Below are 72089 nucleotides of genomic sequence, written 5' to 3' on the forward strand. Positions count from 1 at the left end.
GGAATATTATCAGTAAAAATGATGGTGAAATCACATTATGAGAAACATAAGAACCTCTGTGAATTGAACCAGGATATCCACTAAACAAATTATTAAAATTTGATTCAACATGATCAAAACCATTAATATGCTCATATATATCCTAGTGTTACTGAGTAAAACAACAATCGAGTCTGTCTTATCTAGGATTTTTAAGACACTCAAAATCCTTGAAGTGTTACTCACTACCAAATAAAACATCTGCCATCATAATCTCCTGTTGCATTTGTCAAGCAATAAAAAAGAGAATGATTTTTGAAAGCTACTTCAAGTTATTAAGAACTAATTAAAATTTTAGGGAAAAAAAATCTGTCTTAGTTTAAACCATTAGAGTATTAGGTACTTGAAATTGAGAAAACACGAAGACACTACCCATTAAAATCTAAATAAACCAGAATCCTTATTCCAGCTGCTATTATCCCCTGACATTCTTTCACTGACTATGTAATTATACAAATTTTGTCATCATAATATCTGCTTGTGTTTAGAAAGATGGTTCAGTCATTTGTTTGCTGATTTACATCACGTTTATTTATATTTAATTGTTTTTTACATTTGTATGAGAGATTAACTGTGGCACTAAACAATTCAGTGCATTTATAGGTACATTTTACATAAAAAAGAATTAATATTCATGACTGAAGACAGAAGAATGTAAAAAGGAAAAGTGAGTTTTTATAAGAAAGGTATTGTGTGAAAAGCACAAAAGTAAAAATTGGCTGCCTTCTCATACATCCAATGTACATGAATATAAAGATCCTATTTGGAGCAGGAAAACTCCTTATAAGAATTTACCAGATTTACGTGTAAATGAAATGGAATGGGCAGCTAATAACAAAGATAAAGAAATCGGAAAATCAGCAGATAATAGCAGTGTCTTAAATACAGACCATACAGTGTTTCCGGTTTAGGGTGACGGATGCAAGTGTCCATTCACACTTACAATAGTTCCGTGAAAAAGGTAATTCTGATAAAATTTTTTTAAAAACTAGAAAGAGACCATCAATGAGTTAGATAGTTTAAAAACATTTTGTAGGATGAAAGGCACATAGACTGTGATGGGTAAACTCTTGAGACAGTAAGGATTCAAAAGCTATATGAACTGGAGGAGCAAATTTGTTCTGCAAAATCTTCAAAAGCCTAAGGATTCAGAAACCATCAAGTCTGACAGATGGAAGGTGTGAGATTTACATCTGTAATCATAATTAAAGATCAATAAATTAAACCTCTCTCTACTAAACACACACACACACAGGCACACACACACACATCAGGAGATTAATGCTAAGCAACTCATTGAGGTTCATTGCTACAGAAGTAGAATGAAAATTATCTAAGAAGAAATTGTGTGAGTCATGTAGTAATTCGGAACTTGGGGAAATTTTCCAACTTCCCAATTTGCCTACTTATGGACCCCAAGCCTAACATTTATTTCCTCAGTTTACAGAAAATCATATCAGATGCTGCAGTGCAAATAGTTTTACCAATTTCATTGTTAATTATAAGGTATTCAAGAATCACAAGACACCAGAGAAAAGCCTGCAACATAAAGGGAAAAACAAAATGTACATGTGAGAAAAATTATTCCTTAGAAAACAAATTATTCAGTGAACATAGAACAATAAAATGAAGGCAAAGAGATCTGATTATTATCTTAGATTTTTTGTTTGTTTTCTTATTGCATCCATTAAAGAAGTTTTTGTGAAAATGACAAAAATTGGTCTTAGAAACACTTTTTTTAAAATGACTGCTGAGTATATCTACATAAACTAAGAGCAATAAAGCAAAGAAATACAAAATATATTGAATAGGAGTGGTGAGAGTAGACATCATTGTCTTATTCTGGCTCTCAGGGGAATAATTCCAACTTTTGCCTGTTCAGGAGGATTTTCACTGTGAGCTTGTCATTGATGGCTCTTTTTATTATGAGGTACACTCCTTTCATGCCTAGTCTGCTGAGGGTTTCTACCATGAGGGGATGCTGAATTTTTATCATAAACCTTTTCTGTGTCCATTGATATGATCATGTGGTTTTTGTTTCTAGTGCCATTTATGTGATAAATCATATTTATTGATTTGCATATATTGAACCAAGCTTGCATCCCAGGAAGAAAGCCTACTTGATTGGAGTCGATTCACTTTTTGATGTCCTGCTGTATATGATTTGTTAGAATTTTATTGAGAATTGTTAAGTCTGTGTTCATGAGGAATATTGGTCTGAAGTTTCATTTTTTAATTGTCTGTCCTCCAGATTTTGGTATAAAAATGATGCCGGTCTTACAGAATGATATTATGGAGAAATACTTCCTTCTTTATTTTTTTGGAGTAATTTCAGCGTTATTGGTACCTCTTTATATGTGTGGTAAAATTTGGCTGTAAATTCCTTTGGTCCAGGGCTTTTTCTGATTGGTAGTTTTTTTTTTTCTTTAATCACTAATTTTGGAACTAATTATTGGTCTGTTTGCAATTTCAATTTCTTCCTGGTTCAATCTCAGGATATTGTATGTTTCCAGGAATATATCCATGACTTCTAGGTTTTCCAGATTGTGTGCATAGCAGTGTTCTTAATAGTCTCTGAGGGTTTTATGTATTACTGTGAGGTCAGTATTAATGCCACCTTCATCATTTCTGATTGTGTTTATTTGAATCCTCTCACATTTTTTCATTATTACTCTAGCTGGAAGTTGATCAATTTTATTTTTTCTTTCAATAAACCAACTTTTAGTTTAGCTTTTTTTTTTTTTTTTTTTTTTTGGCATGGATTTTCACTTCTCAATTTCATTCAGTTTGGCTTTAATTTTGGTTGTTTCTTTTCTTCCACTAGCTTTGGAGTTGCTTTTATCTTGTTTTTTTGTTTCATTAGATATCATGTTAGGTTTTTAATTTGAGATTGTTCTAACTTCTTGACATAGGTATTTACATTATAAACTTTTCTGTTAACACTGCATTAGCTGTGCCCCAGAAATTCTGGTATGTTATATCACTGTTTTTATTAGTCTCAAATAATTTTTTTTAAATTTCTGCCTTAATTTCATTGTTTAGCCAAAGTCATTCAGGAATAGATTGTTTAATTTTTATGTAATCATAGGGCTTTGGAAAAAAAAAGACATCATTTTTTAATAATCTCAAAATAAATAAATAAACAAATTAATAAATAATAGAGATGTGCAGTTGTAAGAAATAATTTAATACATGTAAAATGCTTCTGTTGAAAGAACAGTACTGCCTTATTTCCAGAAAATAATCTCCTGTTTTGTTATTATTTATTATATTTGTATAGCTTTATTATTCTTGTAACTTCAAATTCCAGTTAAAACAAACCACCATTATAGTCTTGCTTTACAAAATGCTGTTTGATAAACATAACTGTTAATTTGTCTTGCTGGTTTTCTTTCTCTAGCTTTTATCTTTCTGGGATTTGAATAAATGTGTAAAAGTTTTTAAAATTAAAATTTTATGTTAAAAGATAAGCTATAAAAGATCAATTGATACAATTGAGAATGTACAATTCCTCACAGATGTGAGTAAATAAAACAACAACTATCAGAGAACAACAACAACAGAGGTAGAAAATACGACTGTAGCTTTATAGTAAGAGAATTGCTTCAAAGGAGAATTGCTTTAAAGTAAAAGACCTGAATTGCATATGGAAAGAGCCACTGTGCACCAATTACAATGAAGGAATACCACTCAATACTGTACATCCTTGTAAAAGGTAATATTATAATTGATGAAATAATCATCAAAAAGCCAGAAACACATAAAAATAATCATCCGTTAAAAGGTCTATCAGCTATACTAGTTGGAAGAACACAATGAAGTAATTACTTAATATTTTGGAGAAAAAACAAACCAAACCAAGCCCAAACTCTCTGATTTCCAGTCCAGTGTTCCGTATCAAGTGAAATAACAATGTTTGGAGACGATTTACAAGTGCTCAATGACAAACCGAAACTCTCTGATTTCCAGTCCAGTGTTCCATATCAAGTGAAATAACAATGTTCGGAGACAATTTACCAGTGCTTTATGACATTTAAAAAAAAAGCATCGTTTTTTACTTGCCATTTTTGAAAATTTATGTAAGGAATTTTTCTAGAAAACAAAAGTATATCAAATGAAAGCAAGACATGGGATCTAAGAATTAATTACTTCAATTTAGAAGGAAAATTTAAGTGAAACAGGAGGGTTGGAATTTCATGTAGTTGATCCTTTTCTGAAATAATAGAAAATATCATTTAAAAAATTGAATCCAAGAATGACTAAACAAGGACATGACATATCACTGGAATCTTCAAATAAAATAAATAGGTACCCAACTAAATAAGTGTATATGATATGCTATTCAGTAAGATCATTTTCATTTCCATATCAATGTAACAACCACTGATTAATTTTTAAATTTTAGAATAAAATTTGAACCAAGCTTTAAAAATACCCTTAACCATAGTTACAGAATTTGAAGGAAATGACATTAATCTTAAAAAGAGAAAAATAGCATACATAATACACAAGTTGGGGGAGAAAAGTGTGAATTTTGCTGACATAAATTGAAGAGACTAAAATTTTTATATTTCGAAATAGAGACAGGAGAAAGTATCTATGGTTGAAGAAACAATAAATAGCAAAACTGTGTTAAAATTCAAAAGTTTAAAATCAGAGGTATAAAATAATATTTTATCTTCATAGTAAGAGATGCATGGGAAGAACACAAATAGTCTAAGTCAATATGCTATGAGAAAGTCAATAAAATTATAAGTTGCAAAAACTAAGGGAGGATAGTATTATAAATATATTTTAGGTATATAGGAAATATATAGTTAAAAGGGTTTAAGAAAAATGAAAACTTCTCTGTTTCCAGTTCTTATCCATGGATTACTTTGCTAATAGGTAAATCAATTACAAATACATTAAAAATGCTTCTGGAAAGATGTAAAGGTAGCTGAGAAGTTCAAATTTAATTGTTACATAAATAAATAAATTTAAATGTACCCAGAATTTTGCATTTACTCTTTGTTTTTAAATTTTAACATGTGGCCTGAGTAGAGCTAATATTAAATATCATGTTAAGAAAAATTTGGCTCAGTTGAATTAATGATAATTAGATAATGGTGTTCAGCTTGGTTGACTATTGTGGAACTAAAGCCCTTTAAGGTACCTTACTCTGAGTAACCTTTTGTATAGCCTTGCATAATTGATATATGAAATAATAAAAGGTAACAGAAAGAAAGAATCACAATGCTTTTTGTTTTTTAGATATGGTGGTAAACAAAGTGCAATAAGGAAGTTGACCTGAATAAAATATTTTACTTTAAGAAATATTATACTGTAAGTGAATCAGGTTTTCGATATTTGCCAAACATTTTAAAATGTTGTTGTACTTACTTATTTTTCTGAGTTCTCTGCCAAAACTGGTATCCACATATTATGAAATTCAGTTTGTTGTGAAAATTGTAAAGCTTGCTACATTTCAATATTAAAGCACTCAGTTTTAGAAAAAAAAGTATTTTTCCACAGCCTTCAGAAACAATTACTTTTCATGAGTCGACAGAGATTTTGACTGAGTCTGTCAGAAAAACTTGTAAAGTTCTCTTGCTGTAATAAATGGGATACTCAGATTCTAATTTCCATAAAAATAGATTTTAGAAAATAACAATTCTGGGATTTATTGGATTTTCTAGCAAAGCCTTGTAATTATCTCATACATCAACCAAAACTAGTGCTTATTACAAGTGTCAGTTGTAATCATTTGCTGATTTTGTTGATGTTTAAAGCTGTATTTGCAGTTTACTTTTAAATGACAAGATTTAAAATTTTTTGTTAGAAATCTTTATAAATATTGTATAGAAAATGTAGTGATTTTCTATCAGAATTTACACAATTACATACTAGCTTTATTAATTATTGTTTTTTTTTCTTTTGATCCTGGAAGGGCATTAGTATCAAACTCTGGAAATGTGAAATTCAGAGAAATTTCTTTCCTTTTTTGCTTCATATCCTTTGATATTTCCACACTTAACTGCTCCCCAAATTATCGGAACTAATACTTGAAATGCACTTCTTACGGTAGCAATGAGAAAGTTAATTCAGAGAGAATAGTAGGATGACTTCTATAACACAATAAAGTATTTAATAAAGTAATTAATAAAAATGGGCCCTACTGTAAACTTTCATGCACCCTCTTGACCACTTTTAAGAATCCAAAACATATTATAAACTTCTGTATAATTATTCTGCATATTTTCTAAATTCATGTGTGATGTGTTCTATTCCAATGATATGTAAAGTCACCAAGTTTTCAAAATTAAATAGAAAAATATTTGCACAATTCTTCTTATGTTTCATGGTTATAGTGTCTATTTGTGATATTTTTCAAAGTTGTATTCATATTCTCTAAGGCATATTATAGGATTCTGGGCTGATTAATAATATACAGAAAATAAATGTTAATGAAAAACTAGTAAAATTATTTCCTCCACAAATTATTGAAATAAAATAGGGTTTCCAAGTCATATTTGAGTTATGGTAGTTGTAGGCAGTATTATCAGAGGCTTTGACAACAAAGGGTCAAATAAACTACTGCTGATATATGTTTTAATTCTATGTATCTCTCTTGCAGATTCACAACATATAATATTTTAAAGGATCTGAAATACTTTGTAATAAAAAATGACTTACATTTTCATGTTTATCATTTAAAAACAAAAACCAAGATTTATATACTTTAAAACTGACATTTTAAAAATTATCTATTACACTAATTTGAATAATTTTCTCTTCGCATTATTTGCAGCAAAGTAGGAAGCACAGTGAGTGAGTGTAAACACCCAGAGGACTTCATTTCCTCTTTCATCAAAGATCTGATGCCAACTTAAATGGTGAGATTTAATAACATAATACACAGCAAAAATTTTGAATCCAAAATTATGATTCTTCATGCAATATAACTTGCACTAGCTATATTTTCACAACTTGGTGAATAACTGCTTGGCAAATAAACTTTAACTTCTTGTCAGTTCCTAAGGCCCATCATCTCCCTTGTTCATTAAGAACTGTGAAGTTTATACACAGTCTACAACATGACTATATGATCATCAGTTATCTCTTGTGGCCCAGATCAGAATCTTTCTTCCTTTTAAAACTGAGGATTTTGCATTATGTTTAAACATTTTACTTAATTTTAAGCTTAGCAATTCTCAGTCTAGGATCATTACAATCCTTGGCCTTTCATTTCTTTTTATTTCCTTTTCTTCTTACATTTCTGTTAACTCACAGCCATCACAAAGCTAATCACACATTGCAATATTTGATGGGGCCATACAGTCAACAATCTAAATATGTATATGACATAGGGTGGCATTTATTTACAATTCCAAGTTCAGGTGTTTTACTAATTTTCCATATTACACAGACCAACTCTGAATTACATCATCGATTGATTTTACAATGTATGTGTATTCACTTCTGCATTGACTAGTTTTCTGACATGTTAATAACATGATTCCCTTTAATTTATTTTAAATTAAATATTCAAAAAAGTATATACTAAGAGAAAACACTTTGCAGGTAATGCATAAGTTTAAGAAGTAGTAAAATTTGATTGCTGTTACATGTCAAAAGTAGTCTGACATTGTATTTTTCTGGATTGAGATGCTTATAAAGGACGTAAAGATATTCCCAGTAGATTTGTAAAAGCATGAGTTTAACAATTAAGAATACATATTTAATGACTCTTTCAATAAGTATTTATGGATTATTGAATAGAGGCAGACACCTACAGCCTGATATGCACCTTGATAAGAGAATTTTATAGAAATACAATTCTTTTAAAAAAAGATTTAAAATTTTTAGAAAATCTCAGAGGTCATTATCTAGCAGCTTTTGGCATGTAATTGATTGCTTTTGAAACACATTAGAACCCCTTGAGCAGAAACAAAGTTAAAAGCTTAAGTCTAGACATGAGGTCATTATACTTCAGTATCATATTCTATGGGGGAAAAGTGATATACTGGAAATTAAAACATAGAAACATGTTGATAGAAATTTTCACTAAAAACATTATTCTTACTTGAAGTTGTCATGATTCCTGAATCCAAAGATACATGTCTTTAGACCAACCTGGAAAATCATGCACTTTTATCTCTTCGAGTAATAATTAGCCTCAATCCACTCTACTCATTATTTAGAGACTCCTATTAAATTTATATTGACTCCTCTTCTTACAGCTTGAAACTAATTCATGTTTTCTCACCTCCAGGATCATGGACGATGAAATCCAGGCTGAGGTGGTTTCAGATGGAAATGAAGAACTTGTTGGGAACTGAAGCAAAGATAACTCTTGTTATGTTTTAGCAAAGAGAATGGTGGCATTTTGCCCCTGCCTTGGAGATTTCTGGAACTTTGAACTTGAGAGAGATGACTTAGGGTATCTGGCAAAAGAAACTTCTAAGCAGCAAAAAATTCAAGAAGTGACTTGAGTGTTGTTAAAAGCATTCAGTTTTAAAAGGGAAACAGAATATGAAAGTTTGGAAAATGTGCAGCCTGAAAATGCAATAGAAAAGAAAATCCCATTTTCTGAGGAGAAATTCAAACTGTCTGCGGAGATTTGCATGAGTAAGGAGGAGCTGATGTTAGTCATCAAGACAAAGGGAAAAATGTCTTGAGACCATGTCAGAAACATCTGAAGCAACCCTTCCCGTCATAGCCCAGAGGCCTAGGTGGAATATAAGTTTTCGTGGTCTGGGCCCAGGGTTCTTCTGCTGTTTACAGTCTAGGGACTTGTGCCCTGCATCCCAGCCATTCCAGCCATAAATAAAAGGGGCCAAGGTACAGCTCACGCCATGGCTTGAGAGGGCCAAGTCCCAAGCCTTGGTAGCTTCCATGTGGTGTTGAGCCTGAGGCTGCATAGAAGTTAGGAATTGAGATGTGAAACCTCTGGCTAGATTTCAGAGGCTATATGGAAATGCCTGTATGTCCAGGCAGAAGTTTGCTAGGGCAGTGCAGAAGGGAAATGTGGGGTGGGAAGCCCTACATGGAGTCCCCATCTGGGGTGCTGCCTAGTGGAGCTATGAGAAGAGGGCCACCAACCTCCAGACCCCAGAATGGTAGCTCCACTGACAGCTTGCACCACGCATCTGGGAAATCTGCAGACATTCAACACCAAACCATGAAAGCAGCGAGAAAGGATCCTGTATCCTGTAAAGCCACAGGGCCAGAGCTGCCTGAGACAACGTATACCCACCTCTTGCATCAGCGTGACCTGGATGTGAGACATGGAGTCAAAGGAGATCATTTTGGAACTTTAATATTTGACTGCCCTGCTAGATTTCAGACTTGGATCTGGCCTATTGCTCCTTGTTTTGGTCAATTTCTCCCATTTGGAATGGTTGTAATTACCCAATGCCTGTACTCCTATTGTATCAATCAATTAATTGGCTTGCTTTGGCTTTACAGGCTCATAGGTGAAAGGAGATTGCCTTGTCTCAGATGAGACATTGAATGGTTGACATTTGAGTTAATGCTGAAAGTGATGTGAGGGACTGTTAGGAAAGCATAATTGGTTTTGAAATGTGAAGACATAAGATTTCAAAGGGGCCAGGGGTGGAATGATATGGTTTGGCTGTGTCCCCACCCAAATCTCATCATGAAAGTTAGCTCCCACAATTCCCATGTGTTGTGGAAGGTAATTGAATCATGGGGGCTGGTCTTTTTCATGCTATTCTTGTGACAGTGAAAAAGTCTCATGTGATCTGATAGTTTTGTAAAGAGGAGTTTCCCTGTACAAGTTCTTCTTTTGTCTGCTGCCAAGTGAGACATGCCTTTCACCTTCCACCATGATTGTGAGGCCTCCCCAGCTATGTGGAACTGTGGGTCCATAAATCCTCTTTCTTTTGTCAATTGCCAAGTCTCAGTTTTGTCTTTATCAGCAGCATAAAAGCAGACTAACAGCCAGTAAGCCCCAGAAGGGAGGCCACAGACAGCATGGACAAACAATCACATGCTTGCACTCCTTGAATTCTTCCTGGACTTCATGCATCAAGGTCACTCATGTTTTACTGGCCAAAAGAATTAACATAGTTCCACCCAAAATTAAGGCAGAGAAGGTGTGTAATGTGTATTGAAATATTAGAACCACTAATAATGGTTAACAGAACCGTAACCACATGGTAAGCAGTTAATATGTGATGGAGCATAGGAGTCAGGATGACTCATAGCCCATAGCTGGAACAGAGAATAAATGTTAGATAGACCTCAGATATTAAAATTAAATAAAGTAGAATTAAATAACCTAGATTAGTGTGTAACCATGGAAGAGGCTGAAATATATTTCTAACAAAAAAGGTACCAAGTACAGATGAGTTTGCAGGTATGTGCTTTATGCAACTTGAGAAACATCTGTGTTTTTTTTTAACTTTGAAGTATGCATTCTATTTCTCTAAACATTTCAAACACATTATATGAAACATAACTTGTTAATGCATTCTAACAAATACAGCACAGAAAGATAAGATTTTACAAAATTTCTCATCAATATTTTACACATTTAATCTAGCATGCTAAAAGAACAATACAATTTGACCAAGATAGGTTCATCAATGGCTTTAAGCATAAGTTCATAAGAATAAAAGACGAATATTCCTTTTCAGAATTTTGCTAAATATACTATTGATGGTAGATACTACATATCAGGTTGTCTAAATGGAAAGTTAAGCTGTTCAGTTGTTTTTCCTGGGTTTACTAAAAGGCAACTAACTTAGTCCTTAAACCATTTCTCTTACTACATCCCCAAAAGTTAGCTTATTTGGCAAAGGCATAATAAATGTCAAAGAGGGGAGTTTAGTCCAAGACTCTTCAATATCCATATTCAAGTCATGTCATACTACCCAGTGGTATTTCACATAAGATAGTGTTTAAAATAAGTGTCCCAATATAAAATTTTGCACCAAAGTCCATAATATTAATAATTATCATTAGCTAAAAATGACATGATAAATGATATTCATAGTATTAATAGCTATGTCCAAATACAGCAATGATATACCTAAATGAAGAAAAAGAAGATGAAAGAAGAAATTTTACCGAACAATTTGAAACGCTCATATGTTTTGGCATAGGCAAGTCTTGGAAATGTGAAATTCTTGTTTTTTGTCACATACTTTTGATTATTGTACTAGCCAGTCTAGAATATTAGAAAAGGCATTAAGAAATTGATAGAATATTATGTTCCCGAATAAGATGACATAATATGAAAACGTTAATTTCCTTTAAAACTCCATACAAATTTAAATTTATTCAATTTAAAACTTTTGACAAGAAAACTGAAACTTGGCAAAATTATTCTGACATCATTTGAGAGAATAAATATTTGAGGAGAGCTGAGGAGTTTTTAAAAGGCAAATAATTAGAGGAAGTTGATCTGCAAGACAATAAAATGGTTTATAGGTTAAAGTAAAGCAGAGTTTTACTGGCCAAATATATTAAAGCAGACAGGTAGAATAAAGTAAAAAGCAAGAAATTAGACTTAACAATTTCTTCGGTACACAGCTCTTGCACTCCTAGGAAAATGCCAAGGTACGAATGAAACCTAGCTAAGTATTTACAGGATACCCAAATACACTAGAAACAAAATCAGATCACTTTTCCTGATCATATTAGTAAATGCTTTATAAAATATTTTTGTTCTTTAGTATCTTACGCATGTTCTATTTTTAATAAAATGTTGTTTTTTCTCATCGGTTTTTTGTGCTTATTATTCATTAAAATGTTTCTGTTGCCTTAGCTTTGATTAAGAGGTTTTGTTTTCTGTTCTGTATGATTCCTGGGAATACAGTAAAATATTATCCCTGGGTATACTGAATACAATCATTATCCACTCATAGCTAGTGAACATTCATTTAAAATAATTTGGAAGAATGGCCAATATGTTCACTCCACTGTTTACTTTTGGCATATTTGCCATCATAAGGAGAAATCCCTTGACCTTGTTCCTCTCAAAGGCAAGTGGCATTTATTCTAAAGTAGTCGCAGTCTTTATCCAGGCCAAAAGAGTGAAGGTATAACACTAATACAGTGTTCCAATTGCTTATATTTATAGACTTTCCTCTCTCTCTCCTGCTAGTTTCTTATTTCCAGATTCAAGTGACACTCTATATTCACTGCTGTCACTAGATGTGTTATTTTGCTTAAAATTATTGTCCATTTATGAAAGCAAAAATATAGTATCAATGGAGAAAAAAGAATAGTATACCATGAGTCTCTTTAAACTAGAACATAGCTTTCAGATGACAGAGGCTTGACAATTGTTTCCTTTTCAATGAGATTTCTCTGTGGTACAATGAGCTGGAAAGAAAGGTAAGTGGATAGAAATATTATACCATCTTTGAGTTTTACGTGGTCTTCTATTTTACCAAGAAAATTTATAAAGGTTTTTTAGAGATCATTCCTTTTACTGCTTGCCATCTTCTTGATCCATGTTGGTCATTTACAGATGTTAAAACTTGATATCATTTTTAATGATTCTATCACTAGAACTATTACAAATATTAGAGAAAAAAGGAATTGGCCTTTTAGCACTATTATCATTTACATATAATTTGATGGATTTAGTTGCTTAATGTCAGCATATTTGTACTGATGGACCTGAATAAAATATTCCGAAGCTTGAAAAAATAAAAATATATTCATCTTAAATATTATCCAATGTAGCTTTCACTTATTTTTTTGAGCCTTAGTTTTCATTACTAGATTGAACGATTATTATCTATTATTTTGTCTATAAAGTAATTCTATTATTTGGTTAAAAAATAGTTTTCCATGTGATGATGCAATAGATTTGTTTTAAAGTGTGTTGGAGATCATTTAAACTGTGAATTTTATCTATTTGCTAAATATAAATGTATGTATATATTTTGAAACTTTGAGTGAATTTAATTAGTGCTTGTGTACCTTTAATGTAAGCACAGAAATAATGCTATTCTCACAGGGAAAAATAATACTTTATTTAAAGTCTAAATCTCTCTAGTCCCTGATCCCTCTTTATCCATTATAACAACTTCTAGAATTTTAGAATCAGACTAAAATTTAATACTATAAGAGAATTTATGCTTATTTGTTATATGTAACCAGGACTGTTATACTCTCCAATAAAAATATATACATACCAATGAATTTTCTTTACATTTGTCGCTTTTATACATTTAGTATTAATTTTGTCATATTATTTTAGCCTGTATTTACTGCATGTATAATGTTATGTCTATCGTGTTTCTTTCTTTCTTTTTTTTTTTTTTTTTTTTGAGACGGAGTTTCACTCTTGTTACCCAGGCTGGAGTGCAATGGCGCGATCTCGGCTCACCGCAACCTCCGCCTCCTGGGTTCAGGCAATTCTCCTGCCTCAGCCTCCCGAGTAGCTGGGATTACAGGCACACGCCACTATGCCCAGTTAATTTTTGTATTTTTTTTTCAGTAGAGACGGGGTTTCACCATGTTGACCAGGATGGTCTTGATCTCTTGACCTCGTGATCCACCTGCCTTGGCCTCCCAAAGTGCTGGGATTACAGGCGTGAGCCACCGCGCCCAGCCTCGTGTTTCTTTTTTCTATGTCTTCGGTTTTTGTTGGTTCTTTCTATATTGCTTTGTTTTTATAAGGATGTTTTTGTTTTTGCTCTATCGTTATCTTTATATCACTACCTTTTGTAATGTCGCTAACATTTTATTACCTGAATTTTTTTGTTTTGCCAAATGTAAAACTTATGGTTTGAATCCTATCTAACCCCAATGCAGACACCAATGAAGTTACTTTACTAGACTAATTTATTCTTCCATTGTTAAGCTACATTCCTTCTATTTTATCAGAGAACATTTAATATTTACAAGAAAAAAACACAACCTATGAAAAAGTGGGCAAAGGATATGAACAAACATTTCTCTAAAGAAGATATTTATGCAGCCAACAAATATATGACAAAAAAAAACAACATCATTCATCATCAGAGAAATGCAAATCAAAACCACGATGAGATACCATCTCACGCCAGTCAGAATGCTGATGATTAAGAATTCAGGAAACAATAGATGGGGTCGAGGCTGTGGAGAAATAGGAAAACTTCTACACTGCTGGTGGGAATGTATATTAGTTCAACCATTGTGGAAGACAATACGGTGAATTCCTTAAGGATCTAGAACAAGAAATACCATTTTACCCAGCAAACCCATTACTGGATCTATACCCAAAGGAATATAAATAATTCTACTATAAAGACACATGCACACATATGTTTACTGCAGCACTATTTACAATAGCAAAGATATATTGCCAATCCAAATGCCCATCAGTGATAGACTGGATAAAGGAAATGTGGTACATAAACACCATGAAATACTATGCAACCACCAAAAGGAATGAGATCATGTCCTTTGCGGGAACATGGATGAAGCTGGAAACCACTATTCTCAGCAAACTAACACAGAAAACCAAACACCACACGTTCTCCCTCATAAGCTGGAGTTGTACATTGAGAACATGGATACAGAGAAGGGAACAACACATGCCAGGGCCTGTTGGGGAGTAGGGGTGAAGGGGAGGGAACTTAGAGGATGGGTCAATAGGTGCAGAAAACCACCAATACATGTGCATACGTATGTAACGATCCTGCATGTTCTGCACATGAAACCTTTTTTCTTAGAAGAAAAGAAAAAAACAACACAGTATAACATTTGATATTGGTTTGAGTAGTCATAAATGAAGATACCTATATTCTGACAGCACTACAGGGTGACTATGGTCAATAATGACTCAGTTGTATATGTTATAACTTTAAGAATGTAATTGGATTGTTTGTAACTCAAAAGATCAATGCTTGAGGGGATGAATACCACATTTTCCCTGATATGCTTATTTCACAATGCATGCCTGTATTAAAACATCTCACATACTCAATAAATATATACACCTACTCTGTTCCCACAAATTTAAACATAAAAAATGAAAAAGTGGCAGCTAGATTTGCAACTATATTAGTAATATCTCTTCCAGTGGGAAAATATTTATTTGACATTGGCTTTCTTCCCTATTTTCCTGAGAAGACTCAGAGTTTCTGATGTACAATTTTGCTAAATACATTTAAAGTAATAGAAGTATTATGGATATAGAGTATCCATCGACTTTTTAAGAATTAATTCGCCAGCATATTCGGAGTTCTCACTGTGTATCATACTATGGGTTTTTAGAAATTAAAAAGGTGGTTCTAATTTATATAGTTAAATAACTGTGAAACAGACACACAAACATTAGAGGGTCACTAAGAATAGTGGTGAATTGAGTAGATTTTTAAATCATATTGCATGAGTTCAAATCCCAGATTTACCACTTACTAGCTATGAAAAATTAGGCAATTTTCTTCACTCTCTGTAACTGACTTTCTTTACTAACAAAATAGAGATAATATTATCTTTCTAATAGAGTTATTGAGTGGTTATTACTTAGAACATTGCATCTCAAAATGTGTCCTGTGTACCTCTAGATGTTTTTAATACACATTAAGGGTAACTTCAATGTTAATAGTGTTTTCATTATAATATGAAACAGTGTATTTTTTCAATGTGTTGATAGTTTCACTATTAGTTAAAAAGTGAAATTGATGGTGTTTCAGTCCAAATAAAAGCAAGTACACAAAATATTACTAACAGTGATTACATTTTTCTCTACCATGCACAGAATTAGAAAGTCAGTTTCACTTAAGAATGCTCTTGATGAAACGAATGAGTGTTCTTAACCTTATTAAGTTTATTAAATCTCCACTATCAAGTCTATGTATTTTTAAACAGGAAGTAGGCATAAAGTGCTTCTGCTGAACATGTAAGCATAATTGACTTAACAAAAAGTTCTTGTGCAATTGTGCAAGTTTCAAGTTAAATGAGCTTCACTTTTATCTAATTAAACATTATATTTATTTTTAAAAGTGACCATTAGAAATGTAGTATTTTGCAAAAAATTAGCCGTGTGCACGCGCCTGTAGTCCCAGCTACTCAGGAGGCTGAGGCAGGAGAATCGTTTGAACACAGGAGGCGGAGGTTGCAGTAAGCCATGATTATGCCATTGCACTCCAGTTTGGGCAACAAGAGAGAAACTCTGTCCCAAAAAAAAAAAAATGCTGCAAATCATAAATTAAATAAGTCATTCCAAATGAATGTTAACCAATGGATTATAAGTCTGCTGGATTTTTAAAAAGTCACTGATAGACTGATAGTGTTTTGTAGCCTACATTGCAACCAGCCTTTAAGAAGCTAGAAATTGGGCCGGGCGCGGTGGCTCACGCCTGTAATCCCAGCACTTTGGGAGGCCGAGGCGGGTGGATCACGAGGTCAAGAGATCGAGACCATCCCGGTCAACATGGTGAAACCCCGTCTCTACTAAAAATACAAAAAATTAGCCGGGCATGGTGGCGTGTGCCTGTAATCCCAGCTACTCAGGAGGCTGAGGCAGGAGAATTGCCTGAACCCAGGAGGCGGAGGTTGCGGTGAGCCGAGATCGCGCCGTTGCACTCCAGCCTGGGTAACAAGAGCGAAACTCCGTCTCAAAAAAAAACAAAAAAAAAAAAAAAAAAAAAGAAGAAGCTAGAAATTGTACAATGTTTCAGTAGGACATCAAGGAAAAATATAGGTTTTTATCTAAAAGTGACATTCAAGTACTCCTATTTCTACCTACATATGTATCTTATTGTTTTGCCACCTAAATTTTTATCCTGTAGCATAAAATATTTTAAAATTTATTTTATGTTCTGTCCCCATCCCTAGAATGAGTTATTTCTGAAGAGAAAGATTTTGTCTTATTTTAATCATTGCTACATCTTCAGCAACAATAAAAATGTCAACACATAATTGATGCTTATAAAATATACTTTGAGTGGATGAAAGAACAAACAAATTGTACATGTATTTGACAGGTCCTCAAGTAGCTGTGTGTGTGTGTTTGTGCGTGTTTGTGATGTGGTTAACAATATTTTCAACATTTATCAGGAAGCAGAATGAGTAGCTGGCAGTAACTAGAATTTAGATAACAAAGCGATAGATTTAACTGTGTAGCTACTGGCCACCTGTGTGACTCGGGCAACTCTTCCTTCTTTCAAAGGCTGAGATCCTTTATTATAAAATACTGATAAATATTGAGGTCATTATAGAAATTTAGTGAGATATTTTATATAAAGGTCTTAAGAGGCTCACACATAAAAAAATCAATATTGTACAGTTATTAATATTAAACAAAAATGCTAAGCCTGTTTATACAACATATTTTAAAACATCATGGCTAAAATATGCCACCAATGAAAATCAAGGGAAACAATTCGTCTGGTAACCACAATAATATGTTAGAAACACATGATTCAGATTTTCCAACCTAATCACAAACCCTATGTGTAATACCTTGAAGAAGAGTTTTATTACATATCCTTTAATCAGCCCCCTATGACTGTAATTGATTTGATTGGATTTTGTAGAAAGACTAAAATTTGGACACTTTGAAATTAGAGTCCATTTTGTTTTCTTAAGTCCATGTTTTTCTTAAGATTCGACATGTAAAATTTAATAATTAAACACATGGAATACATGTTTGCATCCTATCATTAAAAGTAAGGAACCTAATAACTGAAACTCTCCTTAGCATTCTACCAGGGACACCATTTTAAAAAGTCATTTTTCCTTACCTTCTTTAATGCTATAAATATTTAATAACAAAAATTACCCCAAATTTTGTATCATAAAACTTCACAAGTGGTTTCAACTTGAACATCCAAAGCAATTACATATTACTTATTTTAGCTTTAGGGAAAAAAATCAGGAATACAGTTATTAGATATCTCATTGTAAGCAACACAGCTGATGATTAACACAAGACAACCAGTTAAAAGTCCAGGCCTAGGTAACAAGCTGAAGTAACTCCCTGAATTAACACTGCTATATGTTAAACAATCATATTTGGAGGACATTTGTCAAAATTACTGATTTTAAAGGGGTTGATATTAAGTAAAAAACTTCTGAAGTATTTGTAAATCATAGCTGATTATTTCCAGAGTTTTTGTGAAAATGAAAACATGCCACTGGTTACTTAAATCATTTTGAGAACAAGGCAGTTTATAAAGTTATACAAATAATTGCATAAAATTAAATTATAGTATCGTATAGGAAGGTGATTATTTTTCTAATCTGGATAGTCAAGGATTCATTAAATTTGTACTAAAACATTCTCTAAATAAAAATATTTGATTATTAGAATCTGAGAAACAATAAAATTGTGCATATAGACGTTTAAGCTATAACCAATTTTTTAAATTTACAGTAATATAGTTAAGCTGTACTTAGCACATTCATTTACCAGATGCTAACAGGTGAAAATCTTAACACATTTTTGAGTTGACAATGCTGCTACTATTATTATTATTACTCTGAATGTGATCAGTCCTCATGACAAGCAACACGAAACAAATGAAAAGTCTTGACCACCCACCTTTCTACATTTTCATTTCCTTTAATCACCTCTTATTTTCTCTACATCTTATTTTCTTTGCAAATAATTAACTTTCATTTTTTTCTTTTTACTTTTTACTCAGTAATACTTTTTAGTCTTTTGACACTTTTATTGTTTTCAAAGGTGTTATTATCTCTCATCATTTTCTTTTAAGACAATAATTTTATGTTTTCCTTTTAATAGTACTTTTTTTGAGACAAAGTCTTGCTCTGTCACCAGGCTGGAGTACAGCTCACTGCAACCTCCGCCTCCTGAGTTCAAGCGATTCTCCTGCCTCAGCCTCCCCAGTAGCTGGGACTACAGGTGTGCCACCACACCCAGCTAATTTTTGTCTTTTTAGTAGAGATGGGCTTTCACCATGTTGGCCAGGATGGTCTCGATCTCTTGACCTTGTGATCTGCCTGCCTTGGCCTCCCAAAGTGCTGGGATTGCAGGTGTGCACCACTGCACTAGGACTAATAATATTTTTATATTGAAACAAATATAGAACCACAAGAAGTGTTACAAATATAGTACAGAAATGTTCCCTAACATTTCATTTAGTATTTTTTATTATATTTTCTATAACTGTAGTACAATATCAAAATCAGGAAACTGCCAAGGGTAAAACATGCAAGTATGACATTTTATCCTATATGTAGGTTTGTATAACCACTATCACAAAGTTCAGAATTATTTCATCACCCCTACCTCTATACTACTATATGTAATCACTAATAGGTTCTTTATCTTAAAAACTTTGATTACAATTGATTTGACTGGATTTTGTATACTGGCTAAAATTCCAGCACTCAAAACGAGAGAGTTATTACTGTTTAATGTTGGTTATTTCCACTCAGCCTAACAGCTTCAAGATCCAACCAGGATGTTGAAGGTATCAGTAGTCCATCCTTGTTTATTACTTCCTGCAGTTGGGTCATGTGTTCTATTCCTTAATCCAACCTACAAGTCTGTCTGTCTTGATTTTTTAGACAGTCTCTCGTTACTTCTGTCTTGTTTGTTTCCTCCATTTTTCTTTTCTATGTTTTGTTACCTTTTTCTTGCCTTCCTGTAGGTTATTTGACATTTTTAAATCTTCATTTTGAATTATCCATAGTGTGTTGCTAGTGTATTTATTTTTACAGATTTTCAGTGATTGCTTTTGGTATTACACTATACATCTATAATGTAAACATTCTACTTGTGTCAACATTTTATCAGTTGAGTGAAGTATAGCAACTTTACCTCCTTTATGTTCATAATTGTCTTAATTTTTTATGATTTAGTACCACATCAGACAGTATAATAATTTTTGTTTTAACAGCTGAGCATAAATTAGAAAACTCAAGAAAACAAGAAAAGTCTACTGACTCACCTGTATGTTCATTCTTTTCTTTGTTCTTCCTTTCTTCCTGATGTTATTATAATAGTCCTCCACTGATCATTTTCTTTCTATTTAGGAAAACTGCTTTAGCTATTTTTCTTTTTTATGGTCAGACCGATGGCAACAAATTTTCTTACTTTCCCTTAATCTGAGAATGTCTTTATTATTCCTTTATTTCTAAAAGATATTTTCATTGGTTATAGAATTTGGAGTTGGCAGTCTTTTTTTTCAGCATTGAAATAAATATATTACTTTATGCTGGCCTGCATGCTTCTGAAAAAAAATTGTCTAAATTGTTTCACTCTATAAGTAAAATGTAATTTCTCTTCCCGCTTTATTTTCCTTTGTCTTTAGTTTTCATAAACTTGAATATTTTTGGTCTTAGTGTAGGTTGCTCAGGGTTCATTTGTTTTAGCAGTCACTCAACTTCATGAATCTATAAGATTATATCTTTCATAAAATTTGGGAAATTCTGATTATATTTCCTTGTTCATATTTTCTAGCCACATCAACCTTTTCTTCTCTTTCCAGGACCCCAATGACATGGATTTTATTATAGTTCCATTTTTCCCTGAGGACCTGTTTATGGTTTTATATTCTACTTTCTCTCAGTTGTTCAGATTAGGTATTTTCTGGAGTATATTCTTTATGTTCACAGATTATTTCTTCTTTATTCATTTTTTCTTGGCCACACCTATTGATTTAAAAAAATAGTTGTTTTATTTTTCTAAACTTCCATTTGGTTATTATTTAATCTTTTGTTTACTGCTTTGATTTCCTGTTTTATTATTTATTTCAACCATTATATACACAACAACTCATTGACACATCTATGTCATTTTATTGCTATTTTTGGATAATTTTGTATTATTCCAGTTGAATTTTTCCTGGTTCTTGTTATTATAAGTGATTTTTGGTTGAATTCTCAATATTGTGGGCAATATATTGTGAAACTCTATGTCTTATTCAAAGATTTCATTTTATTAGGTCTCCTCTGATATCATGCTGGCTCTCAAAGGAAGTGGTGGTTCATTACTGATAGATGAGAGTGGATGTCCAAGATTTTTACTTGAACTCATTACTGCTGGGTAAAGTGACCAACTCGACCTCCAGTGATAATTCCCTGGCTAGGAACAGTAGAATTGACTCTTCACTGCTCCCATATAATCTCCATTGACACAGGAAAGAGTCATCTCATTACTACTAGACAGTGAGGGAAGTACTGGCCTCTTCAGATACTTCCAGCAGTTTGGGTAGTGTTGACTTGCTACTGTTACCGCCAAGTGGAAGTGAAATTGGATTCCCCACATGCCCTCCATGGACACTGAAGGTGGAAGACAGCTTGCTACCAACAAGCATGAATGAAAGTCCCAATATCCCACTTGGCTTTCTCTCACACAAGTGGCGCGCATGCGTGTGTGTGTGTCTAGTCTTTTCAGTCTCTGACAGTCTTCTGAGAGAAGAATCCAGGCACTTCACTCTGCTATTGCTGGTGGAGAGCAGGGCTGTCATTTTTTTCCATGCCATTTTGCCAGGCATTTTTCTTTGTCAAGAAAGACTATGTTTATGGGCTTTTGTTTTTCATTGCTATTTCTGGGTTCCTGCTTTCTCTAGTATCATGGCCAGGATATATGAGGTAAAATGAAAACCCATGGAATTCACCATTTGTTGTTTTTTAGGTCCTGAGGTCCTGAGCTGTTCTGCCTTCTTCTTTCCACCTTCCAGTGTCTTCTTATGTTTGTTTTGTGTATAATTTCCAGTGCTTTCAGCTGCACGTAGCAAGAAAAAAATACCAAAAAGTACACCTAATGCATCTTTCCAAAGGTGAAAGTTTAATCTTTTATCTACTAAGCAGAATATTTGAAACATATAAATTATTGTAAAAAATATGCAATTGGTAATGCTTAGTATGATGAAGACTTGTGAATTCCCTGCTCAATCCAAGAAGCAGAAAGTGATCTATAAGTATTTGAAATAAACCTGTGCTCATTCCTTGTCCTTAGGTGTAAACTAAATTTCCTGCTTCTCAGTTCTTTCATATTTTAATAGGTTTATCTTATTTCACCTATTTGTTCGACCTATTCCAAAATGCTATTTTAGACACCTTCATATATAAGCATGGGTTGTTTTATGCTAAAGTGATGGTGTTCTACAAATTGCTTATTAAAGTACTTTCTTTTAATTAATTAAAAACTTAATTTAACCTTTAAAAGCTCTTCCTGCAAAACACATATTCTGGGATAATAATATTCTTGACAAAATATTTGAAGCTTTTTATAAAATCTAACTTTGCCTCATTTGACTTTTGTATATGCTCAACATTTCTATGTGATTCATACATAAACTACATAAATAATTGGTATGTGCTAGTTTGTGTCTACTTCTCGTTTTTTGAGTAAGGCATATGCATCCAGACACAGTGATAACTTGTTTGGTATTATTCACATGAGGATTCACAAACCCATATATTGTATCCTGAAAGGAGTCATGACACTGAACTTATTCCAAATGTCGCTTCTCATTTCAGCATCTCAACTGTGGGATAAATGAAACAGTTTGGATTTCCCACCTGTCACACTTTTAAAAATCAAAGTCAAAGAGCACTTTCTAGTTAATGAGTCCAAACCTTAAGCAAAGAAGTTCAAGAAATTCACAGATCGTATTGTTGCTGCCTCTTCTCCATATATGGTTGGTTTGTTAGTTCTTTCTTCCTTTAAGTAAAAGTCTACACTTGCAGGTTATTCAGAACAGAATCATGCTTCAGAAGCTAAGACACAAACTTGCGTTTTTCAGCATTATTAAAAGTGAAAAATCCTAGAAATTTTAATTGGGTTTTTATTTAATTATAGCATAATATCCATAGTTACTTCAATAACATACACCATAGAGCCACAATTTATCAAGCTTTAAAGGTTAGCTGTGACTAACATTTAGAATTTTGATTATAAATTAAATACACTTATTGGATCTTGTTTTCTCGTTTTAAACAGAAATATAATTTGGAGTAGGTCTTCATAACAGCAACACAGATATAATATTAATGAGTAAAACTGTCAGGTAATTTTTTCCTTTGAAAACTTGCTCAAAAAATTCTACAAATTATATTCTTGCAAGCAAAGTTACTACTTTTGTTTATTATTTTTAAAAGCCTTTTATTTGTTCAGATAATGACTTTTAACCCTTGCTGTACATTAGAATCATTTGGAGAGCTTTTAAAAAATATTAATAACAGGATGCCCTGGTTTCTCCCTCAAGAAACAAATCATTTTAAGAAATATATATGCATGTGTATGTGTATGTGTGTGTGTGTGTATTATCTCATATATATATATAGTTATCACTGTGTCTGTGTGTGTGTGTGTGTATATATATATATATATGCAATTTGTAATGCTTAATATGATGATATATATATATATCCAAAACCAGTGATAACTATGTATATGAGATAACATATCTGTGAATTTCTAAGTATTTTGCAATTATTAACTTAGGTCATCTTCATCATAATCTTATGAGGTAGTCACTATCAGGATCTTGCTATATAGTTGAGAAAAATGAGGCTCAGAGGGGTCAGTTATTATCAAAGGATACACAGCTAATTAGGGGAAGAACTAGGATACAAACTGAGGTAATCTAGCTCTAGATCATTCTTTACAGTTAATCTCTATGTTGTCTCAGTTTCTACAACCTCCCATTGTTATTGGGGATGATATTAAATTTAAAAACAAGACATCCATTATTAATCTTTTAAATAGTAAACAAGACAAGTTCTCAATTTTAATTTATTTGAAAGCCATATTTTGTTTCTCTGTCTTTATCTTTCTGCATCAGTTTTCTATTTCTGGCTAACACCAAAAAACCAATTACCTTTCTGATCAATACTTGCTATTGTATATCTTTACCTTTATTAAAATCTACCCTAAATACCTTTCTCGTATAATATTTCCTATACACTTTCAGTCATTACTAAGTGTCCTTTCATGATTCTTGGATCTTTAAAATTATGTATATTGTTTGTTCCCCACTTATGTGAATTTGTGTGAATTCTTGGATGATAATTGGGCTGTTTAATTAAGTGTTTCAGGACCATTGTATTAGTCTGTTCTCATACTGATGTGAAGAAATACCTGAGACTGAATAATTTGTAAAGAAAAGGAAGTTTAACAGGTTCACAGCTCCACATGGCTGGGGACACCTCCCAATCATTATAGAAGGTGAAGCGGAAGCAAAGGCACATCTTACATGATGGCAGGTAATAGAAGTGCAAAGCAGAAGTGGGGAAAGCCCCTCATAAAACCAACAGATCTCATGAGAACTAACTCAATATCATGATAAAGGCATCATGGGGTAATTGCCTTTATGATGCAATTACGTCCCACTGGGTCCCTCCCATGACACGTAGGGATTATGGGAACTGTAATTTAAGATGAGACTTGGGTAGGAACACAACAAAACCACATCAGTCAGGCACTGAGCAGAGAGACCTAGGGGACAGGCATGCTCCACAATCACATCTAATGATAGCAGGATCGTGGTAACAGAAAGAAAAGGAAGTAGTATTTATTTCCCTTGCCTGAGAGTTATCATGATTTTTCCTTTTCTCCAGTCAGAGGAAAGACACCTTTTCTATATCTGGCTAAAGAGTGGCTTCAGGACAAAAAGAGTACACAATCACAACTTGTGCCTTGAGAACATTCTCTTTCTCTCGACAGAAAGAGTACACAATCACAACGTGTGCCTTGAGAACCTTGTCTGTGTAAAGATGGTTCATGTTAGTTACTAATAAACAGGCTATGTTGGTTTACAACCACACTTTATCTTAACCAATCAATTGAAAGTACTCAATGTTCAAACAAAATCTCCTAAGATTGTAACAAATTTGTTATTTTATGTCTGATTCCTTTGTAAATTTAAAATTTGGTGAATGTATATGCAGAGGATAAATGAGATTCAGGCTCAAAAGATATTTCTCCCAGTACATCTCCCAAATAATATTTATTTCAGTGAATTGCATTTGAGAGACAATTATTTTTTGAAACAAATCCTGCTTGAATTAGTAAATCGGTATATGAATAATTCAATATATAGCTAAAGAATTGTTTTGTTCTTACCCATAAGCACTTGTCAGTGAAATTATATCCACAGAAGAATGTGAACTAAGAATTATATCTACAAAAGAGTACTACAAAGATTTAATATATTTCTGCATTAAATAACCTTGTGTTTTTTTCTTATTGCTGCTATATATAACAAGTTATCACAAATTTAGTGGCTTATATAATACAAATATATTATCAGAAATAATAAATTCAGAGGTCAGAAGTTTAAAATGAGTCTTATACCACTAAAATCAAGTTATTGGCAAGGCTGGTTGCCTCTGGAGGCTACATGGAAGAATCCATTCCTTGATTCTTCCAGTTTCTAGAAGCCTCAGGCATTCCTTGGCTCCTGACCACATCACAGGAATCTCCTGTCTCCTCCCTCACATGTATAAGGACCTTGTGATTATATTGTGCTCACCTAGATAATACAGCCTCCCTACCCCCTTAATTTATTTGAACCTGCTAGGACCTTTTAGCATGTAGGCTAACATACACACAGGTTTCAGAAATTAGGAAATAGATACCGCTGAGGAGCCATTTTTCAGTCTACTTTCTTCGCCACTGAAAATAACCAGAAATAAATCTGTTTCCAACATAAGCATAAGCAATACTATTTCAGGTTAAACCAGGGAATAACTTTCAGGAATCCATGGTTTCCCAACCTAATTGGGCCCTTGCATGTTTATGACAGGCTACAAACATAACTTAAATACCACTGTCAATTTCAGTTTGCCTCTAACAATATTGTACAAATTGTTGGATGAAGAAAAGCACTGAAGTAATACTTAACTAGAAAACAATCAAACAAAGGCAGCTGGCATGAGAAGTGGATATCAAAAAACAAATTAGCAAGAAATGTAAGGGAAAAAGTCTTCTTTTCACTACATTTTGATGTAAAGTGAAATTATGTTCCTATCTTTCAAAGACATAAAAATACGTTTTTGCTAGTGCATTACTTAGGAATTTATTTGGATGCATATAACAGAAACTTGATAAGGTCTTTCGTGGGAATCTTATTTTGCTTACTTAAATCAATCTGGAAATAGAAATGTCACTCCTAGCTTAAAAGCTCATTTTCTCTCTCTCTCTCTCTCTCTCTCTCTCTCTCTCTCTCTCTGTGTGTGTCTCCTCTGCTACACAATTTAATTGTTACTAGATGGCTGTAGCATACTCAGGCATTCAATCGTTATTTCAGAGATCAGACAGGATGAAAGGAACAAGAACATATATATGTGTTAGCCACACTTGTCACTTACTATCAGGAAAGTACATTTTTTTTTTCCTGAAGGCCATACTCACAACATGTGTTCTTACATTGCATTGGCAAGACTTGGTCACATGGCTACACCAAGACATCATAGAACCTGGGAATGATCAGGGCTTACTATTTTCCAAAAATCAAGAGATTAGATTTTGATCCTGCCACTATCAATGTCTGTTAGAGTTTATTTTCTTATATTGCAATTTTTGTATACAATTCATAATCAAGGGTGGTGATTCTCAAGATAAAAGTTTAGTGGTCAGCATTTTTAAATAATCTGGAAATCTCAATCAAAATATACATGACCCCCAGCTTCCCCATTATGACAATGATATTATGAGGTATGTTGTAGGCATAAAGGCATCTACATAGATATTTTAAAGAGGAATCCCTTACGTCCTCTTCCCTATGCCTCAGCATTTGAGAACCATTAGACTAACCATGTAATTAATAATAAACTGCCATATTCAGTGCAATAAAAGTATGTGTCTGTAATCTGTATATAATGACTATGCATGAGAAAACTAAGGGCAGATATTTCTTACTCTATTTCTATATTTCTTATTTCACTGCAAGCTAAACATAAGAAACATCTAAATAATAAGATCCAGAAAATGTAGAGAGCATATTCAAAATATGTATTCTATATCATTCAATATGAGATAACTCTTTTAAACTAGGAAAAATTCTACCAAACCTTAGTAATTTGGGAGAAATATTATCTTAAAATAATTTACACAATATTTGAGAATGGAACTAGTCTAGAGAACCTTAATAATCATTACTTTTTTCAAATTTAGTGATGAGAAAAAATACTGTTCATTTTATTTTATACTATATCGTAAAAGAGAATTTCAAATCCTTACTCAAAGAAAAAACATTTCTTGCAAAATTTAAGACAATGTTGTCTAGCTCTTCTTTATACTTACAATATTTTTCCTGGAATAAAAATAATTAATTGATATACCAGGAACTACCTAAATTTCTTCCTAAAATTGACCAAAATAAATTTAGTAATTCTTATTTTCTAGAATTTCTATGTATGAAGAGATAATAGATTGAAATGGAAACATTACCTCATACTGTAATATCACAGACTTTTACAAATTTAGAGTTAGGGAGTTCATTTTGTTTTATTTGTATACTCTGGTTTCACATTTTTTCTGGGGGAATTATCTTCACAACATCCTCAAATGAGAGACATTTCAGTTTGTTTTTTTTTTTACACACATGTACCTAGGTCCTAGAACATGGCATTGTCACCAAGCCACAGCCAATTTTGACCAGAGCTAGTCAATGAACACACACACATATACACACACACACTTACACACAAACACACATGAAAACAGCTTAAGAAGTGGTCTAGTCAAAGTTGCCTAAACATGGTGATGACTAACTTTAATCATATCATGTGACTTGTTTAGTCAAACTAATGGTGGAGTATTAGATTTACGACAAGGAGTTTTAAACTTCTGTGGAAACAACTATTATTCTTCAGAAGTCAGTCACTCAGTTGAGTTATTATAATGACATGCTGAAACTACTTCTTCGTTATAAAGACATTATAGAGTCTGTGAGGCTTTACCGTTAAGTCAAGCTTCTTGGTCTTGGTTATTTCCATATATCTCCAGATTGTTAGCCTGAATTTCTAGAAGTAAACTGAATGAAGGGTATGCAATATTACACAAATACATGTTATAGTAGAAAGCCCCCATAAACTTTCCAGAGTTTGATGGTAGTTTAGGTATAGGCAACCAATATGAAAACCCTGTGTATAGAGTTTAAAGTAGGGGGAAGTTTGTCAGGATACTTTTGAGAATGGCTGTGTACTAGTAAATATTTCTAATCCCCAGACATAAATCAGCTTGATAACAGTGTCCAACAAGTGTCTATAAGTACATTAATGAAGGACATCATGTGAAAGCTGAGAATTATGTTAATACATTCTATGTTATTATACTTCTTGAAAGAAGAAAAAAATGAAAATGATTGATTCTGACAATAACATAGTGATGCTGAGCCTCCTAATGGTGCTCACACAGTGGAGAACCTCTGGTTTTGGTGTTTGTTAACAATGACACTCATTTACATGACACATTTATGTACAAGCAGGAGGCTATTTGGGATTTTAAAATGTGAATAGTAGTTCCATTGTATTTCCACTGAATTATGAGCTACGGAATTATTTAACATTACTAGAGTTATTCACTCGGAAACTGATTATATATTCTTTTTGGTATGTTAATGAAGTATGAGATTTCTTGCATTGGCAGGACAACTTAAATGCCATCCTGAGAATTCTTTTGTAAGTCAAATTGCATACTTTACCATTACTTTGGTAGAAAACATTCTAATATAAAGATACTGTTATTTATCCTTAAAACGGGAATATGTTAGTTATCTCATCAATAAATAAAGATGACAATAATATGGACTTTTAAGACTATTATGAGAATTAAATAAGTGCTTGGCATAGGATAAGCAGTTAATAAATTATAGTTGTTGTGATTAATATAATTGGCTCAATTTTATTGTTGAGAAAACTAGGGTTTAAAGAAATTAAGCAATTTGCCAATATAATAGAGCAACTAATTGGTTTATGCAGGATTTAGATCCAGATTTTATTTCTGATATCAGAACCACAATTTTAAATACTATGGTCCTAGATCTGTAATCCAGTTTTCTAAAAAAATTTCAATATTTTAACTTTTTATGTAGAAATCTAAACTATGTTTTAAAAGTTCAATATTTTATGTGGATATAATTGAAGATGGGGCATGATATTTGATGGTGGGTAAATATTGACCAATATTGTATATAAATAGACTAGAACGAGTAGTTTATTCTATTTTGAGAATTATCCCTTTGCTAGCATATGCACATATTAAAATACTTGTTGGGATGAGGACATGATTCTCTGAACAGATGCATGTGCTTTTATGTATAAATTGAAGAATGAAGGTGAATTAACAATTGTGAATTTGGGGATGGAGGAAGCATGACAACCCAGATTTGCGGGAAAAGAAGTAATAATTACTGTCAGAGTACTATGACTCTATAAATTCAGTGTTATGTTAATTATCAAATGATTCTACAAGTCGTTATTATCTCTATTATAGAGATAATAAAGGTGATATTAATACATGTTGGGTAACTTGCTAGTAACATCACAGTAATGACCTAAAATATTAATAGCAAAAAAAAAAAAGAAAAGAGAAATAATATTCTTAGTTGAAATTAGGAATAGGTGCATCTATTACGAGAAAACTTGAAGGTCATCTAAAATGGAATTCTAACATCAGTGACAGTTTTAAATAAACACCTCACAGCTGCAATGTTCAGCAGTATTGGCTGATAATATTACTGGCACCAAACCAGCATTGAGCTCCAATTTTCCAAAATCTCTTGGTGACCCAGGTCTTTGATTTGGTATGCAGTTCACGGATCTTAATGCATAATCCTTACACAATTGCCACATTTTGATTAGTTTTTAAGCAAAATTGTTACATTTGATCAACTTAATCTATTTGCTAAAAACGAAATAAAAACTACTGAGTTAGAATCAGTTAAAACTGATCTTGGTCGTGCCAGGCGCCGTGGCTCACGCCTGTAATCCCAGTACTTCGGGAGTCTGAGGCAGGTGGATTGCGGTCAGGATTTCCAGATCAGCCTTACAAACGTGTTGGAACTTCGTCTCTACTACATACAAAAAAAAAAAATAGTGGGACGTGGTGACATGTGCCTATATTCCCAGCTACTCGGGAGGCTGAGGAGGGAGCAGACCTGAGCCGATATCACGCCATTGCTCTCCAGCCTGTGTAACAGAGCGAAAGTCTGTCTGAAAAAAAAAAAAAAAAGAAAGAAAGAAAAAAAAAGAAAGAAAAAATTGATCTTGGTCAACATCGCTAGATAACAGAGGTCAGGTGGGTACATTTGTGCTGAGTAAAATCCATATATGAAGTACGGTAACATTGTTACAAGAAATTTAGAGCTGTGGGACATTGTCGCCAACTCCTTGGTGGAGAAGTCATTAAGCAGAAAAGTAGGATCCCAACTTTTAGTAGAAACCCCTGGAAGGCAGTTCAATTTGCTCTGATTGAAAGATGAAATAAAGTAAGCACAGAACCATACACAAAATTGTTTCTGCTGTTAAACACATTCCTTCAATTTTTGGAGCTAATACCCATCTTATCCTGAGGACAATGACTATTGCTGAAATGAATTGGAGTGTGAGATGAAGAGAGAGTTTTAGATTAAACAGAAGGACAATCAAGGTATGAAAATCACCCAGTATTATTGTCTCTAAAATATAGATAACAATATACTGGTCATTGGATTTTCCGGAAGATTAACTAAGATTATGCATACGATAGTAACTAACTATATAACACAAACTAAACTTTTATTTTGTTCTTCTCTCTCAACCCTCCACTGCACAAACAAAATAAAACCCCCCATTTACGCATTAACTCTATGAAGTCTCCTTCAAGGAATAGATAGATAATAATCATCATCATCATCAGAAGCATAATTTTTTAAGGATTATTGTCTCTTGTGATCTGTAGGTTAGCAACATCTCCTTGCAGAGCCAGGATTCTTGACAGGAACTACGTGCATGCTTTGGGACCAAGAGACTCCAAATTAAAATGTGAATCTCCTTTTCAGTAAAAGTTGCAATTTCTGCAACAATAACCAAGCTAATGGCACGCTGACTTTATTCAATATGGTTCAACGTTTTGTGTGACAGTCCTTACCTTGAGGCCACTGGGATCCATTCCTACAAATGGAATGCCAGAGCTGAAGTGTAAAAATGTGGAAAGGAAGAAAATAGAGAGACTTATTTTATTATTTCTCCTGAATTGAAGTCAGTTTTTAGTGAATGGATTAAGACCTCAGAGATAGCCCACTGACTAAGACACTTAGGACCCTCATTGAGAACATAGGTAGATATGATTTGTATCATCAATTAGATATTAAAAATAGAAAGTCACCAAACATAGTAGAATGTTTGGGAGATGGTGGATAACATTTAATAATTTAAACAGTTTACAGTATATGTTTTTGTTTTGAATGTAGATAATTTTTTTTATTCTGTGCAGGTTACGTTCTCTTTTTTAATTGAAATTCTTATATATTTCAAAACTACTTTTTTTTTTTTTTTTCAGATGGAGTCTCTCTCTGTCACCAGGCTGGAGTGCAGTGGTGCAATCTCGGCTCACTGCAACCTCCACCTCCCAGGTTCAAGTGATTCTCCTTCCTCAGCCTCCCCAGTAGGTGGGACTGCAGGTGTGCACTACCATGCCCACCTCATTTTTGTATTTTTAGTAGAGACGAGGTTTTACCACATTGGCCAGGATGGTCTGGATCTCTTGACCTGTGATCCACCCACCTCGGCATCCCAAAGTGCTAGGATTTCAGATGTCAGCCACTGTGCCCAGCCCAAAACTACTTTTAAAAGAAACTACATTTTATTTTTTTATTTCTAGTATTCACATATTTCAACAAAACCATGGGGATTGATTGTGTTTCATTACAGTATCAAAGTTTTCATATATTTTATTTATTATTAAACAATATTTTCTAGGTGATTAATTCACCTATATTAAATATTTACATAATTAAATGTTTATTCTGCTGAATATTAGAAGTACAAAGATGATTGAGTTATTGTGCTCTACTTTGTAGGACTTAATCTAGCATATCATTGTTTAATAGAAATATAATGTCCTCATTCTCTACAGAAAAAGAAAGAAATATAATGTAAGCTACATAATTTAAAATCTTCTAGTAGTAACCTTAAGAAAAATAAAATTGTTCAATTAAATTTAGCCATCTATTATATGTCAAATATTTTATCAACATGTAATCAATGTAAAAACTTACTGATGAAATACTTTATGTTATTGTTTATATGCATAGCCTTAAATATTTTGTATGAGTTTTTTAATAACTACAGTGTATCATAGTTTGACTACTCATATTTCAAGTTTTCAAAGCTCACATGTGGGTAGAGGCTATTATATTGGGCAGTGAAGGTCTAATGTGTCAATAAAGATATATGTAAGTAATACAAAATATACTTAATTTGTAAGTTAGTTTTCAAAGTGCTCATGGTATATTGTGGGGAAGATTTTAAAACACATTGATAGTAGAGAGATCCCCTTCAGTGGAATAAACATGCATGTATTATAAATGGCCAAAACCGCTTTCTTATATAGTCATGAAAAAGAAATGGCAGTTGAAATGGGATCAGCTTGTAGTTATACAGATTTACATCTACAGAAGCAGATGCAGAAATGCTGAATCAGAAAATTGGGATAAATTTAGAGTTTAGAAAACCTTTGCCTTTCAGAAACTTTACCTTGAAAGAGCAAAACAGGAACACTCATGGTTGATCAAAAAACAGAAAAATATTAGTTTGATAAAATTTTATTTAAAGCAGACAGCAGTAACCTCATGTAAGTATTTGCAAAGTTTTAAATCTGCTAATAAAATCAACACTTCATAGCTATGGCCCTACTTTCTGTAAAAGCACAAAAACTGTGGAATAGAAATTTCTAAAATGTATTTAATAGGGTAACCTTTAATCTAAGTGGAAAGTCATGCTACACAGGGTGATACGTTAATGTAATTCCTGAAACTGTATGTATTAAATTATTAACTTCCAGCACATTCTCCTTTAAATTACAATTTTTAAGTTCATTGTAATTATTCTTTAATACATCTATGCCTTTTGATTTTCACATGGATACTAATATCCTCGTTACTTACTTTACTTTGCTCATCAAATTTCATTTTTAAAATAGTGCATAATTTATGATTAAAGTCAATTTTCATCTTTTTAAATTAATTTCTTACACAGGGGTTATTTTTCCAAAAAATAAATAGGTGTTAGGATTAAAATACAAGGACTGTAGAGAGTTTTTCAGGAAAAGGGAAGAACCCTGAGACAGAAATATTAGAGGCCAAGAAATGTATGAGTTATGGCCAGCAGTAAGTTAACATCACGTAGGTCTGTCAGCAGGCATCTCATCTATTGGACATGAATTTATGGCACATTTATTTCATTATAGGAAGGGAAACCTGAAAGAGTAAGGGCAAGACCTGACCTGTAGAGTTTGATATAATTTATAATTAATAAAGCAAGAACTGAGACCTAGGAAGGTGGCACAGGTAAAAGAATTTACTCCCAACCAGTCTATAACAACTGTTGTACAAGATACAAACCATGCATATCTTGTTCAATTCACACACATAAGTGCACACCCACATACAAGCATGTATAGCATATGACTGTGCCCATTTTACCATTTGATAAAGTAAGTTCATATGAGGAAAATTTAAATATTATGTGGTAGACCTACAAGTAAATAAACTGTTCCACTGGGGAAAAAAAATGTATTGCATATTATATCTTAGGCATCGTATTATAGGCTAATTATCATTGAGATGGTAATGCATATTCACTGCCTTTAAGGAACACAAGGCCCAATAAGAAACACAGACTAGAAAGTATAATAACATATGAAGATTAAAAGAGGGTAGGTTTTCTGAGAACCTAAAGTTAACAGATAACCACATCTTGATTGTTGGAATAGTCAGAAAGTATTCTAGTAGGGGCTGACTTGAAACTAGATTCTCTTGTGACTACTTTTAAAAATATATGGTGTATGATTAATATCATTATTCATAACAATACAGCAAGCTAGTCACCATTTCTGCAAAGAGGAATGTGAAAGAATAATAATACCTGACTCAATTATGAAATTCTCCCGCTTTGCACATGCAGTAAGAACAAGATATAAATCTGTAGTTTTGAGCCACCCAAATTTTGGATTTGGTATATTCTGCAGCATAAACTAGCTTATTATGGCCACCTCACAGGGTTTTCTTCTCTCTCTTTTGCTTCCTTCCTTCCTGCTTTCTCTTTTTCATCAAGATATCCATTATAAAAATTAAGTAATAGTGAGTTTCCAAAAATTGTGACTGACTGGCGTGATCACAAGCCCTCTCTTGTATAGAAAACAATTATTGTTGTAGGTTTAAAATACAATTTGGAGGAAAGTAATCTTTTCATGTAAAAGATACCTGCTTAGTTCCACAATTATTGTCTTGGCTGCTCTCCTAAGGTAGACTACAAATTTGTGATCATATCATATGCATTCTCACTAAACACAATATTTCAGGTTTATGATAGGTTGAGCTGTGTTCCTTCCCCACAAAAGATACATCAGAACCCTAACTCTTTGCCGAGTCAAGATGAGGTCATTGGACTGGATTCTAATCCAATGTGTTCTTATAAATAGAGGAAATTTCAAAATAGACACATATAGAGGAAATACATTTGAAAACACATGGAAAAATCCATATAGAAGCCAAGAAATTTGGGAGGCTACTATAAAATAGAAGAGCAGCTCAGAGTCCTACATCAGGTGTTACCAGGGTTTTCGGTTTTGTTTTTGTTTTGTTTTCATGACTAGGAGGAAATTCTTCCTAGGAAGAACCAAAAAAAAAAAAAAAAAAAAAAAAAAAAAACCCGATGACATTCGATGTAAGACTTCTAGCCTCCAAAATTTTGTAACAGTAATTTTCTATTGTTCAAACCATCCAGTTTGTGATACTTTGATAAGGCAGCACCAGGAAACTAATACAAGTTCAGAGTGAAGATTCTCGTTCATCTGCTCTCCATAATTTTCAGTCTATCTCTTAAGTTTGCAGTAGATTTGATCTTATGTTGATATTCATTAGAAATTATTTTCCTAACTTTGAAGTATATAATAAAAGAAGTTATAAAATATTGTCTTGGAATTCGCTTTAAATCTTAGCTATTAATGTTATGTATAAATTATAATATAACTTTAAGCTAAATCATTTTATCTAAAAAGACTGTTACTGTTTAAGAAATAATGCCATATCATGAAACTATAATAAAAAAACTTTTAAAATCAACACTGAATATTGGTTATGAGTCAGCACAGATTTTTCATGAGTTACGTCACTGGATTACTTTACATAGGATACATTTTTAAAAGCTTGAATAATACAAATAACTTATTTTCAAAGATGCTATATATCTTTTCTATGCCTGATTAGCTGCTTGCATTATTTATGGCACTGAGTTTGTGATGGCAACATAGGTTAAGAGTCATGAATCTTTATGCCTCACTTGACAAGCCAACTAATACATCACTAAGCCTCCCCATTCTTGTTAAACTTACCTGTATACCAATAGTGTCAGTCCTGAATTATTTTTGATATTGAATCTATTGATAAACTGCAAAGGTTAAAATTAAAGTGTGATTTATGCTGTGATCAAGAGCATCGTGTTAGAGCACTAAGTGATCTGTGCAAATTACAACCATAAATATACTTCAGATTCTGCATTATAGCTCTGCTATGAAGCTCTGTGTTATCGTTCTTTCTCCCTCAAGGAGATTCCTTAGGATAAGAGTGCTGATAAAAAAAAAGTCTTTCAGATCCTTATGACTTTGTGAACAAAGCGCCTGTTTTTTTATTCTTTTTTCTTTCTGTTTCTTGTTTTTGAAACATGATACTTAGAAAAGTATTTCCCACTTTGTAGTTTCAATCAACTGGAATTTTAAGTCTTTCAAGAGATAAATTTGAACAACAGGATCTGTGCTTTATTACTTGTAGGCAAGTATAATGAATAAGAAACACTCACAGGATTTCTTGGTGGTTCAGAAGCGTGTGATATAGCTTCTAGTTAAGGGAATTCATGAGTCATTGAAAGCCTCACTTTCCCATATCTCTAGGTTCTATTTGAAGGCTAGAATTTCAATTCTCTCCAGTTTATCTCATTTAAGCAGGCAGTTTTCAATGACAGCAGGTTATCAAGAGACATGTTGGCATAGATTAATTCAGATATGAAAAATAAGGATAAACTCACTGGGTTAGGATGGCAGAATATCAGAGGTTGTATATTAAGTTGGAATTTATATTGGATTATCTTAAATGTAAATGAGTAACTACCATCAAGCCTGAAGATGCTAGCAGCAGGAGTCTCTAAAATGCTATTACTTCTTCTTTAATACTAGGTATGATTTAAGAACCCATGGGATTGTGTTAATCACTTCATCATCATATCTCACGAATGGATGAAAAAATTAGATTTTTGCTTTCAATTTTCTCTCTCTGCTTTATGATCATGAAGTAAAGACAGAACAAATAATGAACATTGTTTCTCACTGATTAAGTGCATAATTATGTCTATTCATATGTATTATTTGATTAAATATTTAGGTTTAAAAATAGTCATCTCTGGATTTATTCATTTTTTGCACATATAAAAATACATATGTAAATGCATTTTAATGGTTGTGAAAATTATCTGAAAAGGAATTGTTTAATTCACTTGGGAGACTTGGGATTTAAGATCTGTAACTTTAAAAATTCTTTCACAGCATGAAGAGTCATCAAGTAGTTTTAACAATATTTCAACTACATAAATGTGTAGTATATTTTTTCTGACTGATATCAAGCTTTGTGCAATGTAAACAAACTATACAGAGAAATTAGTAGTAAGCTGTTTTACTGAAAAAATTATATAGCATTTTAATTACCAATGCGGTAATTTGTTATCAAAGGAGAACTAAGAGGGAGACTATATGCTCAGAGTATGACACTTCTATGGGCATATAGGATTTTCTTCCCCTGTACCTTCAATGGGGTAATGTATCTGATTTTGTGTAGTAAACAATTAAATTTTCATCATCCAATACATACAAAGGCTCAATTAATAACTATATAAAATTATAGCATGATTTATTCAAAATTTACATTTTAGGAGTAATAATATTACTGTTTGTTATGATGATATGCTTTAGAATTTTACTCTATTTACAATATTTTCTAATCACAAATGGTTTCCTTAGTATTTTCTTATGGGATTAAAATTATATATAGCCTAATGAAGCCAAACTTTACTATTGATTTTTCATGATATACCAGTTGCAAAGCCCACTTAGTAACATCGGCTCACTAAGCAGTGCCAATCACATCAACACTGTGGGTTATCATGACACATCCTGCTTCCTCCCTGACAAAATGAACATGTTTTCTGGATAAGTCCCACACTGCCTACCTTCACTCCTCTCTCAATTACTCATCTGTAACACACATATATTTATGCATGTACATACATAAAAACAATCTTTAGTATAAGATTATAATGGTTACTTTTTTTCAAAATGTGTAATGTTTAAAATGTTAAATTTTTCAAAGAAGTTGTATCTTTAAATTACAATATTGTCATCAGCTATTCAGTTAGCATCAACATTTTCTAAATTTTAAATATCTCACTAGATGCTACATATATAAGCATGAAAAGATAGTGCCTCTTTACTTTGGTTTAAAATAGACCCTAGGTCATACAGAAAGCCTATTGACAACCACCAAATGCTGTGTGAAATAGAGCAGCATGGTGCACCATGAAGCTAGATTCTTCAAAGCTTAGACTTATTATGTAGTCTTTGGAGGACATAACGTATTACTGTATTTCTGCAGAGGTAAAGTTCACATAATAATTAATGAGGCAGAGAGAGTGGGGCTCACCAAATTTTCCTTCTGCTTATTTTTTCAAGGCTTCCTTACAGTTATGTTGGTTACCATATGAGTAATTTCGCCCAATGGACTTGAAGAATGGAGTAGTATGTGCTAAATTTGATCTGGGTGCTTAAGAGCTTTTGTCAGTTTTCTATGCTGTTACTGCAGCTGTCAGAGTTTCAGTGGAATCAATATATTGAGATGGTACTGAGCCACATGATTGAAATTATCTGAAGACCTGAATCACTACCTGAAAGAAAACTCACTTCAGGACCTAGGTCAAGCTATTGAAATCATTGTTATTGTAACATAGCCTATCCTCTTCCAAAAAATGCAGCCCAGATTACTTAACTGCAGCAAATGGAAGCCCAACAAGAATTAACATAAGTGAAATAAAGACAAGTATTGCAATGATACCAAGTTATATCTTTTAAATGGTGGAACATCCAAACTATAGGAAATATAGGGAAATAGATTGGCCTAAGGACCAACCAGAAGCAGGGATTTGGATACCTCAATGAATAGTATAATTTCCCATCTCTGCTTCTTTGTATGGTGGCATTATTCACTTCATTGCCAACAGATTTCCTCTGCATGGGAGTAAATATGGCTCCAGAAGTTCCAAAACCTTAAACTTGAGGTGTGTATCACTGAAATGTCCCTCTTTTCTAAGTTAAAAAAAATATTTTCAGAAGAAGAAACTTACTTCGGTACTGTTGTTCAGTTTCCCATGTGGAGAAAAATAAATTTAAACCACTTAAAAGAAGTTCAATTTGGGATGCCAAACTAAGCCTTAACAAGGAAATTATGGCAGGTATTCAGGCTAAGGTAGCTCCCACTAAAATAGCATTTTTGAAGTTATTAGGTGAAGTTTTATCCAGAAAAAAAAAAAATAGTTATTTCCAAGAATGGGAAAGGGTGGCATTTTATAGATAGTCTTCTCCAATAACTAATTTAAAAAACTAGAAAATTTAAATAGATCTCGTTTGTTTATTCTACCAATACTTATGGAGCTACTACTGCATGCTAAACACTGTTATAGGTACTCGAGATAAAGTAATACACAAAACAAGTAAAATCTCTGCTCTCATTGTGTTTATATTCTATATCCCTCTTTTTTATTTTCCTTTGAAATTATGTAGAAAAAAAGAACAATCTAGACATTGCCAATTCTCACTGAGGCTGAATATATTCTTAAGAGGTTAATATTCAAATAGAACTATTATGTAAAGTAAACCAAACTTGTTCTATCAAACATCTGTGTTTATGAGCTTCAGAAAGCACTAGGCAAATAACTCAAGCATTGAACAAGTGACAGTATGTCAGTAAATATTTAACATGGTTTCTGAGTGCTAATTTGAGTTGGTGTATCATTCAGAGTTCAGTCAAGCAAACAAAGATACTAATACATAAGATGAAGGTAAGAGATTATTATAAAAATTATACCTTACACAGATATGGGAAGTGTTGTTTAAGAAAGGTTAGTAGGATCAGGGAAAGAGTTCCCAACAAGTTGACTGAAGCACTGGTACACCAGACAGATAAGACTCTCAGGGAACTATGAGGCACCCATGATTACCTCTTGTCCCTGCAGTGGGTTCACAAAGCAGAGCTTGTACAAAGGCCTATGGGAAGCTGTTTTGTCTGAATGTCTAATGTTTCTCATGGTCTGCATCTAAGCAACTTGGAATATTTTTTAACAGAGTCAACAGTCAGAAAAACAACAATTGAAAAGTCATGAAACAGAGTGATATTCCAGCTACCTTGTGGGTCTGTCACCATATATGACTATGATAACATTCCAAGAAGAATGGCTGTTACTTCATTCTTCTGTAAGTTTTCCTTTGTCCAAATATAACTCAGAACCATACAGGAAAACAGATTCTGGGAAATACAATTCTGGGATATATCTATCTTGATATAGAAAAATGTGGCATAGTACAATACAGCAGTATTTGAGCTTCCCATAATAGCGATTAAAGAAAAATAACAGACTAAAAAGAATATACTACATTAAACTACCTCCGATAGCTCCTTCCTATTTAGGAAATTCAATTGTATTTTTATTTGAAAATAGGTTATCACACTGAACATCTAAAGTACATTGAATATTCACACTACAAATGTCAAAGGCTAGTTTCCTACTTAATCTTGTCATCAAGGTTTAACTGCAGAATAGATATTATATCTGAATAAATTTTATGTTATGAACATGTTGGAATTATCAATTTACCTGAGCTTTTGCTCCTGACTGCTCATTCAGAAAACCATTCAAGCAGAACTTTCCTCAGTTTTACGTCAGAAATCCAAACCACACTTGTTTAAATATAAAGGGAAAATTTATCAAAGTATAATATGAAAAATTCAAAGGGAAGACTTCACATACAGATAGATCCAGGTAATCAACTATATCAAGATGTTCATTTTTCTTTATCAGTGTTCCAATTTTCTCTGTGTTGTCTTGTTTATTGGTCAGATTTTATTCATATAGCAGAAAAAAAATTGACCAATACCTGTTCTAAGATTTCATTCTAACATGAACCACAAAACAATGTCTTTTTCTCCATTGCTAAGGAAAACTTCAAAGAGATGGTGCCCATTTGCTTAGCTTAGTAGTAGTCTATTCACCAAAAAAATAACTTTAAGGATTTGTGATGGTTAATTTCATGTGTCAACTTAGCTGATTTAACAGGAATCCACTATGATTTTGATTTGCACTTCTCTAATGATTAGTGATGTTGAACATTTTTTACATGCTTGTTGGCCACACATATGTCTTCTTTTGAAAAGCGTCTGTTCATAAACTTTGTCCACTTTTTAATGGAGTTGCTTGCTTTTTGCTTGAAAATTTAGGTTTCCTATGGATTCTGGATATTAGACCTTTGTCAGATGCACAATTTCAAAATAATTTTTTCTCATTTTGTGAGTCTTCTGCTCTTTTGATAGTTTCTTTTGCTCTGCAAAGATCTTTAGTGTAATAAATTCCATCTGTCAATTTTTATTTTTGTTGCAGTTGCAAAACCACAATGAGATACAATTTTACATTGGTTAGAATAGCTATTATTAAACTGTTATAAAATAACAAACACTGGTGAGGTTGCAGAGAAACGGGAATGCTTAAGCACTGCCAGTGGGAGTGTATGTTCATTCGGCCAGGTGGAAAGCCAGGTGAATATTCCTCAAAGAACTTAAAACACAATTATCATTAGAGTCAGAAATCCCATTGTTGAGTATATATCTGAATAAACAGAAATCATTTAACTATAAAGACATATGCAAGCATATGTTCAGTGCAGCACTATTTGCAATAGCAAAGACATGGAATCAAACTAAATGCCAATCAACAGTAGACTGGATAAAGAGAATGTAGTACTTAGACAGCATGGAATACTACGCAGCCATAAAAATAACAAAATCATGTCTTTTACAGGACCATGGATGGAGCAGGAGACCATTATCTTAAGAAAACAATTGCAGAAACAAAAACCAAATATCATATGTTCTCACTTACAAGTAGGAGCTAAAAACAAGAGCACATGGAGACTAACGGGAAGGACAGACACTGAGGTGAACTTAAGGGAAGAGATTGGAAGAGGGAGAGTATAAGAAAAATGCCTGCTGGGTACTATGCTTATTACTTGGGTAACAAAATAATCTATTCATTAAACCCCCATGACCTGCAGTTTACCTACATAAAAAACATACACATGTACCCCTGCTTCTAAAATAAAAATTATCCAGATAGCTAGTAAAACATCGTTTCTGAGCTGTTCTGTGAGGGTAAAAGTGATTAGCAGTAGCCTGAATAAAGGAGATCCACTTCCACCAATGGGAGCAGGCATCATTCAGTCCTTCAAGAGTGTGGATACAACAAAACAGTGGAAAAGGGCCAAGTCCACTGTCTCTCCTTGAACTGGGATATCTATTTTCTTCAGTCAATGGTCAGCATCCCCAGTCTTCAGGCTTTCAGACTCAGAATGAGTTGTACCACAGGCCTTCTTGGTCATGCAGCTTGCACATAGTACATTGTGGGACTTCTTGGCTCCCATAATCACGTCAGCTAAATCTCAAATTAAGTCCTATCTATCTATCTATCTATCTATCTATCTATCTATCTATCTGTCTGTCTCTGTCTGTCTATCTATCTATCCATCTACTCTATTGGTTCTATGGCTCTGTTTCTCTGGAGAGCTCTGACATAGGATGAAATGCTGATTAGCCCAACTTAAATTATATGCCCATACTTGCACAGGTGGGTGAGACTCAGGAAAGCAAGCATTTTTAATGGGCTTCTGAGATGAAAAAGAGATAGTGGGGGAATTCATTGCAGCATAGTATTATGAGTTGAATTTTGTCCCTACAAAATTCATATATCAATATCTTAACTCCCTGTACCACAGAATATGACCTATTTGGGAATAAAGTCATTGCAGATATAATTAAAGTTAAGATGAGATCACTAGGGTGGGCGCTAATCCAGTGTGACTGGTGTTCTTATGAACAGGGAACAATTGACACAGAAACACGCATACAGCGAGAACACCACATGAATATAAAGTCAGAGATTGGAATGATGCTTCTACAATGCCAGCTAAGGAATGTGGAAAGTTGCTATCAAACCACAAGAAACTAGGCAAAAGTTATGAAACACATGAACTTTTATAGCCCTAAGAAAACACCAACACTGCTAAAATCTTTATTTTGGACTTCTATTTTCCAGGACTGTGAGATGATAAGTTTCTGTCACTCAAACCACTAAATTTCTGGTAACTTATTATGGTGGACCTAGAAAATAATATAGAAAGCAAAATCAAGGCTTGTCTATTACAGCTGCCCTTCTAGATAAGCTGTCTTGAACATATGCAGTCTTTACTACAATATACAAAAAGCCTAATTAAACATCTTGCTAGACTTTGCTCTGTTTATCTTTTAACGTTAAGATGTGAGATGTTGTAGGTTGGACTCTTATTAATTTCATGATGGTGATGGACTACACTTAATGATCCCTGTTGACAGCAGGCTTTGTGTTTAATTGATGGTGATGTTCTTAAAGTCTAATAGAGTTTTTTGCATGACAAAATAGGTGTTAAATAAATGTTTATTGGTTTTAAGAACCACTATTGCAGAATTTGCAGTAAAAGTTAACTAAGAGTTGTTGGGAAAAGTAGCAAAGGAGAAAGGACTTACAGAGTGCACATAAATCGGTTATGAGCAACATATAAACAAGGAACAATAACTATGGAAGACCGTAGGAGGCCTCTGAGGAGGAAGGCCTCTCCATGCCTCATGTTCTGGTGCAGGGTGACCTCGGCTCTGTTACCACAAACATCGCACTAAAGGACATAAAACCCCTTCATAGCACTATGACATAGCCAGACTTATAGGCTCCTTGCAAGGCCCAAGTTCCACCAGCTGGAGTTTTGTGAAACTCCTGAAACCACCACTGTTATCAGTCTTTAGAATGACACATCAGTTCCGGCTCACTGATTCACTCCATCATCATGTCACCCTCTCCCCACCATCACTCCACCCCTACCCTATAGATCAAAGTGATTGTAACCAATAAATAGTGTGGATGATCAGAGCTCAGGGCCTTCACTGTCTCCTCCAAAGTAATAAAGTGATGGCCCCTGGTACCACTTTCTCTAACCTGTCTTTTTCTCATTCCTTTGTCCCACCGAACTCCAGATACCCACGGGTGATGTAGGGCTGGTTCCCTACAAGAGTAGCATTGGTGGAACATGATAGGGACTAGATGAATTAATATCATAGAAAGAAGAAAGGACACGGAACTTTACTTTGAGGATTGAACTGGTTTTCTATTGCTTCTGTAAAAGTACTACAAATTCCATGCCTTTAAAATAACATCAATTAGTTTAAAATTGGGTGAGTTCATTTAGAAGTCCAATATGGGTCTCAATTCACTAAGTTCCAATTGTCTTTTTTCTGGAGGAATGAGATTCACTTCCATGCTTTTCCAGCTGCTAGAGGTCATACACATTCCTTAGTTCATGTACCCCTTCCGTCCTCTTCAATGAAAAAGAGATGAATCTGCATCTCTATTATTCTTCCACAATCAGTTTTCCTTCTGATTCTACTCCCTCTATTCCACTTTAGTGGCTGCTGTGATAATATTTAGCTTACATAGATAATCCAGGATAATTTTTGCTTGCTGCCATTATTCAATCTACTACAGAAAAGCTCATTGTCATTTTAATGGGAAGGGATGCAGGGCGGAAGAGAGTAGAGATGCATTTACCTATGGTTTCCGCTTGGCTGACACACAGTTTTTCTCCTCTTTACTGATATAATGAATTTTGAATTGAGACAGGTTTTTTATAGCAGGGTTCTAATTTTCTCTTGTCCTTCTGGGAGTTGTTAGTATAATAAGATCAATTATACCTTTGTTTCATATCTTTATTAGAATGAAATTTTTCTAAATTTTAAAGCTATCTTAAATTTTAAAGTTATTCATTAATTCTGATACATTAAGTTCATTTTGAAATATTTTGAATTCTAGTTACATTCTTTAAAGTGTTAAAGTATAAACCAGTACTACATTAACATAAAGCTTAATGGTAAATTATGTTCAGGAATACATACTTTTAGTGTTTCAAATATATAAAAAATTAACCAAAACATTCACCTTATCTAAAGTAGTACTAAAGTATGCAGAGTTAATTAGATGGGAGAAGAGAATAGAGAATAAAATTGTTCACAGATATAGTACAAAAGAAGAAAATAAAACTTTCACTTATTTTTTTCTCTAGTATTTTTAGTAATTCAGAAAAGCTGTAACCATAAAATATCCAATGGACAGTAAGACACAGTGTTACAGTTCTTTTGCCCTCAAAGATGAAATTATAATGAGAAATCACACTTTTAGGACTTTGCAGAATCATGGTGACCTGAAGTGTAGAACTATATAATTCCTAAATCTTCAGGCTAGAAACCTTTTTAAAAGTGTCTAATCCTCAAGAGGTGAGTAGTCAGGGTTTTCTATAAATAAATTCATTGCTCTCAGTAATCTCAAAACCAATTTCAGATTCTAAATGGTTAGAAGAATTGAATTGTATTCTAAAGTTATGATGAAGCTTACAAGCCATTGTTTATGATTTTGCTTATGCTTTATTTTGATTATAATATATCTTAGGTCTTAGTGTTTAAAGTTATGTATACAGCAGAAAACGATCTAATGTCTAGAAGACATTTTCAGCTAATTTCATGCTGTGGATAGAGATTTTCTTTAAATTCTATAATCTGATTTCTGAGCCAAAAGATATCAATATATTCAGGTTGTGAATAGAAAATGACCAGCTCAACCTTTTACTTACTCTCTGATCTAAAGCTACAGAAAACATTTTGTAAATCATGTCCCTTCCACACTTTTTCACACCTTATAATATCAACCATTTATAACTCAACAGAGCATCTTGACTCATGTTTATAGCTCCTTAATAATTAGGACAGTAGAATAGATTGCTTTACCTTTATAAGACTTTCTGGGGCTTTTTAGGGTCATGTGGAAGTATTACATTTTTTAAAGCAGAAGCCGAGTAACTGCTATGGCAGTGACAGTGACATAGGTAATTCTGTTCTCTGAACTATGCCTCAGAAGCTCTGTATAGATTGAGGACATAACATTTTCATGGGTGACAGGGACAGAGGTCATGGAGAAGGGGAATTATGATTCAATTTGGTCTCTACTGATTCCCATTGGTATAAAACTTCAACCAAACAATTTAGTCACAATAACTGGATTTTTCTGGTTTTCACTGAATTCAAGTTGACTAGTATAGCTTTGATATATAAATAGCTGCCATCCAAAGATGTTCAAAGATTAACAGACATTTAAATTTTCTAGATAGATCTAAGGAGGAAAGAAAAGACTTCACTATGTATTGGGGACCTGGAAATACGTATTATGATTCACATATACTAGTATTTTCTTGCATTTGGAAGAAACTTACATATTTTAGTCTTTTACAATCTACTCACTTCCATTTATTTTTAAAAAGCAAAACAGCAGCTTCTTAAACAATGACTTAACTTTATCAAAGAGGAGTCTCGAAATGTTTTTTTATAGTAAATAATATAAACAGGGAAGAAACACACAATATGTTATAAAGTGTCACTAAATATTGTGAGATGTATTTAATTCAAAAACATTTAATACTAGTTTTGATGTCCTTTCTGATGAAAACGACTTTCCTAAGGGACTTGCTTTGTTGTTAGTGATTATATTCTTTTTTCACAATTTTTTTTATAAAACACTATTTATTGGGCACCTATTATATTCTAGGCATTATGTTCAACTTTTGAGGAACAAAGACAAAAAAGACATGGTTGTTTTACTTGGAAACTCCACATGTAACGAAGGAGGAATGCGTATATGGAGCACATTGTTATACTTGGATGAGTATTGCAAACATGTGAACACAGTGAATAATAAGAATAATAAAAGTAACTTACTTTGCTTGAGGTCCAGGGAGATAGAGTGGGGGTTTGAGCCTAGGAACAGTTTTTAGTTGTAACTTGTTGGAGTATAGAAGGAGAAGAAGATACCAGGCAAAAAGAAGAGTGTATTCATCAGAGTCCAATCAGGACAGAAGGCCACATTCACCTAAACAAGACTAATAAGCAAAACTGTCCACTATCAACTGAGGCAAGAAAAAAATGAAAAAGAGAATCCAAAAGTATAACGAAATAGCACATGCAGAAAGGAGCTGTTACCTGTAGGGCTGACGGAGAGTGGCCAAAGAAGAAACAAACTGAAGTAGCACACTTGTCTACTTTTCTTGATTCATTGCTATTTGTTGTCTTTGATCTAGAAGCTTTAGCACAGAAGGTGGAGGGTACTCTAACATAAGCTGCTGCATTTAGAAGCGTTTGGTCATGCTACAGTTGTTTGCCTTTACTTAAAGAACCAGAAAATAAACAACCTACCAGAAGAACAGAAGCTTCTTTAATGATTAAACTTACCAAACTTGAAGATCTTGAAACAAAAGACTGTAGTATCTAAAGGTTTTCTAAGTACCCAAGTAGACTAATTAGCAAATCATTACTGAAATCTATAACTCACATGACATTTTCTGACATTTAATTATGTTTAAGGTCTGAAAAAATAGGATGTGCTATATTGATAATCGAAAAACAGATTTGAAAAGGTTGCATGCTTCATTGTAATTTATTTTAGTATCTGAAAAATTGGTTTTATCAAAAAATAGTTTGTCTTTTAAAATGGCCAGTGCTAGCAATTAAAATGAAAATAAAAATCCACTCAGTTTACTTACATGTGAAACATATTGAGTAGATCTGCATTAGAAATTGAGAGACTTTCAAATCTGCCTTAAATGAGCTACACCCTTGATACCACTTTCTGTACTGGCTCATTGGAAAATGGCTTATATGATTTGGGATTGTTTAACTCAAACAAGTAAAAAGGGAAAAACAACTGCCCTCCAGTCATCGTCTCGAGTTTCCAGTTTCTGACTCATGTCATTGGCGGAGCTGCTGCAGCGCAGCACTGCAACTTTGCGTGGGCCACACAGAATGGTTTTCATAGACCACCCAAGACAGAGGAAAGCAGGGCTGCTTATTATTTATAGCTCATATGCTGAAAGAAAAACACATTTCTATTACAGACCTGCTTTTTTTCCTGCCCTAAGAATTTTTACATTTCATTATCATTATTTTTAATTGGCACATAATAATTATATACATTTATATCTCATAACTGTATAATATTTTGATACATGTATACACTGTAATAATAAAATCAAAGTGATTAGCATATTTATTACTTCAAACATTTATAATTCCTTGTGTTGGGAATGCTCAAAATCCCCTCTTCTAGGTACTTGAAAATATACAATAAATTGTTGCTTACAGCCACCCTATAGTGCTGTAGAACACCAGGATTTATTCCTTCTATCATTTTGTCATCATTTACCAAACTCTTCCTATCCTTCCCCAGATGCCCCTCCTAGCCTGGAATACTGTTTCATCATAAAATATAATGAAATTCTATCATTATCAGCAACATGGATGAGCCTGGAGGACATTATGTTAAATGCAATAAGCCAGGCACAGAAGTATAAACACTGCACATTCTCAGTCACAGACAGAAGACAAAAAATTTGGTCTCACAGAAGTAGACCCATTTTTTAAAATTTTAAATTTTAAATTATGTCTTTGGCCTAATCCACAGAGGCTCTGATATAAAATGAAGATGTTAGGGGAAGAGGGTGATAATGGTTTTTAATATTTCAGTGAATACTTCAGGTTTTTAGTGCATTGCCTTTTCAAAGTTTCTGAGTAATGTATTCATAGTATAGTTAGCATTAATAGAAAAAAATGAACACTTAAAGTTTACCACCATGATAAGTAATCTCTGAAAGATAGAGAAGAGTTATGGAGTGTGGTTGAAGGGAAACGAGACTGAAATTTGAGAGGCAGAGATATTATGAAGGTAAAATTTAGTTAACTGAGAATTTCTGCTCAAGTGTTCAATGCAAATAAGCAACTGGTCAACACAAGAATGAGTGTGGAAATATCTGGAAAGCATTATGCAGAGGCTTCAAGACACACGTCATTGATGAAGACATTACACAAGGTTTATTGGGAAAAAAATATGACCAGTCATCTAGTAAAGTACACATAACTTCCTCCCCCTCCCCAATTTGTATTATTCCATGGCTTAGGTCAGGCATATATGATCAGCCTTTGTCACAGCCAATGTAGAGTGTCAAATAGCCTCTCTGTCCCTGCATTACTCAACATATTTATGGCATCAGGGGAAAGACAATAATCCATAAGACTACAAAGTGGAAAACTATCTGGTCAGATAAGCTAATCTAAAACAGAAATAAATATATATATATATATATAATTACATATATAATATATATATATAAAAGTTTGAGATTACACACACACACATATATATATACGTATGTATATATATATGTGTGTGTGTGTGTATGTGTGTGTGTAATCTCCTCAAACTTTTTTTTACCATGTATAGAGTTTCTCTGTGTGTGTGCAATGCTCAGTGGTAGGCTCTGCCGCCTATTATACAATTTTCTTACATTCTTCTTTTCCATAGAGAAGATGTATTAATTCTTATCTTTTGAGAAGTTGGAAAGACCCTGCTGCGGTTTTAATTTTTCTTGAAATCAAGTGGTGTTGGCAGTTAACGTGATTTTACAGAACAATTCTGTCTCCAAGATCTTCTCAATAGTATTAAAAGAATTAGCACTTAGAAATATGTATGGCCAATCCTTCACATGTATTTGTAAGTACCATATGTTTTTGAATTACACTTAAACAAAATATTGCCTTGTTCTCAGCATTCTTATATAATTCCTTAAATCAATGTCTTTTTCAATTTTACACCAGTTAACAGCTCAGTATTATCCTGATGTAGCACTAGTATTCATTGTCTTTTTAGTGCATTTCGTAAGGTACGCATGTGCAAAATCATAGGCATGTAATTACAGCCTAGAATATCTCCATTTCAAACCTCACTACAGTTCTTACAAGCCTATGTGAATTAATAGTAAATTAGTTAACAATTGTGAACCTCAGTTTTCTTACCAAACCGTGTTTCAGTTTTCCTGTTTCTTAAATTGAAATAATAGTTATTTTGAAGAGTACATTAAATACTTCACAGTACTTTTTTTTTTTTTTTTTTTTTTGAGACATGAGACAGAATCTGGCTCTATCATTCAGGCCGGAGTGCTGTAGGGTGATCTCAGCTCACTGCAACCTCCACCTTCCGATTTCAAGAGATTTTCCTGCCTCAGCCTCCTGAGGATCTGGGATTACAGGCTCCCACCATCATGCCCAGCTAATTTTTGTATTTTTAGTAGAGATGGAGTTTTGCCATGTTGGCCAGGCTGGTCTGGAACACCTGACATCAGGTGATCCACCCACCTCGGCCTCCCGAAGTGCTGTAAGCCACCGCACTCAGTCCACAGTAGGTTTTGTTGATAGCCTCCCCACTATTTCCTTGTGCCACCGCTGGGTTTGTCTAAAGCTGCAGTGGACGTTTTCTGTACATATATCTCTCCATGCCTGATGAATTTTCCTTGCCTGATACAAGAGAAGGCTCAGTTTATGGAAAAAGTATTCTGGAAAATTAAAGGACTTGATTGGATAGATAGTTCACATTTTCTGTCTGTTAGGGTGAAAATATTAAGGCAGGGCTTATTTGGTTCCTTAGAGAATTTCCAATAAAGTAAACCCTAATTTATCGTATCAGTAACCTGCTTGTTAATGCAGCCCTTATTATATTTTCTTCTTTTCCTGCCTTAGTTGCCCACTGTTGTAGTTATATTACCTACTTTTACTTAACTCTGTGTCTTAGAGTCTGCTTTGGTCAGAATCCAAACTAAAGCATACTTTGCAAAAAGTGCATATCCTAGGGCCTGACCCAGGCATTCTTCACCCCGATCAGCTTCCCAGCTTACTTAGCTCTCCTTTGACATCATCAATGTTTATCTGCTCTGTGTTCTATCTCTGGATCTTTAGAAGTGATTGTCTACTAATCCTCTACACACAAAAAAATTATAGCAAGTTACTGTTATCTTAAAATTGTTACATCTTTGCTTTGAGATATTTTTGCTTAAATAGATAATGGTGAAATGAAAACCCATAGGCCAAAAAAAAAAAAAAAAACCATGATATTTTAGATACTTTGTGGCTAGTTAGTTGAGGAAATATTATTAAATATGAATTCTTTGTAAATGTCTCTAAATAATCACAGATAGGTAATAAACTATCCTAATTAACTTTATCTACTTAAGTATGTCTTAAGTGAGTCATTAATAGCAGAATGACATGGCGCCAACAAATCCAAATAAGTTTTATACGATCCCCACACTATATTTTCTTAAAGAATTTTGCACTAAAATGAAATAGAATCAATTTTTGAATTTGCTTTACTCTTAGTAGATGTATTTTAGGTGGTGAAACTTCACTTTTGTAATTGGAATAAATCAAACTTCATGGTAATGAAAACATATCTTGAACTTGACAAAATCCTCCAAGCATCATTTCAATTTATTATGAGTGCTTAAAAGAAATGTAATTATTGCTATTTTTATGTAAACATTATCAAAAAAGATTTGAGATTTATGTTTCCTTTGCATGGATTGGCTAAGTAGTTAATTATGAGAAATATTTGGATAGATTTCCTACAAAAATTTGTATGAAAATAAATAAAATGGCATTTTAAAATATTATTACAGCCTTATAGTGCATAGTTCTTTACATCTATTAGCAGTTGGCACTACTGATACTTTGGACTAGGTAATTATTTGTTATGAGAGGTTGTGCTGTGCATTGTAGGATGTTCGGCAGCATCTTTAGGCTCCACCTACTGGATGCCAGGAGCACCTCACCAGTGATGACAATCAAAAATATCTCCAAACATTTGCAAACTATTCCTTGGAGACAAAATTATTTTGGATTGAGAACCATTGATGTATGTGTGTGTGTGTGTGTGTGTGTGTGTGTGTATGTATGTGTGTGTGTGTATATATGAACACATATATGTATATATATTCATCTGCAACTGATTAGCATAGATCCCTGAACATGTTTACTACATGCTTAAGGAGGAAGGGAAGAAGATTAACTACAATTTACTATGATATGTGTTTCTGCTTTTTTCATTTAAATATGCAAATTTAATAACTGACAAGTGTGGAATACAGGCAATCTCTCCACAAAATAAAAATAGGCAGCACAGACAGAGCTACATGATCATTTTTACTTAAGATTTACAGCTGTTTGATGCCCTGACATCAATCTTGTATTGTATCCCAGTCTAGTTGGTCAAATGAAGTTACTGCCCGTCCTAGGCCTGGGATCTGCATCATCTATCAGAGCCCTGAGTGCATGAGGCTCTCTTTTGTTTTCTAAAACTCACATATTTTAAGAAAACAATTATTTCTCTATCTTTCACTAGTTCCCTCACTCTGCTGCCATTGTCAGCTATCAAAATATAAATTCCATTGCATCTTTCTTTCTGCTTCTAGTTTACACTTTTTTCTTTTTCGAGATGGTGTCTCACTCTGTTGCCCAGGCTGATGTGCAGTGGCGCGATCTCAATCTTGGCTCACTGCAACCTCCGCCTCCCAGGTTCAAGTGATTCTGCTGCCTCAGTCTCCCAAGTAGCTGGGACTACAGGCGTGTGCCACCACAACTAGATAATTTTTGTTATTTTCAGTAGAGACAGAGTTTCACCATGGTGGCGAGGATGGTCTCGATCTCTTGACCTCGTGATCCACTTGCTTTGGTCTCCCCAAATGCTAAGATTATAGGCATGAGCCACAATGCCTGGCCCTAGTTGACTCTTTTAGTTAAAAATAACGCATTACATGATATTGTCAACTCATGGTAATTGAATTACATGATGAAGAATGGTGTAGGCAATTTTTTTCAAAACCATTTAAATGGGCTAAAAATATGTATAGTATCAGTCTAGCAGCAGATATATGAAGGAAACAGCAGACAATAAATTTCTTAAGTGACTCAAAAATTCCATATTCATTTCCCAATACAGTCATGGGAGTTCCAGTATTCTTTCTGTGGGAATGATGCATCTGGTAGAGAATGCAGTAAAAAGGATCTGTTGAAGACTTCAGCTTGTCAGCTATTGGGCTTCCAACTTGTCATTGTTCAAGTAGAAAGTCAAAGACAAGTCTCAAGATATCACCTCATGAAGATAGGTGAACATTACAATAATGAGAAGATATTTAAAGCTACTTCTGGAGCTTCTCCTCTGTTCTTACCACTAGAAGCAGGGCTCATTGTAAACAGGATTTTTGTTTCTTTTACAATCACGTTTTTTGTAAACTTCTAATACCTACTTATTAGATGTGTAGATCTACCTCTCACTGTATTATCTTTCTTAGTTACATAAAATTTAATCATGATTATCCTAGCAAAATAAGTTAGGGGAGGTGGCAGCTGTTGTCCAATACAGAAGTTTTGGTTTTGCTCATTTAGCACAGTCAACCAGAGATACTCACTCAACTTCTATTAGATCCCAAGAGAAAGTAATCCAAAACAAATGTCGGAAATCTCTACTCATGTCATAGCTCCAATCCCAGATTTTTTCTTTATCCATTAAGTCAACTGAAATATACAATAGTAAAAATTTAGAACAAAAGAAATATTGCTTTCAATCTTAGAAAGATCTCTTTCACTTTGCAGACAGACACTACCTAAATGAAATCTGAAATAAAATGCATAGGCCAACATGAGTTTTCCATAGAAAAAAATAATGAATGAAAGTTAGAAATTGGTGCTAACGGTACTTCTATTTGAGTACAACATGGATTAAATTTGTTTCTGTGGTACTATTTTGAAATCAACCACCTCATATCTCATTGTTTCTAAAGGAAACTATTTTCTAAGTTTGAAATACCTGGCAGAATACACAAACATCTAGAGCACAATCCTCTTCAATCCTGATAGCAAATGGCTCTTTTTTTTTCTTTCTGTATCTTTCATTATATATTCATATTTTATAATGATAAATGTATATATACAAGCAGCATGTAATACTAAATCAGATAAAAAATATTGGCATCAAATTAGAGACTCTATACTATTGAAACTACATAAAAATATATTTTATGGCAGGTAGTTACAATATTATTAATACACTTTAGTGATAAAAAGGGGAAAAAAAACTTTGCACAATATCATTTAAAGAACTGGTACCACATTGTTAAAAGTGAGCTCAGAATACTTAATAAGAGTATATGCATCATATGAAATGTGAAATACTGTGATAAGGCCATTCTATATGTGATGGATAATAGTATGTGTCAACCTGACTGGGCCAAAGTTTTTAACCATAATATTTGGTGAAATAGTATTTCTGGATGTGTCTGTGAAGGTGATTTTGGATGAGATTAATATTTGAATCAGTAGACTGAGCAAAGCAGATAGACTTCCCAGTGAAGGTGGGCCTCATCCAATCAGTGGAAGGCCAGAACAGAGTAAAAGACTGAGTAAGAAAGAATTATTTTTCCCTGCCTGACTGTCTTCAGTCTTGGATATCGATCTTCTTTTGTCTTCAGTCTTAAACTTGGACTAGAAACTTACAAAATTACATCCTGTGGTTCCCAGGCCTTTGGACTTGGACTGGAACTATACAACATACTCTCCTGGGTCTGCAGCTTCTCCAGTGCAGATCATGGAACTTCTCTGTCTCCACATCACATAAGCCAGTTCATTTTAGGAAATCATGTAAGAGTAATTTATATACATATATATGTATATACACACCTCATTAGATATAATACAACACATATATTTTCACATAAATATATATGCGTATATTATATATATATATATTACCGAATATAATAGTATAATTGTGTCTGTGTGTTTCTGGAGAATCTAGAATAATACACTAACTTAAATTTTATATTATGTTTTGGATAATTTCTAAAAAAATAAATTTAAAAGTATTTCATATTTTTACTAGCAGCTTTATTGATTTGCAGTTTATCATTCTATGTAAAATTCTATATTAACTCAATTATTTTTAGTCATTACCTAGAGATCAATTTCAAAAAGCCTCTCTTCTCCTCTATTAAATAAAAGCAATGCTAATGATATTCTGCCAGCTTCAAATTGACTGATTTATCACATCATTACACAGCCATCCTGCATATGCACTTTGTTTGTGGAATGGTATAGCTCGATAATAACAAATCACTATGCCCTCTGTTGTTGAAAATGTTAGAAGAAAGGCAGCTCACACACACAAAACCAAATGGTGCTGGAATGTTTAGATGCAGTTGACTTCTGTATTAGCTATTCATAAGCCACACTTAACAATCATTTAGAACTTTTTCATCTTGAAGATTTCAAATTCTGTCTCCTCACTCATTCCCCGAGTCTATTCTGCTTTGATTCCATGATGGTGAAACTGTAGAGTTCCCTTATCTCCTTTGCAGGATGTGCTTCAGGGATGTAGCTCATTCCTTAGTCATCCCACTGCCCTGTGGCTCACATCTCCGGGGGAGCATACAGAGGAGCAAGTGCAGAGCCTCTGGAGTGTGCTTTTGGGATCCAGCTCCATAGCGGCCTCTAGGAGTGGGTGTCTATGATGCCTGAAGCCCAAGCCAGCAAGTGTTACAGTGTGGTCTTTCAGCTTTGCTGTCTGCAGACAGCTTGTGTTAATCAGCTCAATAGATCTTCTGCCCTAGCATAAGGGGAGGGGGCCAGCATGACAGCCTGAGATCTTTCCCAGTGTACTGGAAGAATCAGATCACACTTGAGCTGGAAGGATGAGTGCAAGGTTTTATTGAGTGGTGGAGGTTGCTCTCAGCTAGGTGGAGATAGATGGGGACCTGGAAGCAGGGGAAGGAGTGAGAAGGTGGTCTTCCCCTGGAATCAGGAGGCACAGTGGTCAGACTCTCCTCTGCCATGGCTGAACTCCCTTTTGTATCCAGATGTCCTTTCTCTTCTCTCTTTCTCTGCTGTGCCATCCCGCCACTCTGTTCCTCTGGATGTTCAGCTGCTTGTGTTTGTGCCCGTTAAGGTCTCAGGTTAATATGGGCAGGCATAAGGTCTCCAGTTAATGTGGCAGGCAAAAGGCAATTCTTTGTGCCTGAGAACAGAAATGCCTGTCCTCCCTTTGAGCCAGAGTTTTTCAAGTTTCAAGGTGGGGCTTTTGCCAGGGAACCACCTTCCTCTACCCAGTATTTCCCTGTCTTCTGTCCATATTAGTAGGTAGGCCTCAGAAATCAATTTACCTATATAAAATATCTGGTTCTGATTGGTAGCGACCACTGACCTTATATAAACAGATTTTTATATTCACAGCCTGTAAGTCAATTCTGTTGATTTATTCAAAATGCCGACGGTCAGAATAACTGAAACTCCTAAAAAATTTAAGAAACTCTGACTGGCAAACTCTCCTCAAATTTCAGATGCAAATTGTGGGTTTGGATGCAAAAATTAAACAAAAATATCAAATAATTATCTCTTGTAGATTCAGAGAAATACTTCTTTTGCTTCTTTTTAATTTCCATTTACTTATATGTACAAAATTCCAAGGGAAAATATAATATCAAAGTGTGATATTTTATTTAAATGATTGCAATAATAGAATGATACCACATTCTGCAGGACCAGGACCTTAAAGATAGCCACAAGGGCAGAAAACGGTGATAGTGAAACAAACAAACAAAAAACTGGCTGCCCTTAATGTCAAAATCTGTCACCTAATTGAGTATTATTTTGGATACTTCAATTATCCATGGGACACATTCTTAAAAAACAGATCAGACTGGATGAAGTCTGGATACCTTTGGAGATGGAAAATTCAACAGGTTGAACCATCGAACAATAGACTTTAATGTGAATGTGGAAGCATTGAGCAATTCCAAGGCAGGACTCATGGAAATCAGTGAAGATAAAACTAAAATCAGAAGATCTCAAAGTAATCCCTTGCGTGAAGTGACTGATGAGTATACAAATGACGTAAAAAAAACAGATCTGTGGCCAGGTGCAATGGCTCATGCCTGTAATCCCAGCACTTTAGGAGGACAACTAGGGCAGATCACAAGGTCAGGAGTTTGAGACCAGCCTGACAAACATGGTGAAACCCCATCTCTACTAAAAATACAAAAAAAAAAAAAAGAAAAGAAAAATTAGCTGGGCATAGTGGTGCATGCCTGTAATCTGATGGTACTGCAGCTCCTCAGGAGACTGAGGCAGGAGAATCTCTTGAACCTAAGAGGTGGTGGTTGCAGTGAGCTGAGATTGAGCCACTGTACTCCAGCCTGAGTGACTAAATGAGACTCTGTTCCTCACCCTAACTAAAAACAGATTTCTTTGTATTAAAAGCTTCCCAACTGATGCAACTCTTGATAACATAAAAGAATGGTTAGAAGAGAAAGGTTAAGTACTATTCAGATGGGAAGAACACCGCTTAAGGTACTTTAGAGATTGAGTTTTGCTGTGTTTGATAGCATCGAATCTGCTGAGAAGTTTGTAGATACCCCCTGAACTGAAGTACAAGGACATAGACCTACTAACATCTTTCAAGGAAGATTACTTTCCAAAAAAAAAAAAAAAAAGGAAGAAATAAAACAAAATAAAGTGTAAGCTTAATTAAAAGCTAAATGAAGAAAACACTGAAATGAAATCTCTAGAAGAAATGACTGGATGCTTGCTAAAATTTTCAGGTGATTTAGATCATCAGACCTACAGAGATGGTTTATACATCCTTTTCTCAAATTATGGTGTAATAAAATGGACAGTCTTTGTCAGAGGAGTAAAATAGGGGATAATTCTATTTAAAGAAAAAGCCAAGGAAACATTAGGTAAAGCCAAAGATACAAATAATGGTAGCCTGCGAATAAGGAACACAGAAGTGACATGAAAAGTAATAGAAGAGGTGGAAAAAGAAGCATTGAAAAAAATTATAGAAGATCAGCAAGAATTCCTAAACAAATGGAGGTCAAAACGTCACAGATTTAAAGGAAAGGGAAAGGTAATAAAGCTACACAGTTTAGGTCTGCTTAAAAGAAAATTACACTTTCTGAGAAAGTAAAGGAAATTTATTTGTTAGTGATGATGAAAACGGTGCAACTGGACCTGTGAAAAGAGCAAGGGAAGAAACAAGCAAAGAAACAGAAAAGAGAAAATGGTGCTGGAGACCAGTAGTTCAGTAAACCAAATTTTCATTCATTTTAAACTGGTTTCAAACTGCTTTTTTTCAGAAGCCTTTTAAAAAGAAAAGTAAATCAGGTCCACTTCAATGTCCACCTGCGAGAAAGGAATTTTTTTTTTTTTTGCCACTTACCTTGTCTTTTTTTCTGTTACCCAAATTAGAATTATTTTTTTGAACGTACAGTTCTGTTTGTGTTATTTCAGATGATTCAAATATCAAAAGGAAGATTCTTCCTAAATTGCATCCATAATAATTTTGTAAACACTAACAATCATTAATATTATCTTGATGAAAAAATATGACCTGTGAAAGCAAATTCTAAAGCAACCCAACACAAGAACAGAAAACCAAACACCATATGTTCTCACTCGTAAGTTGGTGTTGAACAATGAGAACATATGGACACAGAGAGGGGAACATCACACACTGGGGCCTATTAGGGGGTGGGAGAGTAGAGGATGGATAGTATTAGGAGAAATACCTAGTGTAGATGACAGGGGGATGGATGCAGCAAACCACCATGGCACGTGTATACCTAGTAACAAACCTGCACGTTCTGCACATGTACCCCAGAACTTAACGTATAAAAAAAAGAAAGTCTATAAACATAATTCACCACATAAACAGAACCAAAGACAAAAACCACATGATTATCTCAATAAAGAGAAGGCCTTTGACAAAATTCAACAGCCCTTTATGCTAAAAACCCTCAATAAACTAGGTATTGACGGAACGTATCTCAAAATAATTAAAGCTATTTACGACAAACCCACAGCCAATATCATACTGAATGGGGAAAAACTGGAAGCATTACCTTTGAAATCTGGCACCAGACCAGGATGCCCTCTCTCACCACTCCTATTCAATATAGTATTGAAAGTTCTAGCCAGAGCAATCAGGCAAGAAAAAGAAATAAAGGGTATTCAATTAGGAAAGGAGGAAGTCAAATTGTCTATTTGCAGACGACATGGTTGTATATTTAGAATATCCTATGGTCTCAGCCCAAAATCTCCTTAAACTGATAAACAACTTCAGCAAAGTCTCAGGATACAAAATCAACCTGCAAAAATCACAAGCATTCCTATACACCAGTAACAGTAAAAAAAGAAAAAAGAAAGAAAGAAAGAGAAAAAGAAAAAACAGGTTACAAACTAGTTTGAATGCATTGTCTTAAAATGTCTGTATATTTTATTAAAATAACAAATGCAAAAAACAATGTATGACTGCTGACCTGTCTCCAAGAATGCTGTGCTCAGTGTTCCTTGAAATATCTCTGTGTTGATAATGCTACATGATGTTAATCTGAAAAGTGTTACAATCTCCATAATGACACTTAGACTCACAGCTCAAGCAAATCAGAGAAATTATTTCAACAAAAATAGTCTCATATATTTTTAGTTTTCTTTCTTTAAATCTTACACCATACTATTTAAATTTATTTTGTTCATTCTCTTCTGTCCCATTCTCCACACACAAAAAAATATGAATGTATTCATTCTTCACTTCTGAACAAGGGTTTGACTGCATACTCTCCAAGCTGAATTCCACATCATACCTCTTCTTCTGCAATAGAAGGCTTTATATGATTAGGTTATTTGTTTTATTTGTTATATTATTTATACTCATCTCAAGCAGAGTAACTGTAGTCAAAAATCTCAAACATCCTGTTAGGTTTTTAATTTTTTTAAAAAATCTTAAGGATATGGGAAATAGTACCTTTGCTTACTATCGGACTATTAATTTAAGAATGCTGGTGTAAATTAGCTGTCAGTAACATTCATATATGCCACTTGAAACAGAATCCTTCCGATCTCCACTAACAGTTTATTTAATTTTATAAGTTAAGATACCAAAATAATGAGGATGAGGAAGAAAAAGCCAGCACCATGTAACAAAAGAGCAAATCTGCTAACACAGTTCTAAGAATTTTGAGGATATAGACATATCTCCTCAAAAAATAAGCATAAAAATTGGGCTTCATGACTTATGTTTGGCATAGTCTGTGATAAAAAAGATATAAAAATATGATCAGAGGTATTAAAACTTCATTAAACATTGCTAAATATGTTTTGCTTGATGTACGTATATATATTCTTTTAACTTATATTTGAAATTGGTACTCTTAGATATTTATTTCTTAATTAATCAAGACAAATATCGCATTTCCCTTCCTATTTCCATCTATGTATGAAAAATAAATGTCATGCTTTACCAAAATGAAGTACTTTCCAAAGTGCATTTACCTATATTAGTTCTGCACTATACCAACAGATTCACAGTAAAAAACTGTAAAATTAATGTCTGAGGTTGATTTAAACAAAGTCAAGTTTTCTTTAATTCTGGACTTTTAAGAAAGTACATTTTATACGGTAAGATGCATTTTGAATTTAAGTAGGAAGGCATTATGTACAGCTTCTCCAACATTATTTGTCAAAAAAAACCCTCACATTTTGAAGTTTTCTGAAGTTTTACTTTGAAAATATTTCTCTATTTTTTTCTTTAATATGTCTCCTTTGAACTTTTATATAATATGAGATGTTATATAATGAATAATTCATTTAACATATATTTATTTTGTACAAACTACTGGTCATGCATATTGCAAGTTTCTGAAAATATAGACATGGACGGAAGACTTCCTGCTCCTGAGAGCTTATATTCCAGTAGAGGAGAAAGGCAGGTAAATAGACAATTATACACACTGGTATGTGTTGCATTCCAGCTTCAAAGTGGAGCTCCCAGAATACCTGGGAAAGTGTTTCAGCCAGACGGGCGTGTGTCGCTCAACAAAGCCTTCTCTGAGAGGTGATATGAAGGTGAACTTAAAATGATAGGTAAAGATAACCTATGGGATATGGAAGGGGTTATGGCAGAGAGGATAAAACAAATCCCAGGCCAACAGAGTAACAGTGACTGAGTCTAGAAGTGAGCTAGTTCACTCTAGAGATAGAGTACATCTCATACGCAGTAGCTTGGAAAAGCAAGTTCTTGGTTCACAAGTTGAAGATGGTGAGATGAGAGATACAAGCCAGGGCTGATCTCCAAGAGCCCAGAGCACAAAATTAGACCTGTAGAATTGATCTCAGGGTCATTAAGAACCAGTGAAGGTGCTTGAATAGAGGATAACAAGATGACAGTAACATTTTAGGAAAGTCACTCTAGAAGTCTGTTTGGAAAAGGGATTGTAAGATCATGGCTGAATAAAGTGAGGTAGGTTTGTTGTGGCAGGGATTCAAGTAAGGGATAAGGGGACCTGCCAATGGGGTCAGAGAGAGTGTTTATACTGATTACATACACACTGTGAAATGTATAACATAGCTAGGATATACAATTTTGTAAGTAAAATACGTCCTATTTTTTCACATATAGGAATCAATCTTTAATACTCATTTATAAAATGAAGTATTTTACTATTTTGAAATGTTTTTGTGTTATTGGGTTAATTACAGTTTTGAAACCCTTATCCATAAAAATAAAAGGAAGAAGGCAAAATAGAAATGTGGTGCAATATGTAACATTATAAAATGCCATGATTTTACAACTGGAATATATACTTGAAATATTGCTTTACCTTCATCAAAATTAACACTGTGAAAGCATATTCTTCCCATGGCAGGCTTTAAAATACTTTCTTTCACAGTAATCCTATAAAGTATTCCCTTGTAAAGTAAATACCAGTATTTTAAAGCCTACAATAGATTACATCTTACAAAACTTACTATTTTGCCCTTTCCATTTACACTCTAAAATACAAAATGGGCTTTTAAAACTTTTTAAAAATAGGTAGTATTTAATTATATGGAAATTACACACCCCCTCCAACACACACACATCTATTGTCAATAGAATTCTACTGAATAATTTATTCAACTGGCCCTCTACTGATATTTAGTTTATTTCAAATGTTTGCTTTCAAGAACAATGCTACAAAATGCTGTCCCACAAGTATTTGCATACATATAAGATTATATCTATAGGAAGTATATGGATGGCTAAATCAAATAATACGTTTTTTAAATTTTAATTTTGATAGATATTACCAAAATGTCCTTCAATTGTACCTGTTTATTCTACCATCTACCCAAGCTAAGGAAGGCTGTTCCCCAACAACCTGACCAATGTGTAGTATTACAAAATATTTTTATCTTTTTAATATGATAGGTGAAAAATGTTGTTTTGAAATGAATTGTTGAATTATGGAATAGGTTGAACAATTTTTTCTGGGCCATCATATAATCATCACTACTTCTTGATGCCCAGGCTGAGAAGATGACATAGAGCTAAAATGCAGCCTACATTTTTCCAAGCTATGCATTGTAATAGGAGCTTTAGCTACTAGCAAAGGGAGGCTTTGTTCTAATTCACAGCAAGGTATCACAATAGCTAATGGGGTGCTAATTTGCTGAGGTATTATTTGAGTGATACATAGGAAACTATTCAGATCTATTTTATTGATGTGCTTTCCTAAATGTTAATCGTTATCTTTTGTCATGTGAACTGAAAATAAATTTCATAGTTTTTTTTGCTTGTTTTATTTTAAATTATGGTAGTACTTCTATCATATAAACATTTTAAGTTTTTATGTGTTAAAATTTGTCACCTTTTCCTTTTTGGCTACTGTTATTCTGACAAAGACATTCCCTTCTCTAACATTAGGAAATATTTACCCATATTTCTGTTTTTATTTTCACGGTTACATTTTTATGTTAATAATTTAATCCTTCTGGAATACATTTTGATGTGGGGGTGAGCTAGAAATGAGCTTTAATTTATCTCCAAGTAACTAGTCCTTTTCTCCCTCATTTAAATGTCACTTTTAATATATATTGAAGTCTATTCCTGGATTTTTTTTCTGTTCCTGTTATTTGTCCAAATACAGCAAATTGTTTTATAAATCTATGTTTATATGATTTTAAGTATAGGAGAATTAATTCTACGCTTCTTTTCAGAATTGAGTGATCTTAAATGTTTACTGTTATAAAGAACCTTTTGTGTTCAATTTTCAAAAAAAAATCTAGCTGTAATTTTAACTGATCTAATATTACTTTGGAGATTACAAAAATGTTTTCCATGTGAATGGAAATACTGAAATACTACAAGGCAGAAGAGACTATTTTGTGTAAATATATTATTAAAAACTAGATCCAAGAAGTCAGAAATGTAGATTGAGTTTACAGAAGAGTTTAAGTAAAATGAGATAATGCTTGAATTGTACTACTTAACAAAAACACATTGCAGAAGCTTTGCTCTTTCGTCAATCCTGGTCTTGTTTAATAGCCAGTTTCAGTAGGACTAAATGCACTTATCCTTAAAGGTCCTGCATGATCTCCCTGATGCTGCTTAACAAATGTAGTGTGCTGGTGACATTTGACTAGGCTATTGAAGTCAGACTTCCTTTTGTCCCATTGGGTTGATCTATCTGTAGCGGATTTATTTTACAAAGCCATATCCTACAGACATGTCACTAAGTATATATATCATCATCATAGTCTGATATTTTGACTCCTAGATTTTATCTCACCCTGCAGATTATCTGAAATGCTATCCCCAATATTTCTCTGGCAATATCAACTATCTGCTGCTAAGCTGAGCCTTAGAAATTAGAAATTTAAAATATGCTAGATGCTGAACAAGATAAAAAATAAATGTAAGACGTAACCCTCATAAGCAATTAATTTAAAATTTTTACTAAGGGACTTTTTATTTACACAAAATCACTACCTTCTGGCACCTGTATTATGCCTATGCTACAACTCATGTATGTACTGAAAAAAAATGATAGCACTGATATTAAATCATCCTCCTTGTATTAGGAGTATGATTAACAAGTAAGTTAAAAACTAAGAAACAGAAATTTATCTGGGCCGGGAGTGGTGGTCTAAGCCTGTAAGTCCAGGACTTTGAGAGGCCAGGTTGTGTGGATCACCTGAGATCAGCAGTTCGAGAGCAACCTGACCAACATGGTGAAACCCCATCTCTGCTAAAAATACAAAAGTAGCCAGGCACATGCCTGTAATTCCAGCTATTCCGGAGGCGGAGGAAGGAGAATCGCTTGAACCCGAGAATTGCAGTCAGCCCAGATCATGCTATTGTACCTCCAGCCTGGGCAACAGAATGAGACTCCCTCTAAAAAAAATAAAATAAAATAAAAATAAAAAATACTGATGTCTAAGATTTAATTATGCTAAATGGAAACAATTTGAAAAAGAAAGGTATTACCAGAACTTCCTGGTCATCTTTCTTTCCCTCCCTCCTCTAATCAACTCTCCTCAATCTGTTTCCATATCCATTTCTCACTTGCCACTAATTCCTAAGACACTTCCACTGTGCTCTGTGGAATTCACAGTCTTGAGTTATGCCTTCAACCTCATCTTTAGAAATCATCTTTACCTTTTTGTATATTGATTGATCAAAATCAAACTATTTCTTGAGTACAACAAAACCACAACCTGTAAAAATACTTTTCACCCATATTTCTTTCCAGTTTCTGCACTCTCCTCTGGTCACCTTTATAGCAAAAGTCCTTAGAAAAATTGTGTATAGAATTTTTATTTCACATGTATTTATTTTCATTTTCTCTTAAATTATATTTTATGAGTTTTTTTTTTTATGGAAATACCCTCAGCATTTCATGGAAAGTCCTCATAAGTTTCAATATTTGACCTGTTTTTAGTGTTTGACAAAGTTGATTCTCCTCATCTTGCTGTTCTTATTTTGTCCAGCTCTACCAGCAAATCATTTTAAGTTAAAGTCTCTTTTGTTGGTTACTACTAATTTTCTTAATTTAAAATATTTGGCATGTTCAAAGTTTCGTGTTTGAAATGGTCACACATTCATTTACTTGTTTCTCTCTTGGTCTTTCTATACTCTTTCTCCTAGTGGTCTTATCTGGTCTCTGGTTTTACTCTTTACAATAATGGCTTTCAAATTTGTATTTCCATCCTGAAACTCTCTTCTTAAATCCAGTATAGCCAACTACCTATTGTAATACTCTTTTATTTCTTTTCTCTAAATTTCAACTTTGATTTTAAATAAAGAGGGTATGTGTGCAGATTTGTTACATGGGAAATATTTTGTGACTCTGAACTTTGGAATATGAATCCCTCCACCCAGGTAGTGAGCATAGTACCCAACAGGTAACTTTTAAGCCCACTCCCTCACCCTCTAGTAGTTCACAAAACCTATTGTTTCCAGATTTAATTCCATGTGTGCTCAGTGTTTAGCTCCCACTTATAAGTGAGAACATACAGTATTTGGCTTTTTGTTTCTACATTAATTTGCTTAGGATTCTGACTCCAGTTGCATCCAAGTTTCTGCAGACAACATGATTTTATTCCTTTTTTATGGCTGCATAGTATCGCATGATACATATGTACCATATTTTCTTTATCCAATGTTGATGGGCCCTGGGTTGTCTCCATGTCTTTGCTATTGTGAATAGTGCAGCAATGAACATATGTGTGTGTATGTCTTTTTGGTAGAAGAATTTATTTTCTTTTGGGTATATAACCAGCAATGAGACTGCTAGTTCAAAGAGTAGCTCCATTTTAAGCTATTCAACAAATATCTAGGATGCTTTCTGCAGTGACTGAACTAATTTACATCATCATCAACAATTTATAAGCAATCCTTTTTCTCCACAGACTTGACAGAATCTGTTGTTTTTTGACTTTTAAATAAAAGCCATTCTGACTGGTGTGAGATAATATCTCACTGTATTTTATATTTGCATTTAACTGATATTTAGTGATACTGAGCGGTTTTTTCATATCTTTACTGGCCATCTGTATGTCTTCTTTTGTGAAGTGCCTATTCATGCGTTGATGTTCTTTGCCCATTTTTAATGGAGTTATTTGGTTTTTGCTTGTTGATTTGCCTAAGTTTTCTATAGATTCTGGATATTAGGCCATTTTTCAGATGCATAGTTTATCAATACCTCCTCCTATTCTGTAGGTTGTTTGCTTATTCTGTTGATAGTTTCTTTTACTTTGCAGATGTTCTTTAGTTTATTTAAATCCCCCTTGTCTGTTTTTGCTTTTGTTGCAGTTGCTTTTGGGAACTTAGCCAAAAATTATTTGATAAGGCCAACGTCAAGAAGCGTACTTCCTAGGCTGTCTTCTAGAATTTTTATAGTTTGAGATATTACATTTAATCTTCAACCCATTTTGAGTTAATTGTTGTAGGTGGTGAAATGTAGGAGTCTACCTTCAATATCTTGAATATAGCTAGTCAGTTATCCCATCGCCTTTATTGACTATGAAGTCCTTACCCCATTTGTTGTCTTTGTCAGTCTTGTGAAACAACGATCAGATGGTTTTTGGTGTGAGGCTTTATTCCTGAGTTTTCTGTTCTGTTCTGTTGGTCTATATGTCTGTTTTTGTATTATATACTGCTATTTTCTATTCTTAAAATAAGTTTCAAAGTTACATGTCCCAAACAGAATTCTGAATGTGCACCCTGCTATCCTGTTCTTCCAGCAGTCTTCCCTGTCTCATTTTTCACAAGGTGCCAGGACAGATAACAACGGGGGAAGTGCCACACTTTAAAACCATCAGCTGTCATGAGAACACACTCACTATCATGAGAACAGCATGGGGAAATTCACCTCCATGATCCAATCACTTTCCACCAAGTCACTCTTCCAATACATAGGGATTACAATTCAAGATGAGATTGAGTGGGGACACAGAGTAAAATCATATCATTCTGTCCCTGATGAGTCCCAAATCTCATGTCTTTTTCACATTTCAAAACCAATCATGCTTTCCTCAAAGTCCCCAAGTCTTAACTCATTTCATCAATAATCCAAAAGTCCAAGTCCAAAGTCCCATTTGAGACAAGGCAATTATCTTCTGATGAGCCCATAAAATCAAAAACAAGTTAGTTAGTTTCAAGAAATAACGGGGATGCAAGCATTAGGTAAATTTTTCTATTCCAAATGGGAGAAATTTGACATATCTCAGAGCCTAGAAAATCTCTCTATGGTAAGCTGTCTATGATAAACAATCGATAATATTTAATAAATAAATAAATTGAAAGTAATTTACCTTTTGGAATGGTTAAAAGATAGTTATGTCTTAAAATGTTATGATTTTGGAATATTTGCTTTTGAAAATTTCAAAATATATATTTCAGTAAAAATCAGTATAACAGTGTAAGGATATATGGTAGCGTGCAACTGTGAAATTGAGTTTTCTAAATGTCATGTGAACTTTGTTAGAGCAAACGGAGTCATTTATTTTATAACATAATTCTGATTTAATGACAACATATCTATTATTTCTGATGTGATGTAATAATACATAGAACAAATTTATCAGAAGGTATTACACTGAACATCAGAGATGTAGCTGAGGCTTGCAGAGAACTACACATCTAATGGGAGTTGTAATAAAGATCATGATATATTTCAAATTGCCTCCAGTGTCATATATACAAAGTATGTTTCAAAAGACGAAGCAAAAGCAAATGTATGCAAGGTGTAATTGATCAAAACTAAAATATCCATTTGATCTAAGTTGAACCAAATATTACTGATCTAAACCTCTTAGCAGAACTGTGAAGCTGGGTCATAGGAAACTGCAAAAATATGTAATTTTTCTTACAAGAATTTCATAGATATGTTAATAAAGTAATAAAAAGGAATTCATAATGGGTAAAGAAAATCAAATGGGTATCATAAAGATAAAAATACTGGTAGCAGTCTTTGTATTTTAAGGAATGCCATGACTCTTAATTCCTGCATTTTACTAATTTGATGACTAGCAACTAGCTATCATCTGCCCAAAAGGCTAATTTAATCATTTGGATCTGAATGTCCCCATGGTTATAACTATTTCAGCATTGGCACATTTTTAGTTCTCTGCTCATAATTAATCTTATGCAAACCATTTTTACATAATGTAAATCTATTTCTTCCTTCTAGTAATTGCATATCTAATTTACTGTGAAAAGAAGCCAATATTGCATGTGCTAAAGTAACTAAAAAGCAAAACTGTAAACATCATCAACTAATGATTTTTATCACTTAGCTTTACTTTTTTAACTTTTGGAACTTTGCAAATGTAGTCACTTTCAGCCAAAACTTTGAATTACATCTTTAGTTTGGATGAGTAATTTTGCCTTGGCATGAAAAAATATTTTATATACCAAGAGTTTCTTGTTGATAGTTATGTAAAGAAAGCAATCCAATAACCACCACTGATAGAAAACATTATACTTAAATAAAGCTGATTTTTTTTTTAGCTGAAGCCCATGGGACAAATATGAAACAGTAGAAAATATTCTGAACAGCAGTACAGTTGTAAAATATGCCTGAAGAAGTGCTTACTCTATTATAGTTGTTTTCTCATTTAGTTTAAACCATCCTGCTTTATGGAAAATTATATTGAACAAAATGCTGACTTCTGGTCACATCAGCATAAGATGTGATAGGTTTGCTCAGTGAGATTAAGGGATCACTTCCAAACCACAGGGATTCATGGACAGGTAAGACCCAGTTCATTAACCAAAAAAATACCTTAGGTTTGCATGACGCTTCTAACTTTTCATATAATTTTTATATCAACACTTTTATTTGTCTTTCTTAACTCTGGTGAATTTTCAAGTATTAGAATGAAAAAAAAAAAACTCAGTTTCCTAAAAACTTGTCTCCTCCCAAAATACTAAGTCATACTAAGTCATATATGTTAAATTATGCTAATGACTAGGATTCATTGGTATTATTATCATCACTCTCAAATTTGGGACAAAACCAGGATTCATTTACTTCATAGCTATTGCAAAATTATGTTTTGTATTTATTTTCTGTACAATCTATAATCTAAATATAATTTAAAATTAAATTTTTTTTTTCTTTTTTTCCTCTCTGGCTATATATAGCATCTCCTTCCTAATTTATATCGTGTATATAAATATACATATATATAATTTATATTGATTTTCAGTGTGACTACTTGATTTCCAGATCTTCCTATCTCTCTAAGTTTGTTTTTTGCTAAAGCATAATTGCTAATAGAAGATGGTTTCTCACCAGATAGCAAAGCACATTTCTTTGTTAAGAGTATTCTATCACTATTTTTTCCTGCTGGAATACTTAGTCAAATTCCCAATGTCCATCAGTAGTATCGATGACATTGATATCAAATATTTGTGTTCTTTCAAGGTTTACTACTCATGATTTCTTAACTTCAGAGCATCAATTTTCTCCTCTTTTTGTGCAAACCTATAATTTTTTCATTGTTTCCTGATGAGAACATATGGTAGTGATTTTTGAACCCTAGGAAATCAACAAGATGTTTCTTTTACCTATGCTCTTTACCAGATTTATATGATATATGATGGACTTAGAACTCCAATTAATATTTTCCAGTGGTTATGCAATAGTTTTCCCAACAATTGCTTAAATTTGAGTTAATATCTTTGCTTAAGCAAATTTTTTTTTACTTTGTTTTCTAGGGATAGGCTTTATAAAAATTTAAACATCGTGGAAAGTGTGAATTTCTGAATGAATTCCAGTTTGAGATGGGATTTCAGATTTACCTGTCATGTACCTAATTTTTACACCTAAAGTAAAACTAATAGATCTTTATTTATGATTTAATATAAAGGGTTCAAAAGGAACAAAGATTAAAATACCATACGAGATTCATCAACTTTCTATTTGAGGTGTTGGTAAGTAAAGAAAAAAAGGTATATTTTCTTAAATCATGGGAAGGCATTCATTCTGCTGCTTGGTTAAGTTTTTGTTTTGATATTTTATTTTTATGTAAACCTCAGCCAAAATTTATGTTGCAAGTCTGCAATTAGAGTTTTGCAAAGACATTTTGAGCTTTACTAATGAAGTGTAAAGATAAACTTTTTAAAGAGGAATCAACCTTATCACTCTAATTAACTATATTTCATTGCACCAGTTATCACCTTCAGCATTACGTTCTATTACTTTCTCATCAATAGGAAATATTATCCTATAACCCAATGGTACAAGATAGGCAAGCCACATAACTTAGATTTTTATGATATATTTCTTCGACTGCAACAAAAAATGGAACATATACAGGTAACATGTATTGTATAAATATGTTTTAATGATCATAAGTAAGCTAAGTAGCATGAACCCTACATCTAAAAAGTAAAATACTATAATTACAAAGAAACAATTTCAACTCTTTGTTCACATTTTATTTTCCATACATGAAGTACAAATATAATGTGTTTTTATTAATTGATATGGGCAGACTTATTGAAATTTATAATAAAAATGCCCTAGTTGTAGATTCTATTATTTAAAAGCATATTGCCTGTTAAAATATCCCCAACTATCAAAATATCAGGTATTTTAATATTTTAAATTTAAAACATATACTAATATAATGGATGCTGAGTTATATATTTTGTATCTCTTCTAATAGTACTATATATTCATATTTAGGTGGACTATTTACAGTGTCTCTTTCAGAATAAAATTTCATATAAAGTATGTAATCCAATAATACTTGTTCACAACTTTACTAATTACAGTCATGTCAATGTTTCTACATTTTACATCACTATTTTAAGCCTAAGTATCTTGATTTATTATAATAATTACTGACCTCATAAAAGGGCATGCTGTAAATTCTTAAGCATTTAGTTGCTATTATAACTTTACATTTCTCAGTGGAGACTCATAGATTTACAATAGTTTTAGATAACTTCATTGGGACATATTATCTAAAGTAAATGCATGTATTAGCCCATCACCATAAAGGTTAAAACAGAGACAGAATTAATTATTTTCTTGATTTTAAAATAAGAACAGTATTCAGAGTTTAGATTATATTCTAAGGTTGTTCCAATTAAGGTTACTATCAATTAGTGTTATAGACTGTAAATATTTTAAATATATTCTTAAACTAATTTTGTACTTTATTCTAATGCATCTTATCATTTTGGAAAGTAATTTTAGTTCCTTGTAATATATTTCTTTATTTTATTTGTTAAATTTATGTGAAAATTTAAATAACTGTCTTACCATTACAAGATAGCACTGCAACACATTTTTCAGCTTCACTAAGCATTATTTAAAAATTTTAGACATGCATCTGTCTATCCAACTTAAATAGGCTTATACAGGAAAGAATTACAACTGTTTACAGTCTATTGTACAAGATTTTTTGCACAATAGATCTTGAATTATTTGTTAATTGGTAAAGGTAAATCTCTCATAAATATTTTCCCCCACCATCCAAATCTCTTTTAAGAAACATATATCATTTATAAAACTACTAAAATATTTTACTGTGGTATATAATAGTTTTCCAGGATTTGAACAAGAACTTTAAATTGTTCTGGTTCATATAAGTGACTATGTGATATAAGCATGTACATTACGTTGAGATGATGGCAGGGGGAGGTTAATAGCTGTCTGCCTAGTGGGAAAGACACGCAACTAAATTCTCACCATTTTCATTAGTTACTCTTGGCTCCTCCTTTGCCAAACTTCCTTTCTCATTTTAATATATGCTATTCTGCTTCTGCACCAACAGAGGCCTCTCTATTTGCCATTTGGTTAAATTCCAATTCTCCTGACTCATGGTGATAACATTAATTTCCAATTTAGTTAGCAGATTTCCTTTCTTAATGGCCAACTCCAATCTGTGACATGTTGTTTATTTAATCTACCTGTCAACATAGAATGTTCAATAATAAATCACTGGGACGTTTCTAGCCTATGCACTGTCACGTTATATTCCAAATGGTTGGCTTTGAAACAGCAGCATATTGTTTTCTTCTTCATTTCTTGGGTGTATATGATAAACTTTCCAGAAAATTATGTCCTGGACATTCACTGACTTGTGTCCACTAAAATGATTTTCATTTTGATAATTTGACTGCCACATTAGTTTTTAGGGTTCATGAAAACAAGAGTTAAGTTGAAAAATTTTATGTAATATACAATATACGTACAAGCATAGGAGCACTGAAACAAGTAAAATAACATTAACCTCTACTGAATTTTAAAATATAATAATGCAAGTAAACTTACAATGAATCAAAAAGGCTATTCATAGGAATGATAATATCATCTTCAAATTAGCAACAGCAATGTTGTTTGTTGTTAGTTTATATGTCAGGTAGGAAAACTCTAAGTGCCACTGAATCAGCCAAAAATTACAAAATAAAAAAAGAGGAAATGAATAGCACAATTTAAATGTTGTATCAAGAAATACTTGATATACAAGGTTATGAGAGGTTATTAAAATTTTGCAAAGTTGAGCTGTGTGTGAGGCTCATGCCTGTAGTCCCAGCTGCTTGGGAGGCTCAAGAGGGAGGATTACTTGAGCCCAGGAGGTCCAGGCTACAGCGAGCTGTGATTCTGCCACTCTCCAGCCTGGGCAACAGAGTGAGATCCGGAAGGAAGGAAGGAAGGAAGGAAGGAAGGGAGGGAGGGAGGGAGGGAGGGAGGGAGGGAGGGAGAGAGGAGGGGAGAGAGAGAGAGAGAGAGAGAGAAAGAAGAGAGAGAGAGGAAGGAAGGAAGGAAAAAG

At 33.4% G+C, this 72089-nt stretch overlaps 1 pseudogene; it reads left to right on the plus strand.

Moving 5' to 3' along the window:
• The first annotated feature begins 9067 nt into the window (after positions 1-9067).
• LOC105729957 (lupus La protein-like) lies at positions 9068-57557 on the plus strand (annotated as a pseudogene).
• Positions 57558-72089: the final 14532 nt, after the last annotated feature.

Source organism: Aotus nancymaae, unplaced genomic scaffold, assembly GCF_030222135.1.
Source record: "Aotus nancymaae isolate 86718 unplaced genomic scaffold, 86718_ANA_hifiasm-v0.15.2.pri h1tg000019l, whole genome shotgun sequence".
NCBI classification, from domain to species: domain Eukaryota; kingdom Metazoa; phylum Chordata; class Mammalia; order Primates; family Aotidae; genus Aotus; species Aotus nancymaae.